The sequence below is a fragment of the Lycium barbarum genome, chromosome 12 (assembly GCF_019175385.1).
Source record: "Lycium barbarum isolate Lr01 chromosome 12, ASM1917538v2, whole genome shotgun sequence".
NCBI classification, from domain to species: domain Eukaryota; kingdom Viridiplantae; phylum Streptophyta; class Magnoliopsida; order Solanales; family Solanaceae; genus Lycium; species Lycium barbarum.
The window spans coordinates 79,886,540-79,947,487 of NC_083348.1; the positions used below are offsets into that span (position 1 = coordinate 79,886,540).

At 35.3% G+C, this 60,948-nt stretch overlaps 1 protein-coding gene and 2 pseudogenes across 7 annotated transcripts; all 3 read right to left on the minus strand.

Annotated features, from left to right (window-relative positions):
• Positions 1–11,326: 11,326 nt before the first annotated feature.
• Positions 11,327–13,033, minus strand: LOC132624495 (probable LRR receptor-like serine/threonine-protein kinase At1g53430; annotated as a pseudogene).
• On the minus strand, positions 12,979–15,265 carry LOC132624496 (probable LRR receptor-like serine/threonine-protein kinase At1g53430; annotated as a pseudogene).
• Positions 15,266–33,215: 17,950 nt separating this feature from the next.
• On the minus strand, positions 33,216–41,407 carry LOC132623752 (probable LRR receptor-like serine/threonine-protein kinase At1g07650). 7 transcript variants are annotated; one of them, XM_060338557.1, is made up of 25 exons: positions 41,272–41,407; positions 41,051–41,181; positions 40,766–40,943; positions 40,359–40,430; positions 39,877–39,945; positions 39,715–39,786; positions 39,555–39,626; positions 39,398–39,469; positions 39,224–39,292; positions 39,066–39,137; positions 38,898–38,966; positions 38,727–38,798; positions 38,047–38,115; positions 37,747–37,812; positions 37,339–37,404; positions 37,206–37,241; positions 37,067–37,101; positions 36,525–36,898; positions 36,257–36,452; positions 35,874–36,008; positions 35,537–35,655; positions 34,934–35,144; positions 34,501–34,744; positions 33,729–33,879; positions 33,216–33,653 (listed from the first exon to the last, which is right to left on the minus strand). In XM_060338557.1, the coding sequence occupies exons 1-25, from the start codon at positions 41,310–41,312 to the stop codon at positions 33,303–33,305; spliced, it is 3,042 nt and encodes a 1,013-aa protein (XP_060194540.1). In that variant the 5' UTR covers positions 41,313–41,407; the 3' UTR covers positions 33,216–33,302. The 7 variants fall into 7 exon arrangements, with proteins under 7 accessions (XP_060194540.1, XP_060194539.1, XP_060194541.1 ...); XM_060338556.1 differs by having other exon boundaries at positions 38,898–38,969; XM_060338558.1 differs by having other exon boundaries at positions 34,501–34,738; positions 38,898–38,969; positions 41,272–41,405.
• Positions 41,408–60,948: the final 19,541 nt, after the last annotated feature.

Here is a 60,948-nt window from a genome sequence, read left to right on the forward strand (position 1 = left end):
TCAGTGGTCTGTTTTGAAATGTATATGGCCCACTTTCTAGTATTTCTTCCTTATCCCCCTCAGATGTGAATTTGAAGACAAAGTAATCATCGTCATGATAATGAACTCTAGGTGTAGCCACTGAATTCCAAACACCATAGACAAATTTCAGCATATCTTTGAAACTCGGGTTTCCCCCCATCACATATCCAATTAGCGTCGTCTTCCATTTGTCACACTGCTTCTCGAGCTCTTCGTGGTTCAATTTCACAACCTTCACTCCATCCTTGATTTCTGGTGGATAGAAGCTTAGTTGTAGACCTTTTTGTCTAACCCGATTCTCTCTTACAATTTCCGCTAGGGTTTTAGTAGGCTCTGCGTTTTTCTCTTCAATTTGCACATTTTCCTCTTCTATAAGTGCCTTGTTCGACCCTGCAGAGTATGTAAGTTTTCGAGTTACTGCTGCCATGTTAATTTCTTCAGTGGTTGGGGCCATTGGCGAGGTTTCCTTTGGGTGTTGAAATACCGTAGGTGCACTACCTCGCCCTGGCATCCAGTGTGCTAGCATTGTCGGTGCTAATGGCTGTGCTACTCCATTTGCCGGCGTTACCGTTCTGCTACCAGGTCTGCACTCTAGTGTTTCTGTCAGATCTGGTGGTTTTGGAGGTGGTTTTTCAGGCGGTTCATCATCCTTTACCTCCAAAGGTGATGGTGGAGGTGGAGTTGTTTGTCGGCGGCGACGAGCCATGGTGCAAGATAGCAGTCCTTGCTTATCGTGCGCCCAGAGCTCTTTCACGTTAAAAAAAAATATATCACATTCAAACTCTGTAGTTTTCACACTACGCTTTTGCCATAATAGTCTTTGAATAGTCTTTTACACGTAAAAACTTAATATATCTGAAGGTATGTTCGACTAAGATACACATCGCAGCTTATATTAATTGTCTACCATAGTCAGCTTTAATTATTATCAACTTGTGCTCTCTCATGGTTTTTGACGCCCCTCTGTGCCGACAGCTGCGAGATCTCTCCCTTCTTTTTTTACGTTAATTGATTGTCCTTTTTTGATTTATTAAGTTGCCTGTTTTGAAGCTCTGACTATGATATTCAAGAGAACAATTTTTAGGATTACGTTAATTTTTAATGTACTAGAAGAATGAACGTGTACTATCTTTACAAAAGAGGAAAGGTCACCATTGAACTCAAATTCATAAAACTTTAGTTTGAATTGTGAATTGTCACTAGGGTTACTTGACTTCCATTTCATAAACGGCGCTTTCAGTTTTACCCTTTTCTCTCTAGTCTCAATTCTCAAGTAGCCTGATCTTTATATCAATTTTCATGTGTGAAGCTTTTAGTGAGAAAGTTGCTGCAATTTCATGAGGTGCATTTTATATGGTCAAGCCAGTAGCTAATGCAAGTAATGCTGTTAGCCTGTTATGTTGTTGTACAAAGTGTTGCAGTAATGAAAAGTATTAGTAAGGAATTTGATGAGTACAAAAAGTTCAAAGTAGTTGTTGTAGATAATGCCATCAAAGATGGTAAGAGTAAGAATTAGTAGAGGTACTTGACTGAATTGGAAGTTTAGTTTGGTTGGTTAATTGTCTGTAATTAAGTTTTGAGCTATTGTTCTTGTTTTTGTTATGTAGCTGTAAGTCAAATCATTTTTTTATGGGTTCTTTCTTCTTGAAAAAAATTCGTGTGAAATCTTAACGGTTAAACCGATAACCGAACTGATAACGATCAATAACCGATTAGTCAATAACCCAGTAACCAATACCTTAATAGTTCTTTAACGGGTTAACATGTTTACAAACCGATAACCGATAAATTTAACCGATAACTTTCAAATCCGAACCAAACCACCCGATACGCAGCCCTAGTTAGAATTGATGAAATCTCTAGTTTCATACTAGTACGTAATTAATGGCCAATGTACTGCAAGATGATTTGGTTATTGTCGTACTATATTCATCGGTGGTTGTGGTATAACTAGGACCAATTATTGAACCGCGTTAGTCTTAAAAGAATTTTATAATCCAGTGGATGATCAATTTAATATGACTAGCAATAAATTCTATTCACTTTAATTAACCAGTCTTTAAGGTTTATATTTTGAAAATAACTTTTAAAAACATTCTAATTATTATTATATATACCAACATATACAAAATGTATTTTATGTACCATCAAATTAGTTGTAATTAAAAACATATGATGGAATTAAGTCTTTGAAATGGAAAGAGTAGGCCTTTTTTCTCATTGTCATAACAATGAAAGTTGTTCATTGATCTGAAAAAGAAAATTAGTAAGAATATGAGGAAAATTAATATTTTGATTCTAATTTTTTTTTAATTTTTTTTTAATATCTTATATGTATACCGACAGGTTGATATCCATTTCAATTAACTAACTGTTCAGATCCAAAACATAAGAACCATTGTTGTATATATTAGATTTTTTAAATGCAAAACTAATAAAATATTTTTATTAAATTAATTAAAAAATATATTATAATTTTTATATTAACAATTATAGATTAAAAAATTGTTATAAAGAAATCAAAATTACAAAGATATATGTTATATCGTAAATCACCAAATTTTAATTCCGAAATGAAAATACAAAGTAATACATTGTATAAATGTAAAGAAACAATAATCAGAGACTACAAAGGAGAGTAAAATAAGTAAAGTATTGACAAAGAAGGAAAAAGGGGATAAAAGTCACTCCCTCCCTTCACTTTTACTTGTCCACGTTAACATATCAAGAAAAAAAAATTCTTCTTCTTATTCTACCCTTCATATTAATTACTCATTTTCAAATCATTTTCTGAGGCAAATGAGACTATACACCAATAAATATGGATATTGTGATAAAATATATACTTCATTTATTAATTCTTGAAGAACGTAAAAAGTCAAAAGTGGATAAGTTATGTGTAGGGGAATTAAAATTGAAGTGCATACGTGTATACATGAGAAGAGAATAAATACTCAGTACTATGACATATGTCCAAGTGGGATAAAAATGTATGTTGGTTAAAGTGTATAATTTATATAACTTTTGGTACAAATTTGCATTGCTATTGTTCGTCCTCTCTTCACGTTTAAAGTATTGACAAAGAAGAAAAACGGGGATAAAAGTCACTCCCTTTGTTTACTTTTACTTGTCCATGTTAACATATCAAGAGAAAGAAATTTTTAACATATCTAGCCCAACCCATTAAAGCTTGAGCGGGTTGTACGGGTCAAATGGGGTTGGGCTAGTTTTGCCATCCCCTACTCTAAACTCTCCCTCAAGTTAATTAAGGCCCGTTTGGCCATGAAGTTTTTTCACTTTTTTCCGGAAAATGCTTTCACTTTATTTGGAAATCAACGTTTGACCATGAAAATTTCAATACAACTTGAAGTTGTATTTGAAATTTTAAAAACACAAAAAAAAATATTTTCACTTTTTTCATCTTTAATACATTCAAACAACCAAATATTTTTTGCAAAAACTATAACCAAACACAACTTCATATTTAACTCCAAATTCAACTCTAACTCCAAAATACCAGGTAAAGTGAAAAATATTTGATTTTCATGGACAATCACCTTCTTAGAAGGAAAAAATCCACAACAATTTCAATAGATACATGCTCCGCATCAGTTTGCCTTCTTCCAACCATAATAGCAGACTATATCTTCTCATATTCCGTAGATTAAGAAAGAAAGGTTAAGCTAAAAATCATACAGCTTGAAAATTATGTACCAATTTCATCATGGTTTGATGACTAGTAATAAGTAAGTATTTTTTGATAAACAATTCACAAGAAGATTTCTTGTCAACATATTCGAAGAAAAGAGCATGCCAACTTTACCGTTGTCTAAACAAATTATCAGAGAGAAGCTCAAATGCTTCAAAATCTCTTTTGGATCAGACAATAGCTATTAGCTAACTGGCTGGATCTTTCAACGGAACCCGGAAAACAAATTGGGTGATTATATAGTCTGGCAAATTTCAACACATGCTACCCATATCAAAGGTATTAGCATTATTTTATTTGTAGTTTATTACTTTCTTTACAGATCAGGTCTTCGATCTTTAACTTATTTATTATGTTCTCTGTTTTATTGACCATAAACGCAAGAAGAATGCAGTTGGTTCATTGCATCTTTAATTGTAAGGAGACATATTTTAAGTGTAAAAATTCTTGCTCAGCTTGAAAGTAGTGAATTCTTGTTTATGCTATCTAAATTGGCAGAGTTGAATTTGTTACCTTGATACTGAATTATTGATTGATATATTATCTTTTGAAAAAGAACCTTATGTCGAGTAAATATATAGTAGTAATCAGAAGTCCTAAATTACGCTTTGGGAAAGTTTGGTTATTGGCTTGATGGATCATTTCGAAAAGTACTGAATCATTTGAAATAGTATGGATAGTTATTCTTCAGATATTCTAACTTTGAATAGCTAAGCATTACTTTTAAATGTTTAAATTATTATTTTATAACTCAAAACAGATATTTTTAGATATGTACATCATTATAGTTTTTTTTTTAATCACTTACACTAGAAGCATGTGCAAAGCACGTGCCAAATGAATACTAGATGATATTACTTGTATCATTTTAAAATATTTAAAATATTAATACTGATTAGCATGGAATATAAGTGTGTCTAGAGAGACCGGTATATATAGTATATTAAAGAAGTGTTGTTGTAGTTATATATGGAGGTATGCAGTCCGATACGTCATTTTCTGTACATCTACTGTTGCTCGATCAGTTTCAATATTTAACAAATCAACCTGATTCAAATAATTGCACATAATATGCCAATCAGGGGGCTCACATGGGGCTGCATATGTGAGAAATTAATTAGAGGCTTACCTACTCTAAGCAAAAGAGGCCAGCCTTCTTTAATTTGTGGACAAGCGTTAGAAGCTAGTCTTAATACATTGACAGCCTCTTAATCCTGACAGAAAATTTCATTTAGGGATTCGAATTAAGACTTGTTCTAGTTGAGCACCGAACACACAATAAATTGTTCATATCAGACATTTTCGGTTCAAATTTCGGAAAAATTTTTGTACATGTTCTCAAGTGTTTATTAGATAGTTAAGCTAACCACGTAAACTATGTCATCTCCTTTAAGTATACACATCAACCTTGATTTGGCCAAGCTTTTAAAATCAGCTTAATTTGAAATGTTTTTCAAAAAAACACTTTTGGCGAGAAGCAGTTTGTGTTTCATAATCAAGTTGAAAAATACTTTTGAGCATCAATTAGTGTTTGGCCAAACTTTTAAAAAGTGTTTTTCAAAAAATTACTTTTGGGGAGAAATATCATTTTAGGTTCTGAAAAACAACTTCTGTTTCTCTCTAAAAGTATTTATTTTCTCTTTAAAGATTGGTCAAACACTTCAGTATTTTAAAAGAAGCATTGATAGCCTCCCAAAAGCTTGGTCAAAAAGCTATAACAATCGGTCACTATATTACTGTATCTTAGCATTGAAAAGTCAAGTGGAATTTGTATCTAATGGGGACATATACATGTGCGCAAATTGGAATAATTTATTATTTGAAATTGACAAGAAGAGTAGATTGAACATAATGGGACCTCGTTTAATCTTAGGATGGATGGTCGAGATATTTGTTGTAGAAAAAAGTACTATTAAAGAAAGTCAGTATTATTACTACTACTTGAGTCTAAAGAATGTCAGTATTATTACTAAGTTACTACTAGTTGAGCTCGGCCGTGCTTGGCAAGGTCTTCCTCATCCGACTTTACCCAAATCATAAATGCATATATTCGGCAATGATAAGGATCTATTATACGCAGCCTTACCTTGCATTTCTGCAAGAGGCTGTTTCCACGGCTCAATACAATTCACCTCATATTTACAGTAGTTGCACACAAATATATATCTTACGTTGGATAAGTACGCAAGAAAATATATATATCGGCAAATACTATGGGTGTTGAGGGGAGCATGAGCGGGGGACAGAGGACAAGGGTAGGGGGTAAGGGGGCGGGAGTGGTTACTGGTTACAGATATACCTTATAGGGGGGTGCATGTAGGAGAATCTAGGTAGTTGATTTTAAAATACAAGAAGTATATCGAATACTAAGTCACTTTACAAGACTGCTTAAACAACAACCTCACATATACTGTCCTAAGTCATAACGAAATCTGTTACTCTTTCTGTTAGAATATGTCCCAAAAGGGTTTTACGAAATTGTCCCATTCCAACTGGGATTCGATAATTGTCTCATTCCAACTGGGATTCGACTGGCTTGTCCCATTTCAAGTGGGATTTTGAACGTCTTCAACCCCTATTAAAAGGAGATTTTCGGCCAGAACATCAAGAAAAAGAGAACAATTATCAAGACTATACACAAGACTATATTCTACACTTAGGTTAGAGAGAGTTTTCATTGAGAGATTGTAAACTTTCGTTTCCTTTGATCTCGTTGTGCTTCGACACCCTGTTGAGATCGTTTTGTACTCCTCACCTTATAGTTGATTTCTCCGCGCTTTGCGCCTCGTAGTTTTTCCCGTCTTGGGTTTCCAACGTAAATCTTGTGTTCATTACGTTTATTGCTTTCTTCTATTATTGTTTTTGTGTTGGTGCATCCTAATCGGTTCCGCTGCATCGCTCATTTAATTCTTAACAAGTGGCATCAGAGCGTTCAAGATCCAGGATGTCTACCGTAACCAAGTTTGATATCGAGAAGTTCGACAGCAAGATAAGCTTCAGTATCTGAAAATTTCTGATACAAGCAGTTCTCACCCAGAACAGATTAAAGAAGGCTCTTCTTAAGAAATCCAAGAAACTCAAGTCTATGACAGATGATCAATGGGAGGAATTGGATGAAAATGCACTTTTGAATATCCAACTATGTCTATCTAAAACGGTTCTTCGTGAGGTTATTCATGAGACTACTGCTATAGGCCTCTGGTTGAAATTAGAGTCACTCTACATGACGAAAAGTCTCGCAAATAAAATTCGTCTGAAGGAACGGTTATACACATTCTCTATGGCTGAAGGTACCCCCCTTCAAAATCATCTTGATGAGTTCAACTATATTATTCTTGACCTAGAAAATTTAGACGTTAAGGTCGAAGATGAGGATAAAGAAATATTATTCGTTGTATCCCTACCCTCTACATATAAGCACTTTTAAAAAATCATGCTATATGGTGGTAATGAAACACTGAGTTATGAGGATGTCAAATCTTTTCCAAAGAAAAATTTAATTTTGAAGTGCGTTCTAAAGACAAAGGACAAGGTTTGTCTGTTAAAGGAAGATGTCATGATAGAGGGAGTAATAAAAAGAATTTTAGGTCCAAGTCTAGAGGCCATAAATTCAACAATGATAAATCCTGCAAATACTGCAAGAAGACAAACCACGTAGTTGGTGATTGTCATAAATTGAAGAATAAGCTAGAGAGAGAAGAAAATAACAAAATGTTGCAGAAAACCGATGAAGCAGGAAGTTGTTGAAAGTGATTCCGAAGGTGATGTTTTGATGGCTGTCTCTGTTGATAAGAAAAATTCTTTTGAATGGGTTTTTGATTCTGGATGTACATATCATGTATGTCCTCATAAAGACTGGTTTTCAACATTTGAGAAAACTTGTGGTGTTGTCCCAATGGGGAATGATGCCCCATGCAACGTTGTTGGGATTGGTACTGTAAAAATTAGAACCCATGATGGTGTTATCAGGACATTGACCAACGTTCATCATGTTCCTGACTTGAAACAAAACCTTATTTCTCTGGGTACTCTTGAATCTCTTCGCAAATATTCAGCTGAAGGTGGAGTTCTCATGGTTTCAAAAGGCGCTCTGGTCTTGATGAAAGGAACAAGACATGGGGCTCTCTATTACCTGCAGGGTTCAATTGTGACAGGATCTGTAGCAGTTTCTAGTTCATTATCCGACGATGATCTCACCTGTTTATAGTATATGCGTCTGGGCTATATGAGTGAAAAAGGTATGACCATTCTGAGCAGAAAAGGTCTTCTTGGTAAAACTGATACTGGTAAACTTGACTTTTGTGATCATTGCGTTTTTGGGAAACATAAGAGAGTTAGTTTCTCCATAGCAAAACACCGTACACATAGCATTCTTGCTCATATTCATTCGTATTTATGGGGTCCCTCCAAAGTTCCTTCCCTTAGAGGAAAACGCTACATGTTGACTTTTATTGATGATTTTTCTCGTAAGGTCTGGGTTTATTTCCTAAGACAGAAAAGTGAAGCGTTTCTCTATTTCAAGTAATTCAAAGCCCTTGTTGAGAACCAGACTGGTCGAAAAATTAAGAAGCTCAGGACTGATAATGGTTTGGAGTTCTGTGGTAATGAGTTTAATGAGTTATGCGCTATTTATGGTATTGCTAGACATAAGACTCTCGTTCATAAGCCCCAGCAAAACAGAGTGGCAGAATGTATAAACAGAACATTACTTGAGAGAGCCCGTTGTATGCTCTCAAATACTGGTTTATGGCACCGCTGTGATTTCTGGGTCGAAGTCGTTTCTACAGCTTGTTACCTCATCAATTTGTCTCCACATTCATCTATTGACTTTAAAATTCCCGAAGAAGTTTGGTCTGGTAATCCCGTTGACTACTCTAATCTTAGAGTTTTTGGATGCACTGTTTTTGCTCATGTTAATGATGGAAAGCTATCCCCCAGGGTTGTTAAGTGCATGTTTCTTGGTTATGCTTCTGAGTCTAAAGGATATCGTTTCTGGTGTCCTAGCTCCAAGAAAATTATTCAGAGTCGGGATGTAACTTTTAATGAAACTGTTATGTTATCTTCTGGGAAAGAGTCTGTTGTTTCCTCTCCGGGTAATAATGATATGAAAGATGCCAGTGAGAAGGTCGAGGCAGAAGTGAGCCATGAAGCTCATGCACGAAGATGGCCCTATATCTTCTACAGTTCCTCAGGCTAGCGAGAAGGCTCCTGTTGATGAGCCAAGTACTAGTACCACACATCCCGTCGAGCCACAAGTGGAGGATGATTATGTTATTGCTCGTGAAAGACCGAGATGAGTTATAAAGAAGCCCGCTCGATATGCTGACACTGATAATGATGGGCTGATTGCTTATGCTCTTGCAGTTGGATAAGAAATTCCCGAAAGTTAATCCTTCTACTTACTCTGAGGCAATTTCTTGTCCTAATTCCTCAAATTGGATAGTGTCTATGCAAGAAGAAATGGAAATCTTGCACAAAAATAATACATAGGAGTTATGTCAGCTGCCCAAAGGTCGTCGTGCATTGACTGCAAAATGGATCTACAAACTAAAAGATGGCATTCCCGGGGTTGAAGAAGCAAGATGGAAAGCTCGCTTAGTGGTTCGTGGTTGCCACCAAAAGGAAGGTATTGACTTTAATGAAGTTTTCTCTCCTGTTGTTCGTCATACCTCCATTAGAGTGTTACTTGCTATTGTTGCTCTTTTTGACTTGGAGTTGGAGCAACTTGATGTTAAAACTGCGTTTCTTCATGGAGTTAGACGAAGAACTTTATGTGAAGCAACCCAATGGTTTGTTGTTCCTGGAAAGGAACAATTTGTTTGTCGGTTGAAAAGGTCTCTTTATGGCCTTAAATAAGCTCCAAGACAGTGGTACAAAAGGTTTGATTCGTTTATGATTGGGAAAGACTACACATGTAGTAAGTATGATAATTGTGTGTATTTTCGACAGTCTTCTGGTGGTTCCTTTGTTTACTTGTTGTTATATGTTAATGATATGTTGATTTCTTCTAAAGACAAGTCTTTGATCAACAAGTTAAAATCTCAACTTAATTCTGAGTTTGAGATGAAGGACCTTGGTGCAGCTAAGAAGATTCTAGGTATGGAGATTCAGAGGGATCGAAAAGCTAGGAAGCTTTACCTGTCTCAGAGGAAGTATTTTGAGAGTCCTCGATAGGTTTAATATGTTTAATTGTAAATTTGTTTCTACTCCGTTTGCTGCTCATTTCAAACTGCTTGCTGACTCTTGTCCTACGTCCGAGGAGGACATTTAAAGGATGTCTACTATCTCGTATGCTAGTGTTGTTGGTAGCCTTATGTATGCTATGGTTTGCACTAGACCTGATTTAGCTTTTGCGGTAAGCATGGTGAGCCGATACATGCATAATCCTGGAAAGGATCATTGGAATGTTGTGAAGTAGATTCTTCGTTATGGAAAGGGTCTGTTGATATTGGTTTGGTATTTGATAGAGCCTAGGCATCATCTTATGATGTTGTTGGGTTCGTTGATTCTGATTATGGTGGTGATCTCGATCGTAGGAGGCACATTTCTGGTTATATTTTTTCACTGTGCTCTGGTGCTATCTCTTGGAAAGCACAATTACAGTCTATTGCAGCCCTTTCTACTACCGAAGTTGAGTATATCGCTGCAACTGAAAGTGTTAAAGAAGCTACATGGTTGCGAGGTCTTCTTATTGATTTTGGTGTTCAACAGGATACTACCGTTGTATTTTATGATAGCCAAAGTGCTATTCATCTTACCAAGGCCGATTCTCATCGCTCGAAGACCAAGCATATTAGCGTTAAATACCACTTTATCAGAGATACTATTGCTGCAGGGGAGATTGTGGTAAAGAAAGTTCACGCGTCAGATAATCTCGCAGATATGTTAACCAAGCCGCTTGCTATTACTAAGTTTAAGCATTGCTTAGACTTAGTTGGTGTTCTTCATGCTTAAATTGTCGTTCGGGGCTTTATGGGGTAACGAGTGTTGATGTTTATGATTTTGGTCCAAGGTGGAGATTGTTAGGATATGTCTCAAAAGGGTTTCACGAAATTGTCTCATTCCAACTGAGATTCGATAATTGTCCCATTCCAACCGGGATTTGAATGGCTTGTCCTATTCTAACTGGGATTTTGAACGTCTTCAACCCCTATTTAAAGGAGATTTTCTGCTAGAACATCAAGAAAAAGAGAACAACTATCAAGACTATCAAGCCTACACACAAGACTGTATTTCACACTTAGGTTAGAGAGAGTTTTCATTGAGAGATTGTAATCTTTCGTTTCCTTTGATCTCGTTGTGCTTCGACACCCTGTTGAGATCGTTTTGTACTCCTCACCTTATAGGTAATTTCTCTGACTTTGCGCCCCGTGGTTTTTCCCATCTTGGGTTTCCACGTAAATCTTGTGTTCATTACGTTTATTGCTTTCTTGCATTATTCTTCTTGTGTTGGTGCATCCTAATCGATTCCGCTGCATCGCTTGTTTAATTCTTAACACTTTGTTTACAATATTGATCTGTCTACGAATTTTAAGCAGATGTGGAGGAAGAACAATCTCTTCCTATACTATTGGAAAGTGTTTGCCTTTGGAGCATCTAGTTATACCTGTCTCTTAACCCTTGAAACTTGAAAACATCATTATCATAATCATCACAGAATCTCGATTCCAAGTTATTAAACTCAGGAAGATCAACATGATCTTCAAGAATACTGACTACTGCAGACATAGTTGGCCTAAGTGCTGGAGATGGATTGATACATAGCAAAGCTACATTTATCATCCTTATAGCCTCATCCTTGTTCAAATCTGCACCCAATGTTTCATCTACTAATTCCATCAATTTTCCTTGCCTTTGTAGATCAAGGGCCTGAATACAAGCATCAGAATAGAATTGAATAAAATGCAAGAGATGTGTGATGTGCTTTTTGGCCTATTTAGTTACATTAATTTACCCGTTTTGACCTAATAGTTTGACTGGTCATTTTAGGTTCAACAACCCATTTAAACATGGCCAAGTAGAGCGGGTTACCAGAAACTGGTTTAATATTACTACTTCTATTAGGAATTAACATAGGGAATTATGATTCTTTACCCAGTCTAGAAGGCAGACAAATTTCTCATTGGGGCGATATGTCATATTGTTCTTCCCAGCAGCAATCTCTAACGCAACAACTCCAAAGCTGTAGACATCTACTTTGTAGGTCAAGTATCCCCATAATGCGTATTCAGGGGCCAGATATCTTCTGCAGAACAAAGTGAGGACTATAAATTCATGGAGACTACTACTAGGGTGACATATAGATGTTCAACTCATGATTAAAGATTCTAAAAACGGCATCAGTTTCATGCTTGATATTACAGAATGCCAAGGATGATAGATTGGGATGAAATATAAAAGAATTGCCGGCAGAAGCTTTAAAACTTTAAGCTCAAAATAGAAGCAACGCAATCAGCACTAGAAATATGATTGAGCATCCGAATGCGCCTTCTTCAGGGGCAGTCAGCCCATCATGTCCTAATCTTTGTAACTTCACAAGTTTTTCTTGGTTAAGAATATATAAACTATGGCAAGTTTCTGTTTATAAACTTATATCCAAAATCCAAGAGAGAGATATATGGTAAGGGCTCTAAAAAACTTAAATGTATATATGCTGCAAGGAAGAGAACAGCACGCAGACCTATATCAATTTTCATTGTAAGGTTTTGGTGTCATTGCAGAAAGTTATGACGTGGAATTAACCCTAATGTGGTTATCAATAATAGATATACTACTTCTCCAAACAACACAAAAACGTAAGCATGAATGAGAGACTTGTCATAAAGCTCACATGGTTCCAGCAACTCTAGTGGCGATGTGTGTGTTATCCTCATCATCAAGTTTGGCCAGACCAAAATCAGAGATCTTTGGGTTTAGTTTCTTGTCAAGTACATTTGTCGCTTTAATGTCCCTATGAACTACTTTTAATGATGATTCTTCGAGTAGGAAAGCTAAGCTTCTTGCTATCCCGATGCAGATTTTCTGCCTGGTTGGCTAATCTATTTTGAGCCGATGTTCTTCTGGACCTGCATTTTGGTGTGAACTAAGAATCTATGGTGACTTCTCATTCCGGATTCTTTCATTAATTACAAAAGAGAAATCTTTTTCTTGTTTTATTTTAGTGTTATTTTCTGTTTGGGTTGCAACTAAAACAATGAACAAGAATAGCAAATTACCAAATAAAGCACGGGCGAGGCTATTGTTCTCCAAAGCACACTTTAAATTAAATTTCCCTCTATTCATGACAAACATCTCCTTCGTCATCCTTTTTTCTCTTTTCTAATACAACATTGGGCAGACAAAGACTTTTACACAGAGGTGGATGTAGAAGGGAAGGTTGAAGAAGAGTGATCAGTATCCTTTGTGTCAGTTGATTGAAAGATTAATTGGTTTTCACCAGAGTTCGCTTGAATCTCATCTCCTAGTCCCTGAAAATTAAACCTATCGTCCAAACAGCCTTCAAGCATGCTCACTACTGCAGACATGTTTGGCCTTAGTGCTGGAGATGGATTAATACATAGTAAGGCCACTTTAATCATCCTCAACGCCTCCTCCTCATTGGAATCGGAACCTAACCTTGGGCCACTAGCTCCGAAAACTTCCCTTTTCTTTGTAGAACCAGGACCTGGAATAAGCACAATGATGGAATTAGAAAAATTGAGAAAGACACTTACTGGTCTATGCTCTGTCTGAAATACTACCATGTCTACTTGATCAAATACAATGCCTTGATTTCTACCAATATGAAGTTTTCATCAAGCAAAGCGACAACCGCTTCAGAATTCACTCTTCATTGAACTGATATAAGAGATTCGGGTTTCTTACCCAATCAATAAGGCAGGCGTAATTCTCATCAAGATGATATTTCATATTGCTCTTCCCCGCAACAAGTTCTAACACAACCACCCCAAAACTGTACAAGTGCTTTATGTGTTAAATAACCCCAAAGAGCATATTCAGGGGCCATATAACCTCTGCAAAACAAAGTAAAAATATTGCACTCATGCAAGCCAGACCTATTCACGAACTTCATGAAAGGCTTAAACTAATGCCATTTATCTCATCACTAGGTAAGGTAGCAATGGACAGCAGAAATTTTGTTACTCATTCCGTTATAAAATCGATTGCCATAATTTGACTTAGGATTTTTAAGAGAGAAATGATTGACATTTACCTAGTTTATTATGGTTGGAGCATAAAACATGGTTCTAAAAAGACGAGAGGATCTAAAGTGAAAATGTGAAATGATAGATAACCTTTCTAATCTGTTTTACTCTTGGGATCAGTAAAAATGCCAGCCATTACCATTCAGAATTATATAACAAGGATTAAGGATTAACATTCAGGAAAAACTGAAAGTAACTTTGGCACGACCTAAAATGGGAAGGATAATATACAAATGGGAGTATTTTTTAATAACAAAATTTGATTAATCAATTAGAGTAGTTTAGAAGCTCACGTAGTCCCAGCAACCCAGGTGGTGATATTTGTTTTCTCTTCTTCGTGAAGTTTGGCCAGACCAAAATCAGAGATCTTTGGATGTAGGTCTTTGTCAAGGAGTACATTGGTTGGTTTGATGTCTCGATGAACGATCTTTAGAGGTGATTCTTCATGTAGGAAAGCCAAGCCTTTAGCTATGCCAACACAGATCTTTTGCCTATTTGGCCAGTCCAATTTTGGTCGACATTCTTCAGGACCTGCAATTTATTATAGAATTGAAACTAGGCACATACACAGAGACATATGTATGCACACAGATTAATATATAAACTTGAGACTTGTGCCAATTGCCAATTACATTATTGAGGCAGAATGGGATCGTCAAACTTAAATTCATTTGGCTTAGTGTCCTTCATCAAATATAAAAATCCATGAAGAATAGCACTTACCAAACAAAGCATGAGAAAGGCTGCTGTTCTCCATGTACACATAAACTAGTAAATATTGGTTCCGTTGAACACAACATCCGTAGAGTCAAACGAGACCGAGTGACGTAAACTTGACATCATGCCTGTTTCATTTACAAATTCACGGTTCCCTTGTCTTGACTTTGATGAAATCTGCTTGACAGCAATTATAGTACCATTTGCCAGTGCACCCTGAGCATCGACAAATTAAAAAATGCATGAAGTTCATAAATGATTTCCAATAGCATGCATTAGAAATTCCTCTACAGGGGGTAATTAGGAGGAAGAATTATGAGAATTTGCATGTATGTTCACCTTGTAGACAGATCCAAATCCACCTTTGCCAAGCTTATTTGCAGCATCAAAGTTACTTGTCGCAGCTTTAATTTGTTTAAAAGTAAATATACCAGTTTGTAGATCTAGTCCTCTGAATTCTACACAACAGTAAAAGAACCAAGTTTAGAATGTAAGTTCCCACAAAATAAAAAAGAAAAAGAAAATTTTACCTAGAGCGTCCAAACAGTTATGGAATGTTTATACCTTCAAACCCATACCCTTGTCTTCCCAACCCTTTAACTCGTGAAAGCATTTGGATGGCATATAGGCATAATATGTCTAATGCGGCAGGAATTCTTCCACAAAATGTTGTGGTTTCCCTAGAAGGTGATAATTACAACTAGTATTCTGTAACACCTCGTAGCTTCGGGCGAAAGTTTGACTCATAAAATGATAATATAATGGAACCAATATGAGGGTTATAGGAAGTGTTTTGAAAACCAATTAAGTCGTAAAAATGTCTTTGGACAAAGAAAAGTTGGAAGCCACTCTACAGGGCATGTTTGCAAGTGAGTTTATAGAAGGTCTTACTTCCAACGACCATAAACCCTCTATTAATTTGGAATTTGGGAAACCTTCCTTGATGAAAGTTTTATCCCTTTGAAATAGCTTTCCAACGGTATATTATGGGTCTTGAACAGAGCTATCTACAAGAAGTTATGCCTATTTTACCGAACACTGTGCAGAACCGACACCCGTCGCTTCTCGGGGCGCGTGAGGGCGCGTGGGAGAGCACGCGATGGCCCCGCTTCGTGGACCGATCGCCCAACTCTGATTTTTTAGCTGCAGAATGTTGCGCGATGCACCCGCATCGTGGAACCATCGCGAAACAGGTCGATTTCGGGTCAAAAGTCGGGTTTACGCGTTTTTTTGTTATATTTGGGATTTGGGGTTTATTTCCCCAACATCCCATTCACGAAAACTCTCTCTAAACTCATAGAGAACAAGTACCCAACCTCAAGAACCTTTCAAGGTAAGTTTTATCATAATTCTAGGTTGAATCCAAGTCCCAAAACCCTTCTAATCCATAGAGTTATGATTGGAACATATTTGTTGGATGTGGAAACCCTAGAACCCGAATTCAAGAGGATTGGACTTCAAAAAGGTAATTTTTCTACTCCTTAATCATTTATAGTTGTGAATTGATGAATTCTTGGGAGAATAGTAAATCGGTTTGATAAAGAGAATTATATGAACTATGCTACCGTTTTTGGATTATTGACTTGGGATTGTTGTATTCATGTGGGTGATGAAGAATGATGTTAATTACATCTAATTGAGATTGTAGAATCAGCTAGAAGTAATAAAATGAGGATTGGGTGAAGAAAACACCATTAATGAAGGTTGTGGAGCTTCATGCCCACCAAGTGTTTGATAAAATGCTTAGATGATCAAAGCATGGATATTGTTGCTAATATAGAATCCCTATGACCTGTATTGCTATAGATTAAAGTTGAAGGGATTGAAGGACATTGTGATACGCTCAAAGCAGGAAGTCAAGGTATGTAGACGCTATCCACGTGTGGGAACATCCTTGCTCTTCCCCATGTTTCAGTATTCCAAGATTACACACCAAGTTTTAGGATTCTAGGTATATTCCTGCTAAACCCTAGACACTTGAACCATGATGTATATTATATGGTCAGTTACAATTCTGTTTGATTAGTCTTAATTTACTGTTTTGGTAATTGAGACTCAGTCCGTAATCTATGAAAAACCCATAACTTGCATCCCATGGGTTCTATAACAAAAGATATGAGATATTGTGCTTACTTTCATGAAAAACTTTTATATATGTATTTATTGTCATGTCTTTATGTACCCATGTTCATGTCAAGATTCAGAAATCATGTTTTCAGTTATTTTCATGTTCGGGAGTTGTATTAATACCGAGAAGGCTCAGATAGCCTGAAACTACGTATGCCAACGTAGGATAAGGACCGCTCCGCCCAGTTAGAACGATTCCTTCATGTTTTCCCCATTGAGGGATTTTGGATCCATTCATGTCATGTTCATGTCTCGTGCCCCGGCAAGGTACGAGATGGCTTAGCTGATCGGGCAGAGATCAGACTCCACGTTTCTCCCCGTGGTGGTTCATGTCGGTATTACAGATTATTACAGATTATTAAAGATTATTTAATGCTTACAGTAATCATGTTTATGTTCAGTTTCAGTATTCAGTTTCAGTTTCAACTTCATGTTTATATATTCATGCTCATGCTCATGCTCATGTTCATGTCCAGGTTTTCAGTTTCAGCTTTTATCATGTTATTTCATGTCCCATGTTATTTCATTCAGTTGCTTTACATACCAGTACATTCAATGTGCTGACGTCCCCTTTTATTGCCCGGGGGTCTGCATTTCACGATGCAGGTACTGATATACAGGACGACACATCTGCTCAGTAGGACAGCATTCATATCAGCTTATTGGTGATCCCCATCTCATTCGGGGTTTAGTCAACTTTTGTTTTATGATTAGTTATGCATCTAAGGTATGTTGGGGGCCTTGTCCCCGTAAGTATGTTTTCCAGTCAGACTCATGATAGAGGTTTCATAGACTAGACAAGCCAGTTATGTCATGTCAGACATTTGGAGTCGTATAGCCATTTTGGCTCATTCATGTTATTTCCGCACTCATGTTTAAACAAGTATTTTATTAAGTATTATGACTTACTACGTTTTATAAAGGCTCATCATGCATTCACGTTATATTCCACTTATGTTATGTATCATGATGATTCAGCAAGCCATGTGGTTCGCTCGGTCACATGCAGTCAGGCACCGAGTGCCGTGTTACGTCCAGGCCATGGTTCGGGGCGTGACAAAGCTTGATATCAGAGCCTAGGTTCAAGAGTCTTTAGGGAGTCTATGAAACCGTGTCCAGTGGGGTCTCTTTTATATGTGTGAGGGCCCCACACATATAAACAGTTGACCACCAAGACATTCAGGATTGTCTCATTTATTTCTACTCTAGATCGTGTCATGTCTTAGAGTAATAAGTAACCTTCTCTTCCAATCAATTTACGTATGTTTCGAATGCGCGGGCGACGAACAGATAATTCAAGGTCTAAGTAAGGATGTTTACCCATAGGGGGTACAATTGTGCAGTAGTTACTGGTAACGAATGAGACTTCAAGTGCTATTGAAAGTGTAATACAATGTAAGATGCCCGAGAAGGGGTGTAGTGGAATGAATGGTATGTTGAATGATAATGATGTTCTTGAGAAAGGAGAATGGGATACAACAGGGAGAGGATATTAGAGAAATTAGAAAAGGAGCTAAGTCTGCAGGAAAGGTAAATCATGAAGGATCTCAAGGAAGTGGTGGCAGACAGTTTTCTACCGGAGGTCATCAGTACCCACTCCATCTGCAGTTAAAGATTGAAAGGGAAAATAAACAGGAAAGTGTAACAGGTACAGTTGAGTTGGACATATGAGGTAAGTTCATCATTTTTATACTGTTGTTGGAATTGGGAGCCCTGTGTGGCTATGATATGATATGATATATATGTATATATGTTGGCCTTGTGAGGCGTTGTTGGTATTTCCTGCGTGCAGGTTTTGGGATAGTAAGAAATACAGAGGAAACTCTGCCAAAATGTTTCCTAGAAATAGAAGGAGAATGAGATATAAGTTCGTAATATGTCTGGAAAAGCCATGTCAACAGTAATGATAAGATTTGACTAAGTTACGAGTATGGCTGACTTTGAGAAATATGATTTGATTTCCTATTCAGATGAACACCTTAAGTGGGTGACAGTTCGGATACATCCGAATGTGTGTTAGAAACCAAGGGCTTCAGTTAAGTTCAGAGTAGAGTGATTAGTGGACGAAGAAATCAGCTAAGCCGTAAGAGAGCAAACTACAGAAGAACAACCTTTAAGAGTAGTCAAAAAAAAAAAGGGGGTTGCCTTAAGATTTACAATGTGAGCAGAGTTAAGTCATTAAGATGGAGTATGTCAGTTATGAATACAGTAGCAACCCGTTCATGTAAGTAAATTTAGTTTTTCCCCATGAGAAATTTCTCAGATGAGAGTCGTCAGTTTTGTAGAGTACAAGGGAATTACAGAAGATAAGGAACGTTAATTGGATCCCATCAAAAGGGAAGAATTTGTAAGTATAAGATGTTAGCCTTAGTCTAAGGGGAAGATGCATAAATCGCCAGTAGGTCCAGTGAGATAATTGAAGACCCGAAGGGTTAGTATGAGATATGAAGACCCGAAGGGTTAGTATGAGATATGAAGAACCTTAGTTCAGTTAGGTTGGCATAATGAGATAGTTGTCACGCCCCGAACCATGGCCTGGACGTAACACGACACTCGGTGCCTGACTGCATGTGACCGAGCGAACCACATGGCTTGCTGAATCATCATGATACATTGCATAAGCGGAATATAACGTGAATGCATGATGAGCCTTTATAAAACATGGTAAGTCATAATACTTAATAGAATGCTTGTTTAAACATGAGTGAGCCAAAATGGCTATACGACTCCAAATGTCTGACATGACATAACTGACTTGTCTAGTCTATGAAACCTCTATCATGAGTCTGACTGGAAAACATACTTACTGGGACAAGGCCCCCAGCATACCTTTAGATGCAAAACTAAATAAAGAAATACAATGTCTAAACCCCGAATGAGATGGGGCTCACCAATAAGCTGGTACGTACAAATCCTAATGAGCAGAAGCGTCGTCCTGTAAATCCGTACCTGCATCGTGAAATGCAGGCCCCTGGGCAATAAAAGGGGACGTCAGCACATTGAATGTACTGGTATGTAAAGCAACCGAAAGAAACAACATGGGACATGGAATAACATGATAAGAACTGAAACTGAAAACTTGGACATGAACATGAGCATGAGCATGAGTACATATATATATATATATATATAACATGAGTAAAACATGATAAGTAGGGAGAGCATTTCATAAACCGACACATGATATCACCACGTGGATACGTGGAGTCTGGTACCTCGCCGGACCAGCAGAGCCCCTATACCTTGCCAGGGTATAAGGTGGTAATGTGCCTGATGGATCCATTCAGTGTAAAATTAAGGTATCGTCCTAACTGGGCGGAGCGATCCTTGTCCTATGGTGGCTACATAGTTTCAGGCTATCTGAGCCTTCTCGGTAATTCGTGCAACTCCCAAAACATGAACATAATATAGTTGGCTAAGAAGCCCATGACTTTCGTGAATTAACTTGTACTTGTCTTGAAATCATGATTTCACGAAATAACTTGTAAACATGGTTTCATGAAATATCTTGTAAACATGTTCTTGATTTATGAGTAATACAATAGTTCATAATCATATATTTGTAATTGACTTGAAAACATGCTTGTAACTTGTAAAATAAAATCATACCGTTTCATATGAACATAATGAGAACGCATGAGAAAGAATTCATGATTCATGGATTAAGCTAGGATTCCTAATATCCGTAATGGAAGATTAGGAATACAATAATGAACATAGATACAAAATTCATGTACATACATACATAATTACGGGCTACCAATATGTTGGGTTTAATGCCCTAGGATTTGAACTTCATAGATTTTACGAAACGGATCATGGGGAAGAACGTAGAGATTCCCACATGTGGATGGAAGTTCTACATACCTTAACTTCCTGCTTTTGAGCGTATCACAATGTCCTCCAATTCCTTCAACTTTAATCTATAGCAATACAGGTCAAAGGGATTCTATATTAGCAACAATATCCATGTTTTTTTCATCTAAGCATTTTATCAAATACTTGGTGGGCATGAAGCTCCACAACCTTCATTAATGGTGTTTTCTTCACCTAATCCCCATTCTATTACTTCTAGATGATTCTACAATCTCAATTAGATGTAATTAACATCATTCTTCATCACCCATATGAATACAACAATCCCAAGCCAACAATCCAACAACTCTAGCATAGTTCATATAATTCTCTTCATCAAACCCAATTATTATTCTCCCAAGAATTCATCAATTCACAACTATAAATGATTAGGGAGTAGAAACATTACCTTTTATGAGTAGTCACCACGAAATCAACATCCCCAAGTTCGATTTTTAGCTTAGAATGACGGCAACAACTTGTACTACACTTTATCCTTCACGAGCCTCGGGATTCAGGGCCTTCAACTTGGTTGATTCTCTACTTTCTCTCTCTAACTCTCCCCCCTCTCTCTCTCTCTATAAAATCTAAAAATGTGATGAAATGTGGCTGCTAGGGTTAACATTTCCCTTAAATACCAAGGGGAAATGGGTTTGACCCAACTTGAAATTGGGTTGGGACCTTTCTGTCTTAAAACGTCCATATCTCCCTATCCCGATGTTAACTATAGGCTCACGACCTATGGTTGGAAAGGTATTTCAATTATCTACAACTTTCGTTCTTTGGGTTTCCCCTAATTCCCAATTTATGATAGGGTTATGGCCTCTCGAAGTCAGGTGACCCGAAATGTACTTACGGACCAAAATACGCCCCATGTTACGGTCCCGTAACTTGGGACCGTACCTGGGTTAAAATTTCCAGTGAGGTTCTGGAAATTTTTGGTGTGTTACGGCTCACTGTTACGGCCCGTAACGTCCACCGTAACACATGCGAAATTTCCAGCAAACAGGATTCAGTAAAATGGGCATACCTCTTTGCACAGATGTCCGTTTGACCCCCATAATATACCGTTGGAAAGCTATTTCAAAGAGCTACAACTTTCTTCAAGGAAGGTTTCCCAAATTCCCAACGGATTTGCACGAAAATTGACTGGAAGGCAGACGTATCGAAAACTTAGCCGATTCTATAGGATTTCAAGTGCCTTACTATTAGCCATATTGAGAAGATCATATTTCCTTGCTCCGATCTCTGATTGGCTTGGTCCTTATATCGTTAGAAAGGTATTTCTACATACTACAACCTCATTGAGGGTACTTTCCCAAATTCCAAACCGATCAAGGAGTTATCTCTGCCCGAAATAGGCCTATCAACCATTTTCGCAAAACGTTCAAACCTTCAGTGTTTCCACTAGAACTCTAATGATATGAGCTTAAACTCAGTTCCAAGATGCGGGGTGTTACAATAGTCTCCATAAGGAATATGCCTCAACTTATAGGAAACACGAAGTGAGTAGAATGATCATCGAACGAATCGTGCCAAGTTCAATTACTATCGATTAGGCGATCACAGAAAGGCTATAAGATCATGCCCAGTTATGTGTCACAGAGGTAGTGCCATTGCATGAGACTCTAATCTTTAGGGTGCTAGTCATGGACTTGGCGCACAACCGTACTATGCGTATTTTAGGAAGTATCTCAGAAAAAAAAAAATCAAGTATGGGAAATACAGCTCATGATTTAGGCAAACAAGATAATTATGGTGAAAGAAGTTCACCGATTATCCAAGCTAGGAATTCGAATTTCGAACTCCGAAGTGGGTGGAGTTGTTGCCCAGAACATGGCTTATTCCTCCTTAGTCATCGAAGTTAGAGAGAAACAGTTTGGTGATTCCTACTTGCTGCAGATGAAAGAGGGGATTCACGAACAGAAAGCCTTAGTTTTTTAACAAGGGGGAGATAATGATATCATGAGATACCGAGGCAAATTATACATTACAGATGTAGATAGGCTCAGAGAGCGGAGTATGTCAGAGGATCACAATTCCAGAATGCGGCAGGGTTTGTGGCTAAGTGGCCCAAATTTTTTTTTGCAAGTGAAAGTCGAACACTAGAAGCCCTGCGACTTGTCTCAGAATATAGATATTCCTTTTTTGAGAATGGGAGATGATAAATATGGACTTTATAACAGGTTACCTCATTCATTTAGGACGCACGTTCCGATTTGGGTGATTGTGGACAGACTTACGAAGTCAGTGCACTTCTTGCCAGTTAAGACCACAGATTGAACAGAAGATTATGCCAAATGAAATTGCCAGATTGTATGGGACCCTAGTGTCCATTATTTCAGATTATGGTGCTCAGTTCACAGCGAACTTCTGCAAATCCTTTCAGAAAAGATTGGGTACCAAGGTGAACCTTAGCACAACTTTTCATCCTCAGACAAATGGTCAGACAGATACGCTATTCAGATCTCATGTTATAATATTCATGTTAGTTCAATACTCAGATATTTATGTCAGCTTAGTACTCAGATATCAGTCCAGTACTCGCGTATTCATGCTAGTTCAGTATTCAGTCAGCTCAGTATTCAGTTAATCCAGTATTTAGTCAGCTCAGTATTCAGTTAATCCAGTATTCAGTCAGCTCAGTATTCAGTTAATCCAGTATTCAGCTAATCCAGTATTCAGTTAGCTCAGTATTCAGTTAGCCCAGTCTTCAGTCAGTTCAATAAACATTCAGTTTAGTATCTCAGCAGTTTAGTAGTCATGTATTCATTCAGTTCAGTAACCATGTGTCCTTCATTTCAATGGTAATTGGGATGACCACCTGCATCTTATTGAGTTTACTTACAAAAATAATTACCATGCTAATATTGGGATGACACTGTTTGAAATCCTTTTTGAGCAAAAGTGTAGATCACCAATTGGTTGGTTTGAAGTTGGTGAAGCAGAGTTGTTAAGATCAGATTTGGTTTACCAGGCTATGGAGAAAGTTAAGTTAGTACAGGAGCGTTTGAAAATGGCTCAGAGTCACCAGAAGTCTTACACAGATGTGAGGCGAAGGGACTTAAAATTTTCAGTAGATGATTGGGTGTTCCTTAAAGTCTCACCCATGAAGGGTGTTATGAGATTTGGCAAGAAAGGCAAACTCAGCCCCAGATATATTGGACCTTATAGAATTCTGCGAAGGATCGTTCTAGTAGCTTATGAACTTGAGTTGCCACGAGATTTAGTTGTTGTACACCCCGTGTTTCATGTATCCATGTTGAGGAAGTGTGTAGGAGACCCGTCATTGGTTGTTCCTATTGAGACAAAAGAAAAATTGCATATTCCTTGAGTTCATCTAGATTTTCCATTTCAGCTAACTATGATAGGATCGGAGAACTAAAATCCTATATATTGAGCTTTTGTTTCATGAAACAGAAACTCGTAATTATTAAACTCCCCGTTGCTATCCATTAATATGTTGCACATATTGCCACATTGTCAAAATTAAACTCCCTGTTGCTATCAAACTCCTTGTTGCTATCCATAGTACTATTTTTTAACTCCGCTTATATGCATGAGGTAATCTGTATTAAACTGCTGATTTAACTCAGCTTGCTAATATACGAAACCTTATGACATCGAAAGAAACAAGTGTAGCATCTCAATGAAATTTATTATTTTGAGCAACAGATATATCACATTTTTTGAAAGTTGTCTGAGTAATCAAAGATGCAATTAATCAAATTTAAGCATATAATCAAAAGGAATAGAAACAGTAATAGATCTAAATTCCGAGTAACTGGAAATAGATTTATGAGTAATTCAACATTAGCATCTGGAAATAGATTTGAGTAATTCAATAATATTCAAGCAAATCAACCATCTCTGTACTAAAGTCCTATAATCTACATAAATGATTAGAGGCTAATTAACTAATATATGAAACCTTAAGGCATCGATAGCTAATTAACTAATATATGAAACCTTAAGGCATCGAAAGCAACAAGTGTAGCATCTAAATGAAATTTAATATTTTGAGGAACAAATAAATCACTATCAGTTTTCATTTTCGAAAGCTCTCTGAGTATTTAGACATGTAATTCCTCAAATTTATGCATATAATAAAAAGGAACAAAAACATAAATAGATAATGTGCTAATAGTGGTTTCTAACAGTTTATGAAAAAAAGATTAGAAAGGAAGAGCCTTTCATACTAAAAGCACCAGAACCCTCAAAGACGTAATCGTTTAGACAAAACCATTTAGCCCAAACCATATCTACAAATACCCTTCACTGGTTCAAGACTATAAGCTCTACAATCAGAGTATATAAATAATCAAGAAAAAGAATGAAATATGGAAGGTTGAAAGCTCTACAATCATAGTATATAAATAATCGTTTTCAAGATTTTGCACAAAAAGATATCAACAGAAGAAAAGAAGAGATTTCTAGTTTTTTGTTGATCAGGCGACACCACCCATTGAACAAGAAATTTGACTGGAAGAAGTGATTCTACCCTTTTCCGCTGCGCTAGGCACGGTGAATCAGTAGAATTTGGGTGAAGCATTCCATTGATTTTGGGTGGCAATTTTTTTTGTTGAAAGATCAAAACTAAAAGCCAAATGCGGGGAGATGAAAAAATAAAGGGAGGGAGTGAAATTTAGTACCCGCCTAATTTGCCCACCGAGAAAATCTATCATATTTCAGTTAGTGGCCTTTTTTTGGTAACATAATAATAAATTATTACTCTTTAAAGATAAGAAACTGGCATTTCAATCTGCATAATCACCTTCTCATTTTCCCTTCTTTGGTCCTAAAACGTTCAGAATATTTGTTGAAGGCAATCTTAAAAAATTAATATGGTGAAAACTCAAAACACTATGATACACCACCGCTTAAATACATAACTCTAACAGTAATAGTACTAACTTGTAAAGCTGGAAAAATTAATTCAGAAAACTACAAATTCATTTTGCAAGTTGGTTTCCCACCATTAATTTATTCAAGTGATTAAATGACATAAAACACCTAATACATTTGCAAGTCTAGATTAATAGAAAATGTTAAAATATAAATGAAGAGAGCAAACATTATAATTTTAGTGAACTATACATATGGAATATAGCAATAAAAGTACATGTAATAAAATTATTGAGTATTATTCATAATGAGCCCCATATATGTTTCAAGCGGCGTCCATAGCTTTAAAAATCTAATTTTATTCACAATAACATTCCTTTCCATATCCAAATTAGAGTTGCAAGAGAACATGCCTTTAATATGTAGTAGATTTGCATTCTCATTTCACCTTTGTATAGTTGCATTGTAATCAACAGCCTCATACAATCCGAGTAACAAAAGAATTAACATCATATTGAAGCTATTTAGATTACTCTAAACTAAATCTCAATTGCGCAAAAGATAAAAACGATTGTAATTTTCACAGAATATACCCACTTTGCGCAGCAATAGCCAATGACTAACTGAAAGCGTTCACATAAATCAAAATACTTTCAAGATTTTGTATACATATCACAAAAAGTGATATAAACACATACAGTAATATTGAAGAAAAGAATGAACTAATTAATGCGCCACAAAAGGAAAATTTTAAAATAGATATAAAGAAAGTATTACTTCAATGTATAAGCACCGCCTTTGCGGCAATTTTCATATCTTCAAATCTTTACAAAAAAATTCTACGCTTTTTTTTTTTTTGTTTTCATTCGTTGTCCGGTATCCTCATTAGAGCCCTAATTAATTCAAATTTGTGTCGCGTAAGGCCTATTTAAGGGGAAAGCACTCCTTAACATGATTTTTTCCATAACCTTCACACTGCTCACAATATCAATTATATATTCCTAACTCAAGTATTTATGTTAAACATAAGAACCTCAAGTACATACAATGATAAGATAGAAAGGCATTCCAAAATGTTGTAAATGACATATAATTGCACATAGTTTTAAAAAAAAAAAAAAATCAAGAGCATAGTAATTCATATGTTATACAAAACTCACAAAAGTTGGCTAGCCTCTATTTTCAAATCCGTTTCCGCATGCTGGCTATGAGTATTTGGGCATCCATACCTGCTAACAATTGATCTAGGGTTATGGAACGTTAGAAAAAGAACAGACCAAAGTGATGGAATATATATATATATATATACTAGTGAATGTATTTGCTCTTCGCGCGGTCTTTTAAAAAAGGTTCTATTATAATTAAATAGTTTTGTTATAATTTTTGTAATAAAAATACTCATCTTTAATTTTGATCATTTTTATCTCATTACATTCCTTAACTGCAATACTATCAATTGTTCCTTTGATCCGGTAACTTGTTGTGCCATTTGCCAAAACTAAATAATATCCTATATCTTATGACTATATTATCATAATTAAACATTTAATTTTAAAAATAGTGAACTATAAAATAAATAGTATATTCCATATAAGAATTGAATTAGAAACCCAAAACAACATAGTTTTTATGTATTTTGTAATAATTTTGTAATCTTATGATATAATATTAGTTTCATGAATAATAAATATAAAAAAGTCAATACTTTAATTTTATATTCTTATAAAATCTTATGTATCATCCTTTTCTCTTCTTTTGTATTTATAGAATTGAATTTGCAAAATAAAATATCAGATAAAAAAAACTGAGAGAAATATCAGTTTTTAAAACTTTAAAGACAAATGTTGAACACATAATTTAGTTTTATATTTATGTAATTAATATTTCTATAATATAATCTTAATTTCAAGAATATAAAATATAACCAGTAACAAATAATTAAGAAACAAATTTAAAAATTGGCTATTCATTCATAAGGATTGCTCTATTTCAAAGCAAACTATACGTACGACTCATCATTTCTCAAAATGAGAGAGAGAGAAGTAAAATTCATTATTCACACTTCTCTTTATGTAGGCCATTTATGATTCTTTTTTAATAAAAAATCCTCGATTGGATCATTTTCCTAATATATATCTCCAGGAAATTCTACAAATCATACAATATTCTAATTTGATAATAAATTTTCAGATTTTGCAAAAAATTAATGAAATCTACAATATACTTTCAATAAAGATGCATGAATATCATTTATTTTTATGATAAATATTTCAAGATAACAAAAATTACTTCCCCGATATCACCGAGAGGAACATAATTACATATACTCCTTCACTTGAATTGTAAATCAAAAACTAAAACTACAAGATGCATCTATAAGATACATAAATATAACTTCTCAACTAAAATGTGCTAAAAATTTCACAAACTTAACCAAAAAAGGTTTCATACAAACACTCTCCGAGCACAACTTATGAGAATAAAGTGCTAAAAAATATAATAGATATATACCTATGATTTCTCGATTTTTGTAGGTGTCGCACTCACTGGAACAATTCATGCAATAACATTATCATATTAGGCGCACAAATAAGCTTCTATGTCTAGATATTGCTCTCAAAAAAATATAGCATTCACCATTAGAAATGCCAAAATATGTCTGATTTAAGCTTTCAAGGAAACCGAACACCTGGATATTTTCACACTCCCTTAAAAAATTTCAGGAAACACATAGACATTTAGATGACGGACAAAGTATAAATCACATATTGCAAATTCAAATTACAAAAGAAAGAAAAAGTTGAAAGACACAAATTTACAGCAGTAGGATGTTAAGAAGCAGCTTTTATCTTTGTGAAGACTGAAGAGGACTCCGATCCTTATTCCTTGCAATGACTCTTCCCTATCCTCCTCGTTACTTTAATTCTTTATTGCCTTTACAAATCTTTATTGTCCTCACTAATATTAGTTTTACCGTTACAGCATGTACGTTATTATAGATAAAAACTGGCAAAATGTTATAGAGAGTTCAACGTGCAATATTTAACATAATTAAGATATAACTAAGAGAGTTAATTAAAGGAATGACTTTTGAGATTCTTTTAATATAGCAGGGGGAAAAATAGGAAAAAGGAGAAAAAAGATAAATGTCAATGGAGGCCATAGAGAGGTGCCACATAGAGGCTATCTCATTATGCCAACCTAACTGAATTAAGGTTCTTCATATCTCATACTAACCCTTTGGGTCTTCAATTATCTCACTGGACTTACTGGAGATTTATGCATCTCCCCCTTAGACCAAGGCTAACATCTTATACTTACAAACTCTTCTCATTTGATGGGATCCAATTAACATTCCTTATCTTCTGTAATTCCTTTGTACTCTACAACATTGATGAATCTTTCGACTCCCATTTGAGCAATTTCTCATGGGGAAAAACTAAATTTACTTACATGAACGGTTGCTACTGTATTCATAACTGGCATACTCCATCTTAATGACTTTACTCTGCTCACATTGTAAATCTTAGGTCAACCCCTTTTGACAACTCTTAAAAGCTATTCTTCTATAGTTTGTTCTCTTACGGTTTAGCTGATTTCTTCTTTCACTAATCACTCTACTCCACGCTTAACGTAAGCCCTTGGTTTCTAACACACGTTCGGATGTATCCGAACTGTCACCTACTCAAGGTATTCATCTGAATAGGAAATAAAATTATATTTCTCAAAGTCAGCCGTACTAGTAAAGTCAAATCTTATCATTACTGTTGACATGGCTTTTCCAGACATATTACGAACTTATATCTCATTCTCCTTCTATTTCTAGGACAATTTTGGCAGAGTTTCCTCTGTATTTCTTACTATCCCAAAAACCTGCATGCAGGAAATACCAACAATGCCTCACAAGGCCAACATATATACATATATATCATATCATATCATAGCCACACAGGGCTCCCAATTTCAACAACGGTATAAAAATGATGAACTTACCCCATATGTCCAACTCAACTGTACCTGTTACAATTTCCTGTTTATTTTCCCTTTCAATCTTTAACAGCAGATGGAGTGGGTCCTGATGACCTCCGGTAGAAAACTGTCTGCCACCACTTCCTTGAGATCCTTCATGATTTACGTTTCTTGCAGACTTAGCTCCTTTTTTAATTTCTCTAATATCCTCTCCCTGTGGTATCCCATTCTCCTTTCTCAAGAACATCATTATCATTCAACATACTATTCATTCCACTACACCCCTTCTCGGGCAACTTACATTGTATTCCACTTTCAATAGCACTTGAAGTCTCATTCGTTACCAGCAAGTGATGCACAATTGTACTCCCTATGGGTAAACATCTTTACTTGGACCTTGAATTACCTGTTCATCTCTTGCGCATTCTAAACGTACGTAATTCGAGAGGAAGAGAAGTTACTTATTGCTCTAAGCTTCATGGCACGATCTAGAGTAGAAAGAAATGAGACAAATCCTGAATGTCTTGGTGGTCAACTGTTTATATGTATGGGCCCTCACACATATAAAAGTGACCCCACTGGACACGGTTTCATAGACTCCCTAAAGACTCTTGAACCTAGGCTCTGATACCAAGTTTTGTCACGCCCCGAACCATGGCCTGGACGTAACACGACACTCGGTGCCTGACTGCGTGTGACCGAGCGAACCACATGGCTTGCTGAACTATCATGAGGAATACATGAGCGGAAATATAACGTGAAGTGCATGATGAGCCTTTATAAAAACATAGTAAGTCATAATATTAAATATAAATACTTGTTAAAACATGAGTGCGGAAATAACATGAATGAGCCAAAATGGCTATATGACTCCGAATGTCTGGCCTGACATAACTGACTTGTCTAGTCTATGAAACCTCTATCATGATCTGATTGGAAAACATACCTACTGGGACAAGGCCCCCAGCATACCTTAGATGCATAACTAAACATAAAACAAAAGTTGACTAAACCCCGAATGAGATGGGGCTCACCAATAAGCTGATACGAATGTTGTCTTACTGAGCAGATGTGTCGTCCTGTATATCAGTACCTGCATCGTGAAATGCAGGCCCCCGGGCAATAAAAAGGGGACGTCAGCACATTGAATGTACTGGTATGTAAAACAACTGAAAGAAATAACATGGGACATGGAATAACATGATAAGAACTGAAACTGAAAACCTGGACATGAACATGAGTGCATACATATATATATAAAACATGGTAAAAATATCATAAGTAGGGAGAGCAATAACTTATAACCGATCCATGGTCTGGTGCTTGCGTCCCGCCAGCAGAACACTCAGTCCTTGCCAGGGAACATGAGATTTAATAAAATATGAAAGGATCCAGTCATTATGAGAGATCGTCCGGGACATGGGTGGAGCGATCCTCATCCTACGGTGGCTACGTAGTTTCAGGCTATCTGAAGCCATCCTCGGTAATTAATGCAACTCCCAAAACATGAACATGTAAAATAGTGGCACTTGCTGCCCATGGTATATCATGAATCGTAACTTGCTTGTACATAGTATTCATGATCATAACTTGCTTGTACATGGTTTTCATGAATCATAACTTGCTTGTACATGATTTTCATAAATCATAACTTGCTTGTACATGGTTTTCATAAATCATAACTTGTAAATATAGTTTCATAAGATAACTTGTCATAGTCTTGCAAAACATGTTTTTGATGCATGAGTAATAACAATAGTTCATAATCATATATATATACTTGACTTGAAAACATGCTTGTAACTTGCTGGATGAAATCATAAAGTTTCATATAAACATAATGAGAACACATGAGGAAGAATTCATGATTCATGGATTAAGCTAGGATTCCTAATAACCGTAATAGAATATTAGAAATACAACAACGAATATAGATACAAAATTCATGTACATAAATACATAAATACGGGCTACCAATATGTTGGGTTTAATGCCCTAAGATTTGAACTTCATGAATATCAAGGAAACGAAGCATGGGGAAGAACATAGAGATTCCCACATGTGGATGGAAGTTCTACATACCTTAATTGCTCCAAAACTTGAATTAAAGACTTGGATTTTGGAGAAGATTTCCTAAATCTTGATTCTTGAATCTTGAGATGGGTTTTCTTGAAAACCCTAGATTAGGATTGATGATTTCTTGTTTAGATTACAAGAATATATGTTAGAATTGAGTTGGAATAATTAGAATGGACTTACCTTGGTGTTCTTGATGTTGGAGGAGAGTAGGAGGTCGTTCTAGGGTTTGAAGGAATGAAAAATAATGAGTTGAACTGATATGGATGAATATATACTGTCCTGTGAAATTGCAATTTACGTTCTGAACAGTGCTGGTCGTAAATTCAGTTTACGGGTCGTAAACTGCAATACGGGTCGTATTTTGCAATACGGACTGCACTGCATCTCTTCAGTAAAATGGCCATAACTCTTTGCACAGATGTCCGTTTGACTCCCGTAAGATACCGTTGGAAAGGTATTTCAATGCTCTACAACTTTCATCAAGGAAGTTTTCCCAAATTCCAAACACGTTTTTAAATACGGTCCGTATTTAACCATATGACCTCAAAATGTCAAATTCCAGAATGTTCAGAAATTCTTGGTTTCAGTTTACGGGCACTGTTCATGGTCGTAAATTGGAATATGACCATTGTTCATGGGCGTAAACCATCATATCACAACTGAATGGAAAAATTTCAATTTCCACATTCTTTATCTGATGTTCTAAGTCTAGGATCGTGGTCAAAACTTTCGTTAAAGGTACGGGGTATTACAGTAGAGATGTTGTTTCCGGTAGACCCTCGGTATAAGGATAAACAATTCAAAGCAGTATAAGAAGTCATGAAAAAATAATATAAAAGCATGATAAAACTATCTGAAAAGAAAAAAAAAAGTATTTGTAACTACCACAAATGCACACGATAATCAAAGCACAAGAAAACAATCGATAGTCGCAGAAATCAAAGGACAATAAACTACAAGAGTGATACTACAAAGTATGAAGCACGAGTAGAATAACGCTACCTACCTACTAACTTTCTACCCTAATCCGTATCCTCCATAACCTTCTATCTAAGGTCATGTCCTCGGTAAGCTGACCTCCGCCATGTCCTAATCTCATTATTTATGCATGAAAAATTGGTTTCAAATTTTTAATTCCTTATTCATATCAGTTCTCGTGGCTGTTTTCCAAAAGTTAGTATTACCGGTAGTAGATTTGCTTGGAATGGCGTCTGCTCCAAAGTGGTATCTCAAAAGCTGTTGAAATTAGTAATGATACCACTGCTTCAAATTTTTACGAATGTTGTTTGAGACCTCTTTCACGTTCTTATATGCTACTCTCCGTCCATTTTTACTTATCCTCTATATTAAAAATAGTTGCCCATTTTTATTTGTCCAGTTTGAAAAACTAAGAGATAATTTTTCATTTTATACCTATTTTACCCTTATTATTAATTATTGAGTTGAAAAGTTTATGAAATTCTTAGTTGCTGCACAACTTTTAAAGTATATTTTATTGATTTCAATCATTACGTCACTTAGCAATAATTAAGATCAATATGGTAAAATTGTCATTCTATTTCTGCCTCCTTAATAGGCTTGTCAAGTCATTACATGACAAGTAAACATGGACGGAGGGAGTATATTGCAGACAAAAGGTGCATCTTAAATTGTTCTAGTATAGGCCATCACACTTATTTGGACATCAATTGACGGAAAGAAGTACCACTCATCACATATATAGTCCTAAAATAATCTGTTACACTTTCTTTCACAATATTGATGTGACTACGAATTTAAGCCGATTGAGAGGTAGAAGAGCAATCTCGTCCAGTAATATTGGATGAATGAGTAAGTGTTTGACTTTGGCTCAAGCTCAGCATCTCATCGTACTTGTCTCTTAACCCTTGAAACTTGAGATGATCATCATCATCATAGAATCTCGATTCCAAGTTAAACTCAGGAAGATCAATATGATCTTCAAGAATACTGGCTACTGCAGACATAGTTGGCCTAAGTGCTGGAGATGGATTGGTACATAACAGAGCTACGTTTATCATTCTTAGAGCCTCATCATTCTTGAAATCTGAACCCAATGTTTCATCTACTAGTTCCATCAATTTTCCTTGCCTTTGTAGAACAAGGGCCTGAATAAACATGCAAAGATACTAGTTCAAAAGTTTGGAACATAGGAATTAATATCAGGGATAATGATTCCTTACCCAATCTAGAAGGCAAACAAATTTCTCATTGGGGCGATATGTCATATTGTTCTTCCCAGCAACAATCTCTAACGCAACCACTCCAAAGCTGTAGACATCTGCTTTGTAGGTTAAGCAGCCCCATAGTGCATATTCAGGTGCCATATATCCTCTGCCGAACAGAGTGAGAACTTTAGATTCATGCATGGAGACTACTAGGTAAAAGGACATATTAATGTTCAAATCCTGGTCAAAGTTTCTAAACGTGACATCAACTTCATGCTTAATATTTCAGAATATCAAGAATGATAGATTGGGATGACATACAAGTCAAGAATCTCTGGAAGAAACTTTAAGATTTAAAGTGGATACATAAGCCAGAAACCTTTCTATCCCTAAAATTGAAGTAATGCAATCAGCACTAGAAATATGATTAAGCTTCCGAATGAGCTTTCTTTAAGGGCAGCCAGGCCATTATGTTCTAGTCCTTGTAACTTCATAACCCTGTCTTGGTTAATAAAATATATAAACTATTGCAAGTTGCCTTGTATAAGATGTCCAAAATGCACGAAAGAGAGTATGCAAGGGTTCTAGCAATCTTAAATGTATATATGTTGCATGGACGAGAACAGCATACCTATATCAATCAGTTTTCGTTGCAAAGTTCTGGTGTCATCGGCAGAAAGTTATGACATGTATAATTAACCCTACTGTGCCATAAGCAATAGATATATTTCTTACTCAAAGAACACAAAACATAAACATGAATAAGATAACTTATCAGAAAACTCACATGGTTCCAGCAACTCTAGTGCTGATATGTGTTTTATCCTCATCATCAAGTTTGGCCAGACCAAAGTCTGAGATCTTTGGGTTTAGTTTCTTGTCAAGTAGTACATTTGTTGCTTTGATGTCCCTATGAACAATTTTTAATGACGATTCTTCGTGTAGGAAAGCTAAGCCTTTTGCTATCCCAATGCAGATTTTTTGCCTTGTTGGCCAGTCTATTTTGAGCCGATGTTCTTCTGGACCTGCATCTTAATGAGAACTAAGAATCTCGACATATCTTCTCTTATTCACATGCATACAGAAACATATATTGGCTTCTCATTTTGAACTCTTTCATTAATTACGAAAGAGCAATATTTCTTCTTATTTCATTGAGCTTATTTTCTGTTTGACTTGTAAGTTGTAACGGAAGACAATGAGCAAGGATAGTAAATTACCAAATAAAGCACGGGCGAGGCTATTGTTCTCCAAGTACTCATACACCAGTAGCAGTTGATTTCCTTCAGCACAACATCCATATAGTCTGACAAGATTTGGGTGTTGTAAACCAGAGATCATACCTATCTCATTTACAAACTCGCGGTTCCCTTGTTTTGATTTGGATGAAAGCTGCTTAACAGCAATAACTCTACCATCTAGTAGTGTACCCTGTTCACTATTATTGTTAATAATAATAATAATAATAATAATAAAGAAATAAACAGGTCATGGACTGTCTATACATAGCATCCATTTTAGATGTTGTAGCTAAGTGAAAAAGGATCTAGCTAATTGGTTTGTAGTGCGACATGCTGCGGGGGGAAATAGTTTTGAAGGTTTCAGTTGAACACACCTTTCTTTCACTTATACCATAGTAATATGTGAATTTTTTAAAAAAATATAAAGTTTTGAACTCATAATTTCAAAGAACTAAGAACCTTGAACCCATTAAGTTTAAATCTTGAATCACTGTACGCATATGTATGAGAATGACAGATGAGGCATTGGTACGTGGAGAAAGAAAGAGTAGAAAGCTCGTGAGTGGTCAGATTGAGATGCACCTTGTAGACAGAGCCAAAACCACCTTCCCCAATTTTATTTGCAGCATCAAAGTTGTTTGTGGCAGCTTTGATTTGTCTGATGGTAAAGACACCAGTGAGTAGATCTAGTCCTCTTAATTCTGTACATTTATAGAAAAAGAAAACTTTAAAAGGTGTAATGCTTCCATATAATGTGGAAAATCATGTAATACGAAATGCGCATATCCATAGTTTTTCTTGTTTTCGAAATCCATCTTTTCCATTTTCATAAGAACTTTCAGGAAATCATGGAAAACACACAATATGTAAGTTCTAGCTATTTAAGACATTGAAATAGGCTGCTCAGCTGTGGCATCACCTTCTTCCTTTGATATCCTGTTTCTGCTTCTCCTCCAAGCAACAAATAGTATTGTCAAAATGAGAATTAGTGAGGACGCCAGTGCTCCAGCAATGATGTGAACCACCTTTTTGTGATTTGAAGAGGGCTTGAAATCTATGATAACAAAAAAGGAGAGTGTCAAATGCACTTACATTTGTTTTCATGCTTTTAATCTTAAAGTGATTGCGGAAGAAGAGGAAGTCTTTCGCTAGGCTCTCTGAGAATAATTAACAACATCTGGAAACATTATAATTTCATTATATATACGTTGACCAAGGTAATCGAATAAGGCGTACGGTGTGTCTAAGAGAGTTTGTTTGTGGAAGAAAAAGAAGTGAACCAAAGGGTGACAGTAGTGTTACTAGCTTCAAAAGAGATGGCAGAAATTAAAGGGCCATAGCTTTCTCTGCTATAGAGAGCTGATCTTCCTTTGCCAGCATACTGAAATCGCACTTCTAGAATGCCGTCTTCTACAACTACATTGAACTTTCTTGTCAAAGCTTTATCAACTCCTTCAGCAGCAGCTTTAATATTAAAATCTTCAAGCTTCCTCTCACCCTGCATCCAGTTAAATTGTTAGTAAACTGAACATAAATCTTGACTTAATACTCAGATTAATGTTTAATCGACCTGAATATAGACATCAAACATCCGTTTCCCAAGACTCTGGAAAGATCGGTTATCTCTTATAACAATCTCTGCAAAGTGCAGTTTCACGGTGTAGTTACCATTTGCTAAACAACGTCCATAGTAAGTTAGAGATAAAGCTGAGAGCCGAGCTGTTGTGTAGAGTTCAGATTCATCTCCCTTAATGGCAGATACATTAGTCACTTTGTAATTCATTTCCATGAGATGTTCAGAGAAATATCCTGTATTGCTGGCTCCCCAACTCTTTTTCAAGTAAAAGAATTTTGCGGCACCTGCTGAATATTCATCTTCTTCGTAAGTGGTATCCCCAATAGTCACACTCTTTCCACCACAATTTATGTGCACCGAATACCAATCTGCATATAACTAAAACACATTATCTAACTTTTGACTCTATGAAACATGGCAGATACAGAAAACTGACATTATCAAGTGTTCTCTTTCTCCGTTATCAACAAGAAATTGATAAATTTACTCTGTAGAAGAGAAAAACAAAGCATAGCCTTGTAGAAGGATAAACTTACTCTTTGAACAACTTGACAAACATTTTCCAAGTTCTCTGCATCAAGTTGGAAGGAAGAGTAAGAAGGCATGAACCAGTTGATGATTCTCTAAGAGAGAGAATATGCATCTAGTCTCCTATAAGACAAGTTATATACTTACGACTTTTTTGTTGAGTTATAGCTTCTGAACAAGTTTCTGATAATAAGAAGGAAATGTAGCTTAGAAATAATAACAGCTGGTGCCCCAATAACAAAAATGACCAGGAAGAAGACACAAGGTTCAAGGCTCATACAGGGTTTCCCGACAAGTAGGTGGCGCAGAGTTCTCATTGAAGTTGTTGTAAGACAGGTCTGTCACGCTGCAAATAAGGTTTCTGACATAATTAGTGTTTTCCAAGTATTATTTGCGGATCCAAGTTGTTTGGAATTTATTTTGAAATTTGTGGTCCAACCAAATTCCAATAGAAATCCAAGTTTGCCAATGTGTCTCAACAAAGAAATAAGAGTTAGTGCAATATATGCATTACAGAATCAACATGTCAGTGTTGCACAAAAAGAAATTCTCTGTGTATGCAACATTGGCAATTATGGCTTTAGGCTTATGGAATCTTCAGTTCTTGAGATATAATTGAATCTGTCATTCTTATAGGAATGAGTAGATTTATATGCAAAACAATGCTAATAAAAAATAATGAACTTACTATCTGGAATTTCGACTCTTGATCCAATTATGAATTGGCCCAGTAAGTCTATTGCTTGTCAAGTACCTTGCAAAGGAAAGTCATTAATTCCACTGCAGACAGCAATTTTGAACAACAAATTTCAAAATAAATGAGTCAAGCTCAAATAATGTATACAATGTCAGCTACTAAAAGTTTCTTTGGCATTAAATGTATTTGAAGCCTCAGGTTTAAATTTTATAAACCTGAGACATATAGGCATGCAAGTTAAAAGAAGAATCATGAGTATGACAAGTTACATCCCTATATTCTCTCACTTACAAGAACTCCAGCTTATCCAGGCCCTCCAGATTCGGGACCTGTCCTTCAAGCCTGTTGAAGCTTAGATCTCTGCAGCAAAGGAAAACCATAGTCAAGCCAGAAACAATATATACTTTACCAACTTGAGACCTGTGAGCTTAAATACAAATGATAAAATATTCTTCTGAATTTTTCCTGAAATATGGACATCAATTCATTTAAGAGTACCAACGTTTTCTGCCAGTGAATGATTAATGGAAACTCCAAAATGTGGATTTAGGGTGTGCTTAGTATGAAAGTTTAGTAACAGAATAACAGTGAATCACGAGATGCAGTTTTTATCAGGCAAGTAAAGATAGTAGAAACCATGCATAAATCCTTTCAATCAAAGGATCACAAATGCTGGATGTACTCTAGAAGTGTGTATCTGCTGAAATAGAATTTCTGGATCTTCATTCTTTTTCTTATGTTCTTTCTTTTCCCTTTTCCTCTGGGAGGGAAGTTCTCCTGTATATGGTCTTGATAAAGAACTACCAGAGATAACATTTACTTAAGACGTAAACTGAATTCGTAAAAGCAAAAGGCTTTCATAGATGGCATGCATGATTTCTGTTAAATACAGTTGCTTTGGAAGGGAGAAAGAAAATGATATCAAAAAATAAAGAAAAGAAAATCAGAGTGAAGGTGGGAGGCAAACTTACAGAACTTTCAATTGAGACATATTAGCTATGTAAGAAGGAATCTTCCCAGATATATTGCAGTTCCTCAATATCCTGCAATCACAAATTAGTTTCAGATTTTTTTTCTTTAATAAATTAGGAAACTAATGGAACGACTAATGCGTGAACCTAAATTTGAAGAGAATTACTTACAATCTTATTAGGCCTGTCATGTTCTCAAGCGGTGGAAATTCTGAAGCACTTCCAGTCAAGTCGCTGATTCTTCTGTAAAGACATCTATTATAATTAAATTCCAACCAAATAAAAGGGAACACCATAATAAGCAACTAAAGAAAGTATGCAACAGAGAAAACAACTCACAAGTCGTTCATTTGAGCCAAGACAGAAATATTTGGAGATACAGGTCCTTCAAAACCAGAAGCTTGAATCTCTCTGTTAACCAAGCATAAAGTCTGATACAACTCAAATTTATCTAGAAACTACAAATTTTTAAGTCCAAATGGTGTGAAAATACTTACAATTTCTGAAGGTTTTTCAAACTCTCAAAGCTAGGAAGTTTTCCGGTGAAGTTGTTACCACTCAACCTACTGCAATTGTGCCAAAAATGATTAAGAAAAAAGTAACTCAGACAAACAGGAAGTGCAGTTAGACTTAGAGAAAATTACATCAAGAGTATATTCTGAGGTACTCACAGTTCTATCAAATTTGTGAGTTTATTGAGTTCCACCGGAAACTTACCTATGAGATTATTAAAACCAAGATAGCTGCACAAAGCAAAAGGCCCTGAGTTGTCAAAATATTGTAAAAATACAAATTTCATCAAAAGTAGGATAGTTTGGAAGGCCTTACAGATTCTGCAGATTAACCATGTTTCCGAGTTCTTTTGGAACATTTCCATTAAACAAGTTACTTTCCAAATTCCTGAAAGTTTTGATGTCCAGCTCAATGAATGTTAGTAAAACAAAGACTGCTCATCCTTGTGAGTGCTGTGAAAGCCAAGAGAACTTACATAGAAAGTAGTGTAGTCATGTTTCCCAAGTATTTTGGAATTGGCCCAGAAAGTTGATTCAACATAAAAGTCCTGTAAACCATGAATTATTGGATAGTTTAAATTAAAGGGCCCTTTTAATGTAATGACAAAAGTATTAAGTGCAATTCAGGTGCAGCTCACATATATTCCAGTTTGATAGATGCCCATTTGGGGGGAATAGTACCACTCAAATAGTTGAGTGAGAGATCACTGCAGCACACATGTTGACAATATGTTTTTCAGGCAAAGGATAATTATAATCATTGGAAAGAAATGGATCTTGGGCCTAAATCAACCTCATGAATGGAGGATAGCCCAAGTCCATATAAGGAGACCAAGGACCCTTTCTCCCACCGATGTGGAACTCCAACACCCCCTACACGCCCAGGACTGGACATCTGGAGTTTAGACAATATAATATGGGGGCCCAACATCGGGTGAGATGGATCCTAGTCTCTTTATATGGACTATTGGACAACCCTTCCCTCATGAGCTAGCTTCGGGTTGAGTTAAGCCTAAGTTAGGCCCAAATTCCATTTCTTTACAATCATAGTGATAATTGATAATAACAAGAAAATCTCCTACAAGTCATGAAAACATAGATTCAAGTCAGTAAACAGTACATTTGCTTGAGATAAGGTAACTTCACCAGGGAGGGAGGGAGAACACCTGGGAGATCTTGTCCTCGGAGTATTCTGTTAACATTATAAGAAAAGCTATCAAAACTATAAAACAAATATTAGAAGAAAGCGAGTTTGCTTTTTCGTTATCCAAATCTGAAGCAATGGTTGTTTATTAGTTCAAAATTTTCAGACCCCCATGTAGTAATCAAACTGGTCCTAGAAAATTTGACTTAATCAAACATACTGATTAACCATAAAGATAATATTATTAGTAACAGATAGGCCCTTAATCCTTTCTTTTTAGTAGTAACAGTTTAGTGACATTGTTTTCCGGCAGACGAAAAATATAGCCACAATAAAGAAAAACTGGGGGCAAATTAAGAAGAGCAAAAGAGAAGAAGGCTCACATGCTTTGTACATGACAGAAACCATCAGGGGTAGAGCAGTTGCAGGTTACATTGTTGACATACAGAGGCTTATCGTCACTTATTGGTGTAGTCCAATTTGTGTTGCCATCACAAGGATTCAGATCAAAATTCCAGTCCTTTTTTCCCAACTGGTCTGCTATTTCTTTAAGAGCGTTCTCTACAAAATCATAAAAGTTGCATACAGTGTTATTATATAAAAAGGCAGTTATCAGCTTATATAGAAGTTCTAAAAGGAAACCATGATATGTTCATCTCAGCCATTACTTTCTTCTTGAGGAAAAATGCGACCGTTTGTTTGTGCTTCAACGGTTTCGCAAATTAAGGCAAAGCTGAAGGTGACCAGCAGAAAAGAAGAAATACTGAAAGGTGACGATGACATCTTCTTTAATAACGCTCTAGCATGCAAAAAGTTGAAGTGAATATACATAGTGAAGACATACTCAATAGCTGACTTTAAATAGAAGAATGAGATACTAGAGTAGTACATTACTATTGGAAAAAAGGGTGAATAAAAGCTCTGATACATTTCCGACAAACAAAGATATTATTATTAATGGCAGCGTACTCAGATTGACCAGGGGCGGCCGGAGGGGGAAGCAGCCAAAGCAGTTTGCTTTAGGCCCCCCAAAATGAAGGCCCCAATTTTTTTTTATTTATATACATTATTTATATATTATAAAACTATGAATAAAAGAGACTAGATTTTATACTTCTTTTCTTGAAATGTAATAAAGGATATTGAAATAAATAATTCTAATTTTGACATGCTTTCAGTCCCATTTATGTGATATTCTTTTTTTTTTAGTTAGTCCAAAAAAGAATGACATCTCATTTTACCCTTTATGAGATGATTTATAGCAACAAAATTTCTTTGGCGTATTTTAAACAAAAAGTTTCAAAAATCTTTCTTTTCTCTTATACTTTGTGTCCAATCAAACACTTTCACATGAATTAGAGAGTAATAAACGTTATGCAATATATAAAAGTGAACAAATTGATGACTACTTTGATAATTTTAAAAAGATGAATTCTCTTGTAGAGTTGATTGTTTCTTATAAATACTGGATTAAGCCATTTTCTTTTTTACTTCAAAATAGACTTGAATTACTCGAATTGTATGAAATTATTTTGACATCTACATAGTGTTACAAAATTGAGATTATTAGATTATGAGAAGTTAGAAAAATATTATCGTAACCGTCTATATATGTTTCTTACACAAATGTTTATTTAAATTTTAGTGAATATAGTTACTAAATATTCTAATAGTGAAGCTAGCATATAACTGAATGAATAATCAAGATATACAAGATGAACTATATACCATCTTAAAAAAAAATAGAATAAAAATTTGTAATATTTTATTCGATATTTTTAAGACCTCTTATAGAGATATTATTTTAGATTATCGTTGAGCCGCCTCTGAAAAGACTGGCTTGATAATGACTTTTCTACGTGATAGGAGCCGTTGGATGATTCAATCAGGATTTGTGAATGTTGTTCCTAAGGAATGACCCAATCATTCTCGTCAAATTTAAGTCATAAAATCTGTTCCAAACTACCCCTAGACGTGACTACCATGCATAAGGCAAACCAAAATTTTCATATCCTAATCATAAATTCGCAACATTTAAAAGTTAAATAAGCACCCAATAGTTTTTCTTTTTCAGACACTCCCTTGCTATATTTCTGGGTAAATTTGATATATGGTGACATAACTATAATTATTTTTTTTCACCTGAATCACTTAATTATGTTATTTTAATATAAAAGTCACAAAACTTTGCCCTTACTAACAGAAAAGTCACATATGCCAGAAAATCCAATTTCCGGTAGGTGATAATTTTTTACTATTTTATTTATTTTTAAATTTTTTGCTATCTTATTTATTTTTTATTTAATAAATACATATTCAATAAAAAAAATCTAACCTGATGCAATCGAAAACTCATATCCAACCGGTAATAATCGTTTAATCTTTTTAATAAAAATATGTAGTCAAATAAATACAAATTCAATTAAGAAGAACAGATCAAACCCGGCCCACCAAAACTCATATTAGAAATTCAATGCTAAAAGGGTGAATGAATTTGAAAAAAAAAAAATAATCACAACATTATCAATTTCGATGGAAGTAGTAGTAACTATTTGTCCATAAAATTAGTTTCTTACTCCAGCCTTTTAAGTCCTTATTATAAACCAAATAAGATATGCATAAAATGATTTTATATTCTTGTTCCCCCAGTAGATAATAATTTAAAGAAGGGATTTGAACTAGAATAGCTGGATCGGGTGAAATTTTTGGAGTCTCTAATAGAAAAGAATAGTAACATATCTTTACTCTTTTCAGATGGGGGAAGAATACTATTTTATATTTTAGTTATGAGTTTTAGATTGAACGGGGTTGAATTTTTTTAATTGAATTTGTATTTATTAAATTAAAAATAAATAAAAAACTAAAAAACTAAAAAAAAATTGTAAAAATCATCCATCCGGAAGTTGGATTTTCTGGCATATGTGACTCTTGTGTTAGTAAAGGCAAAGTTTGACTTTTGTATTAGAAAACACAATTAAGTGATTTTGATAAAAAAAATAGTTGTGTGATTATATGTGAGATTTACCCCGGTAATTCTCGATTACATAGAAAAAAGAAATGAAAAAAAGTTGCACTGAAAGTTAAAATATTATCACTTTCATAGACCAGAAAGTCAGGACCATCCAAAACTCCACGACATTTTTCACTGCCATAGACGTGATCTCAAAATAAATCATTTTCTGATTATGTGAACAGTTGGGTAATAGAAATATTACATTTGAATGTATCCAATGAAATCTTTACTGCAACGTGCCTAAAAGAACGTATCCAATAAAAAACAATCGTTATTTATCCTAATATATTTTCAATTGTAAATTTGTAATGACATGTTAGTTATCGTTATTATCATATTATCAAATAATGTTTATTAAAAGATTTATCTTTAATTACCGAAAATGACTTGGTTATGTAAATATTTCTATACCGTCAGAACTTATCCTTCCATCTATCATACTTTTGTCTCGAAAGTGGAGTCCGATAAATTTGTCATTCAAAAAAAAAAAAAAAAGCATGACATGGAAAGAATTTCAGGTCGAATATTTATTTTCTTGAAATATATATATAAAAAATTGTTTTTACAAAGAAGTACTGTACTAGTACTAGTTATAACTGTATCATTTAGTATACGAACCCTACTAGCTTGTGATCATAAGTAAATAGATATCAGCGAAGACTTTCACTTGTGTGATGTTAACCCCCAATCACAATCATTAGTCCGTGTGGCATGGTTAAAATTTTGAGAGTAAATCAAGTTTGTTTTTTACCAGAATTCTTTTATATGTCTTTTGAATATTTTAAGTTGTTAATTATTATGATTTATCGTATTTTTTACATAATTTTCATAAAAATATAATTTAATTAAAAAACTAAATATCTTATTTTCGAATTCACGATCAAAATTTACAAATTTATAACTATCCCATCAAAACTCTAAGCTCGTTTATTTTTTATTTGTTTGGTTTAATCTATTTTCTTCACATCCAGGGCCCACTCATGCCCCTCAAGTTGATGCTATATTGGGAAATGGATTATATGACTTTTTTTTCTTGGGCCAAAAACTACCCCGCTTTAGCCGTGTGAAAATAATTATTTATATTTCCAATTCTTTTGGATTTGCGATTGTGTGGAAATAAGTTTTAGCTATGGTATTATTATTTAATAATAATAAGGTATTTTAATTTTTATTATTTTTTATTAATAACTCGTGCAACGTTCTAAAGTAATTATGAAAAAATCTCAACGTATTCAAAATAAAATAATGCCTTGACTAAAATAATAAAGAGTAAAATAACTAATGCATTAACTAATATTTCTTTATTCTTTGAATATGTTACAACTTAAAGCCTACAGGTCCATGCATAGTAACATATTTTGAGCTCAAATTTTAACACATTCAAAGAGTAAAGAAATATTAGTTATGTTAGTCTTTATTATCTTAGTTCAGGCATTATTTTATTTCGAATATGTCGAGATTTTTTTCATAATTAATTTAGGACAATGCACGAGTTATTAATAAATGATTACAAAGACTAAGATAATTAATTATCATTTAGAAAATAATACCAATAAAATATAATATTAACATAATCTTATGTGCATTTTATGTTAATCAATACATTATCTTATGTGCATTTTATGTTAATATTATATTTTTAGGTCCCTATCAATTTTACACAATCTCAAAATTATCCACAAAAGAACTGAAAATAGAAATAATATTGATGAATAGACACTCGTCAAATAAGTATAATATTTTATTTAAGTAAAAACATACTCCTTTCGTCTCATATTAGTTGACCACATTACTATAAATATTTGTCCCAAAATATTTATCCATTTAAAAAATCAAAATGGAATTAACTAAGTTTTTCCAACTTTGCACCTAACATTAATTGTTTTTTAAAGTAACCAATATTGATTGGAGTGCAGTTAATCGAAGAGAGATAAGGGTAAATTAGTAAAAGTGTCCTTCTTATTTATGATTTCTTAATAAAAGTGTAAAATGAAAAGTAAACAAGTAAATTGAGACGGAGGGAGTACATAATTTTTTTAGAACATCAAAATAGGAGTAATTAATAAATTCAGAAAATTTAAAGAGCTCTCTTCACTCGGTATGTTTTCTTTCTTTCCCCTTCTCCCTCATTAAAACTGTCTACAATAGCATCCATCGAGTAGTGATCTATGATAGAGAAATACAAACAAAATAAAATACAAACATATTTTATGTTATCCTAAAAGAACTTTAAACTTTAAGTGGGGTGGTTTTTGGCCCTACAACAGAAAACAACAAAATCATATAATCCAAGTCCATTTTCCAATATAGCATCAACTTGAGGGGCAAAAGTGGGCCTTGGAAGTGAAGAAAATAGATTAAACCAAACAAATGAAAAATAAAGGAGCTCAGAAAAATAAAGGAGCTCATAGAGTTTTGATGGGAAAGGTACCTGTCTGCAAAAAGGTAATTCCTATTGGCCACAAAATTAGGACGCAATAGGTGCGGTTATAATTAATTTCTATTACACACTAATTTTGTACGGAAAAGATACTTCTGTCACTTTTTTATTTAATGAATTATTTTGATCTCAAATCTCATTTTTTGGGTCATTTAAGTTGCGAACTCATAGATGCATATGATTTGTACGGGCCATTCCCAAAAATATCATACTTCCTGAGGTGAAAAATATATTTAAAAGAATACCTAGAATAGTCTAGTGTAGCATCTTGGATAATTATCTTATAAAAATATCTAGATATTTTAGAGTATTACTAGAAGATAAAAGTTGCTAGAATTTTTTTGTAGATGTATCCTTTGTGTCAGTTGATTGATGCAAGTAGTTTGAAGAGCTCACTATTATATGACCATACTCAATCCTTTGCTAAATGAAACTCACTATGTATCCAGCTTTAGTGGTTTGATGCCTGAACTAAAATCCTTAGTCAAATTAGCAAAACCCACAACCATATTAGATGTTTATGAAGTTGCTAAACTCTATGAAGGATATTCAGGGCATCAGTGCCTTTTGTTCCTACCAGATCTGCCCCAACATCTAGAAGTTGTACTTCAACTGTTAAAGAAGAACAAATTGTTTGCTAGGAGAAACAAATGTGAGTTTGGGCAATCACTGTAGAGAAATACTAGACGAAAAATTAAAATGGGAGACCTTCTGCTAGCCCAAGATCGTTAACTAAGATCGGAAGATTTAACTAAAGAAGAGGAAGCTATGTAAAGGAGAACAAGACTTCTTGAATTGGCTTGAATTACTTTGAAGGTAGTCGTGTTGGGTTGATTACAAATGTACAAGACCATCCCTATTTTTAGTTGTCTATGAATGATTCTAGAAACATCTACAAGAAAATTCTAACAACCTTTATCTTCTAGTAATACTCTAGAATATCTAGATATTTCTATAAGATAATTATCCAAGATGCTACACTAGACCATTCTAGATATTCTTCTAAATATCTATGATATTTATTCTTCCAAAAAATTAACTTTAATATTTCACACTCCCCCTTAAAGTAATTTGTTGGAAGCTACCCCAAGCTTGTTGCAGAAGAGCTCAACCGAAGCTTTTGGGCATGCCTTGGTGAAGATCTCAGACATACTGTCCTGTCTTCTCTTGCTTCTTCAAATGACAAAGGTTTTCCACTATTAATTGGGCCTGCAAAGAAGCATGAATACGTAGCGGCAAATTTTTCATCGTTGTAGCAAGCTGCTTAACAATATTTCTTTCTGTCCTTTGGGAACGACGTGAATCATCTCTATGCTGAGTTTTACATTCTTGAGTTTCCAAGCTCCCCCTTTCTCTTAGCTTCTTCGTAGTTGTATTTGGAGAAACACTTGTGATGGACAAGTTCAAAACTCCAGGGTTCAATACTCTAGAACCTTTTCCTTCCGATGTTGCTCTGTAATACAAGAAAATCTCAAGAGTATCAACCACCTCATCTAATTTGGTGACGATATGACTATCAACTTTCTGCGAAGCCTCAGTACCATCATAGGATCCACCACTAAATTTCCTTTCTAACTTCTTAATACCCTATTTGGCAGCTTCAAAGCTTCTAAAACACATACCGCCTGTCTCTCCATATGAAATTGAGTGTTCAAGGTCAGACTCTTTATTAATTTGATCATTAGCTTTTGCATCTGCTTTCAATATTTGCTCTGAGCTAGTGATTTTCTTTGATATGATAGATGATTGACCAGAGACATCAACTTCCACTACTCAGGTTCTACTTCAACATCCTTCACGTCCAGACTTTGATTACCAGTTTCAGCATCTGGTTCGTTGATTACCGCAGTGGCAGTTACCACGTCATTAATCTAAATATCTTCAAAATCTTGCTTTTTGTTGATGTCACCAATGCCTTCCTTCTCCACGTGATGGACCGTATCATATTCTGTCACAATCACATCACAATCATTGTGTTCTCAGAAGTTGGCAAATTTAGATTCATCTCTAGTGAGATGGCGTCCACATCCTGAATTCATGATCCAGTCTCTTTCAAAATTAAGGGAAGCCAAGACATCTACTGCTCGAGTCTCAGCTATGAAGCAACTTCCCAGTCTTCTTCTTCTTCTTCTTCAGGAGCTCTCTCGGTTTGAGCCATGTTGCTTTCCTTGGCTCGGCAAAATCTTTTTATGTGTCCTACTTCACCACATCGGTAATATTTAATAGTCTTCTTACTATTATTAGAAGACTCCTCCTTCTGTCTTGGCGAACTTAAACCCTCTTGGAATTGAGAATACACCATCTCTCTTGAGCCACTTTGCTTTTGCCTTACTTTAAGATTCCTTCTGTTAGCTGCAAGAGCATTTCCTTCCCCTTCTTTGATCAATACACCAGCCATCTGTTTGGCTAGTAGCTTCTGTGATGACAACAAATTCTCAAACTCCTCTAATGCTGGTTGTTGAGCCCATCCTGGAATTGATATAACAAAAAGAATATATTCTGACTTCAAACCACGAATGATAGTTCTTCTCATTCGTGCTTCAGAGATAGCCTCGTCCAGATTTAATAAAGAGATCTCTGAACATAAGTTCTTAATCCTCAAAAAGTACTCCGCAATAGAAAGATTACCTTGAGTGGTGTTCGCCAATTCATTCTCCAATATTTGAAGTCGGGCTTCATCTTTCTTGTTGAACAAAAGATCAAGTCCTCCAAATTTCACGAGCTGATTTGCACCTTATAATATGATCAAACAAGTTGTTCAAGATTGACCTTTTTAGGATGAACTTCGCCTTCGCATTAATCTGCTTTCAGTTCATGTAGCTGCTATTTTCCGGTTCGTCGGCAGAAGGACTTGTATAACTACCATTAACAACATTCCACAAATCTTCACCCACAAGGTATGACTCCATACATATCTTCCATACCTTGTAATTGGACTGATTCAACAACTCCATCCCCAGTCTATTAACACGGCCACTCAAATCCATTTAGAGAAATCAATTGAATCTATCGCTAACCGATCTTGAAATAAAACCCAGAAGCCAATCTATGGCTATGGATCTGATATTCGCAGTTCTTTCAATTTCGTCAGATTATTCAGTTCCACTAGCCACTCTCCTCTGAAATTATTAGCAATGAGATTGCTGCACCAATCAAAGTTCATAGAGTTTAGAAAGAAATCCAGCACACAGTTGATCTAATCTTGTAGAAACACACTAGTATAATTAAAGAGCAATCACTCCGTCATTTGAAGTGATGAAGCTATTGGAAGAGGTGCCTTGCTAAGCATAGGTGAGGTAAAGCAATTTTGAAGAAGCATGAGCGTCAAGTAGTAACACTCAGCACGATCCGCTTATACTTTTGCAATTCTTTTTCTACTCTTTTCTCTCATCCTGTCAAAATAATATCTTTCTCCTTTTCTTATTTATTCTCCCTATATCATTTTCTACTCTGACATTTTAGTCATTAATACACTTTGATGATGTTTAGTTAGAATTGTTGGATTAACTTTGTGATTGGTGTATATGATATTGAAAATAGTAGTGTCAACTGAAAAATTGATGTTAAAAATACTTAATTTCCATATATAGGTAATTTATTGTTTCTTCCCTAAATTATAGGCTTTACTTAAAAGAAGCATACAATGTGTCTTGCTTCTCACTAAAAGCTCTCAGAAGCAAGTTGAGTCTTTGAAGTGCTTTTGAAAACACTTTGGAGGTATATTTATCTCATCAAACATGAAAGACAGTAAGCTAGTATGGAAGCATAACTCTCTTATTATCAAGTAAAATATTGACCTTGTCTTCAAACCATTCTGATCAGAACATCCTTACTTGAACTCAATATTGTATCACTATACAAGTCCAAACTAATTGAATACTAGTGTCAAACCTCGAATCGTTTTTCCATTTCCATAAAGGATGTAATGGGAAATTCCAAGTTGCACATTATCCCTTTCCTGCAATAGATCCGGTGGATATTCATCGTAAGTACGCTTACATAGACTTAATACCTGAGTGCCATATCCTAGACGTCTTGGCTTACTTCTCCTGTCTATAGTGCCCGAATGTACCAGAGAAAACATGTCCCCAACGACAACCTGAAACTCGGGTACAACACTCAATGTGAGCTCATCGGCTCTAACCAGGTGGACAGGTTTAACAGCATATGAGCTAGTGGGATTTACTAGTAAGCTATCCTGTGAATTAATTTATATGTGTGTATTAGCCAGCTTCCCTATTTCTGCTGGAATCGATCTATTAAACAGGTTAGTTTCAAAACTCCTGAAAAAATTACAATGACTTCAGGAAACTTCATTCATGTATATATATTCAATCCACGTGAGAAGAGTGGAAGCAAGGGGGGAGCTTACAATCTCTTACGTGAGGTCATATTTCCTATGAACTCTGGGACAGGCCCAGATAACCGATTATTAGAAATAGCCCTGGAAAACTTCAAATTCATGAGAAGCCCAGGATCAAAAATATACATTTTAATAATGCATAAAGAATAAATTGTCTCACATGACTTCCAATGTGGTAGATGCCCATTCAGGAGGGATTGTACCGCTTAAGTATTTGCGGTTGAGATCACTGCATGCAGTAAAGGTAATATCATAATGATTTTTAAAATTAAGTACATTTAAACTGGTTTTGTAACAATAGATTCTGCTCTCAGTACATTGTCTTCAGATAGGGTAACTTTGCCAGAGATGCAGGGAGGACACCTGCCAGATCTTGTCCTCTGATAAATCTGTTAACAGTTAGAGCATCTACTATCAGAATTATTAATAATAAGCCTGCCTGGTTTAGACAATCTTAATCAGTTTCATATATAATGTAATGAAGTCATGACTATGTGGAATCCACGCCCAAGACAAATTCTGAATGGTTTCGAAGGACTGTAGGTTATCTTCTGTTCTCATAAATAGGTAGTGGAATAAGGCGGGCCTTTTGTAATACCGTAAGGCACAAAGAGGGTGGAGGAGGGAGATAAACATCAAGCTCAATCATATCATTCTTAAGGATTCCACTCTTACATTAAGAGATCACAAAAGGGTTATTCACAGGTGTTAAATGATAGTTCAAGACTCATTGCTACTAAATAGTTTCAAACACATACTATAAAACTAACTTAATCACATTGAAAACATCATATGCACCTAGACATCCTAATAATCATATGTATAACACCAAACACATTAACCTAGACCTTTGAACATTAACTTTACTATTTTCAACAATACGAACCTCGTTTTTATTGCAGTAATTGAATCATACAAGGTACTCCCTTTGTCCCAAAAAGATTGTCCTACTTTCCTTTTTAGTATGTCCCTAAAAGATTGTCCCCTTTCTATATTTAAAAATAATTTAACTTTATGAGATGATTTACAGCTACACAAATATCTAAGGCTTATTTTGAACCACACGCTTTAAAAGTCTTCCTTTATTTCTTAAACTTTGTGTTAAGTCAAAAGTGGACAATCTTTTGGGACGGAGGGAGTAAAAGATAGGATATGATAGTAATATGTTTTGATGATATTTTGGTATTAAGGTTAGTTGACAATCACATAAGAGTTTTGGTAAAAGCAATTGATTTGGAATAAGAGCTTGGAATCTCCTTTTGGTAAAAAATAATACTACTTAATTACTTTAAGAAAAGATTTTCCTGAAAATTGAATACCAAAAATATCCATAATGAAAGAAACTGGGGCCAAATAAAAAGAGCAAAAGAAGCCTCACAATTGTTCTACATGACAAACACCATCAGGGGTAGCGCAATTGCAGGTTACATTGTTGTAATACTTTGAATTACTACTCTCCTGTATGTTCCAATTTGTGTTGCCATCACAAGGATTCAGATCAAAATCCCAGTCCTTTTTTCCCAACTGTTTCGCAATTTCTTTCAGAGCATTCTCTGCAAAATCATAAAAGTTGTATACAGTTATTACAAAAAAAAAAAAAAAACTCAAAAGCATGCAGTTTTTCACAAATTTTCCAACTTTAGTTTATATGCTGAGAATGAATGAGAGAACGACATTACTTTCTTCTTTGGGAACAAAGGGACCGTTATGTGCTTGAATAGTTTCGCAAATTAGTGCTAAGCTGAAAGTGATCAGCAGAAAAGGATAAATACTGAAAGGTGACGATGACATATTCTCTAAAGCTATAACACGCCAAAAAGTATACATAATGAAGGCTCAGCTTACTGAATATGTATATATAGCTGAATTTTCATGGGGGAGAATGTTATATATTATTGGAAAAACTAGGAAAATTAAAGCTCTGGTACATGTCGACAAGGATTGAACATTAATAATCTGACCAGAAAGACTGAATGAATGATACACCCATCCCAAAAAATTATCTTACTTTTCTTATTAGTTTGTCCTAAAAAAAATGACACATTTCTATATTTAGAAACAATTTAACTTTATGAGATAGATTTACAGCCGCACAAATATCTAATGCTTGTTTTGGACCAGATATTTCAAAAGTCTTTCCTTCAATTTTTAAACTTCGTGTCAAATCAAACTAACAATTTTTTTTTTTTGGACGGAGGATGTATATGAATGCATCAGTCAACTTGGTTTTGCTTCAAGACTAGTACCTAATGGTGTCGTTGAATCAGTCACAAGCCACGAAAATGGAACAGTGAAACAAGAATATGATAAATTCCGCATAGAGCATATTGCAATTGAAGTAGCCATGAACTTTTGCTGAAAAAAAACATATCAGTGCTGGTGTTTCACCGGTAAAAGTTTATAAGTCCTAGATTAGTACACTATCCTAAAATTTTAAACTTGTTACAAAATAATAAATCTACAAGAAAAATATTGCAGGGAAAGAGAGAAGAGAGGAGAATTCTCATTATTTGTTGAGGAATGAATTTACAATGAAGGAGAACCTCTATATTTATAGGAGAAAGTGATTTGATCCCAAAGTCAGTAACCCTAATATTTCTCCTAAAGATAGACATCCACAATAATAAATAATATTTATAACTATCACGATCCAACCGGTTGGCCACGAGCACCCGGTGCTAACCGCCCGGGCACCTCTTATCGTACATTCATATTCCCATCTAGGTGAGCCACATGGCCTACTCATGATTTCTATATATCCACAATATTACTCACATCGGGCAACAACACGTATATATATATATATATCATCACTAACAACAATGCCCATGTCCATATACACAAGCCGACGAGACTAACAAAATAATATACAAAATATGAGCTGACAAGGCTGCAAGACATCTAACCATACACAACTGTCTACGAGCCTCTAAGAAGAGTATCTAACATTATCTAACCATATGTATGTACACAAAAGAATAATACCAACAGTTGTAGCTCCGGATGAAATGGAGCTCCTCTATGCAGTCCGTGAACAAGAAATCTATGGATCAAGCCTATTTCCCTGTCCACCTGCTGGCATGACTCAGCGTCCACAAACAAAAGGATGTCAGTACGAATAATGTACTGAGTATGTAAAGCATAATCAACATCGTAGTAGGAGCATAAGAAATAGCACAAGATAGAAGAATCAGGAGGTAATAGAGCCATTTGTACCTCTAGTGGCCATCATCATATTTATTTACTTGTCTCTCATAGGGACTTTCTACTTCTAACGCTTACTGATATATTGTCACGCCCCGAACCATGGCCTGGACGTAACACGGCACTCGGTGCCTGACTGCATGTGACCGAGCGAACCACATGGCTTGCTGAATCATCATGATACATAACATAAGCGGAATATAACGTGAATGCATGATGAGCCTTTATAAAACATGGTAAGTCATAATACTTAATAGAATACTTGTTTAAACATGAGTGAGCCAAAATGGCTATACGACTCCAAATGTCTGACATGACATAACTGACTTGTCTAGTCTATGAAACCTCTATCATGAGTCTGACTGGAAAACATACTTACTGGGACAAGGCCCCCAGCATACCTTTAGATGCATAATTAATTAAAGAAATACAATGTCTAAACCCCGAATGAGATGGGGCTCACCAATACGCTGGTACGTATAAATCCTAATGATCAGAAGCGTCGTCCTGTAAATCCGTACCTGCATCGTGAAATATAGGCCCCCGGTAAATAAAAGGGGACGTCAGCACATTGAATGTACTGGTATGTAAAGCAACCGGAAGAACAACATGGAACATGGGATAACATGATAAGAACTGAAACTGAAAACTTGGACATGAACATGAGCATGAGCATGAGTACATATATATATATGACATGAGTAAAACATGATAAGTAGGGAGAGCATTTCATAAACCGACACATAATATCACCACGTGGATACGTGGAGTCTGGTACCTCGCCGGACCAGCAGAGCCCCTATACCTTGCCAGGGTATAAGGTAGTAACGTACCTGATGGAACCATTCAGTGTGAAATTAAGGTATCGTCCTAACTAGGCGGAGCGATCTTTGTCCTATGGTGGCTACATAGTTTCAGGCTATCTGAGCCTTCTCGGTAATTCGTGCAACTCCCAAAAACATGAACATAATATAGTTGGGTAAGAAGCCCATGACTTTCGTGAATTTACTTGTACTTGTCTTGAAATCATGATTTCACGAAATAACTTGTAAACATGGTTTCATGAAATAGCTTGTAAACATGTTCTTGATTTATGAGTAATACAATAGTTCATAATCATATATTTGTAGTTGACTTGAAAACATGTTTATAACTTGCAAAATAAACTCATGTAGTTTCATATGAACATAATGAGAACACATGAGGAAGAATTCATGATTCATGGATTTAGCTAGGATTCCTAATATCAATAATGGAAGATTAGGAATACAATAATGAACATAGATACGAAATTCATGTACATACATACATAATTACGGGCTACCAATATGTTGGATTTAATGCCCTAGGATTTGAACTCCATAGATTCTACGAAACGGATCATGGGGAAGAACGTAGAGATTCCCACATGTGGATGGAAGTTCTACATACCTTAACTTCCTGCTTTTGAGCGTATCACAATGTCCTTCAATCCCTTCAACTTTAATCTATAGCAATACAGGTCATAGGGACTCTATATTAGCAACAATATCCATGCTTTGTTCATCTAAGCATTTTATCAAACACTTGGTGGGCATGAAGCTCCACAACCTCCATTAATGATGTTTTCTTCACCCAATCCCCACTCTATTACTTCTAACTGATTCTACAATCTCAAATAGGTGTAATTAACATCATTCTTCATCACCCACATGAATACAACAATCCCAAGTCAACAATCCAAAACTCTAGCATAGTTCATATAATTCTCTTTATCAAACCCATTTACTATTCTCCCAAGAACTCATCAATTCACAACTATAAATGATTAGAGAGTAGAAACATTACCTTTTTGAAGTCCAATCCTCTTGAATTCGGATTCTAGGGTTTCCACATCCAACAAAAATGTTCCAATCCTAACTCTATGGATTAGAAGAGTTTACTCAAGTTAGAAAGGGATTAGGGACTTAAATTCAATCTAGAATCATGATAAAAACTTACCTTGGAAGATCTTGAGGTTTGGGACTTGTTCTCTATGAGTTTAGAGAGAATTTTCGTGAATAGGGTGTTGGGGAAATAAACCCCAAATCCCAAATATAACAAAAAAACGCGTAAACCCGACTTTTGACCCGAAATCGACCTGTTTCGCGATGGGTCCGCGATGCGGGTGCATCGCGCATCAGTCTGTAGCTAAACACTCAGAGTTGCGCGATCGGTCCGCGAAGCGGGACCATCGCGCGATCTCTCACGCGCCCGCACGCGCCCCGAGAAGCGGCGGGTGTCGGTTCTGCACAGTGTTTGGTAAAATGAGCATAACTTCTTGTACACAGCTCTGTTCAAGACCCATAATATACCGTTGGAAAGCTATTTCAAAGGGCTACAACTTTCATCAAGGAAGATTTCCCAAATTCCAAATTAATAAAGGGGTTATGGTCGTCGGAAGTAAGACCTTCTACAAACTCACTTGCAAACATGCCCCGTAGAGTGGCTTCCACCTTTTCTTTGCCCAAAGACATTTCTTATGACTTAATTGGTTTTCAAAACACTTCCTATAACCCTCATATTGGTTCCATTATATTATCATCTTATGAGTCAAACTTTTGCCCGAAGCTACGAGGTGTTACATATATATATATATATAAAGGTTCGGTGTTTCACATACCCGGTCATGACAAGGCTCAGTGTTATGCATACCTGGCCCTACCAAGGCTCAGTGTTATCTGTACCCAACTGCAGTGGTGCGCGCGCGATAGGTATCACACCCAGCCATATAAGCTCGGTGTTACACAATAGTCATACATATTTAGACATGTATACATAAAAGTCTGTAAGTATCATCAACATCATTACCATCATTGTTTTCTTTACATTTATCCTTAGAAGATCAACTATCATACGAGGGAGGAAAATAGCATCGTGAAAATATCGAGGATCATGAGCTTTAGTAACTTTAGAGATAGAATCATTTGGAAGACATTATGGAACTCATGAGAGGGTACATAGCAAAGGAACCATGCCTTAATGAAAAAAGATTTAGCCTTACATACCTCTTTGTCATCTTAACTACTTAACGTTCACCATCGAAGCTTGAACAATCTACATTTAGAAGGATTCATATCATGGTTAAGCCTTAATGATACTCTTAAATTCAAACTAGAATAATTCATGATCTAAGGAAAATTGGGCAGCATTTCCACTATTTCGTCAACTTTCACCATATTACAAAACAACTCCCAACAACTACAATAACACCCACAATATCATAATCAAGTAATCACATTCCATTGAGCCTTCAAAATTCATTCTCATGCTCAACTTATACTAACAACTTCACACCCATACTTAGCACATTTTCATACAATGCTTCCTCATCACTATTACTACCTTCATAATAACATTATATCCATATCATACTAAGAATCATGACTCAAGTTAGCTTACTACTCAAAAACATCATAAAAGTTGCATTTAGCCCTCATTTTCTACTTTCTTCTTCTACCTAAGTTGTTCAACAACCAAGCATCCATGATAATATGAAATAAGCATTAAAACTTACCTTTTATATCATAGGAATGATCTTTGGAGTAGCTATCAACCTATGTGAAAACCCTAGCTTCAATACCCAAGAATCTCTTGTAGTCTACTAACCCTAGCAAGACTTCTAACACATGGATACCTTGATTCTTGCCTCTTGATCTTTGTAATCTATTGGGTTGGAGTGGAATATGTTTGGATAAGGGTTTGGAGCTCTCAAGACTTGTGGAAATATGAAAATGAAATAAAAGAACAAGGGTCATCTATTTATACAAAAAAATAAAAATTTGCTCGATGGACTTATACGGACCACTTATACGGTCCGTATAATATTATACGGTCCGTATAAGTGGACCGTATAACACCACCATGGAAACATCCCTTTCTGTAAAGGTCATGTTATACGGACCCTCTTTATATGGACCGTATAAAGTTATACGGACCGTATAAGTGGTCGTATAACTCCCAGTTATCCGAAACTTTTTCTCGTTGATTCATTTGACTTCCAATCCTCGTGGAACCTTCTTGGAACTTACATAATACTTCATTAACCATACAATAGGCCCTATAGTATCCCCTCAAGACATTACCAAATAAATATTAGCTCAATTATAGCGAAAACCTTTCCGAACACAACTTACACTTTATTTCCTTCAACAAACTAAATTTCACATATTCGTATGACTTCAAAATCTTATGGCATGCACTTTAAGCTATCTAATACTCTCCTTAATCTCGTAAGAACTTCATGTTCATCTTAAGCTCGCATTGGTTTACTTCAAGGCAACAAATCCGGAATTTCCGAGGTGTAACAATAACACTCCCCCTTGGATGTCTATTTGATAGGTAATATGCCTCATTAAAACTTACAAGAAAAAACCCAGTGGGAAAAATTCCAGTGAAGAAAAAAAGTACACATTTCTAATAATACACCATTTGGTAGCCTCATTAAAAACCTTACAATGAAAAACCCAGTGGGACAAAAACCTTGAAAGGGTAAAAGAGTACAATGTGTATTAATTCCCCCTGATGAGAACTTCAATCCAAAAACTTGAATCTTCACATCTCAATCTTGTGCACCATCTTATCGAAAGTTACAGTTAGTAGAGACTTTGTGAATAAATCAGTCATATTATAGCTCGAACAAATCTCTTGCATGTTGATATTACCATTCTTCTGGAGCTCGTGTGTGGAGAACAACTTTGGTGAAATATGCTTTATCCTTTTTTGAATCCACTCTTTAGTTGGGCAATGTATGCTGCTGCATCTTCAGTCTTTGAATAGAGTTGTATAGTTGAAATCACTCCAAGTGCATTCTTGGCTTGCTTTATAGACAGATGTTATCTTTATATGATTTGACTGTCATGTAGACAACATCGTATGACTATAACATAAAGATATGGCACTTCAGGACCGAAGAATTCTGCAAGTTTCTAATTTCAACTTCTTTCAGCAGATAATCTATTGCTTGTGAAAACTCTTCAAGAGTTCGAATAATATTCAAGTCATCAACTTGCACTAACAATATGACAAATTTTGATTTCCACAAAGACGTAAGGATAAATAAAGTCATTTGTGCCCTAATTAGTCAGTGAATATTCATTAATGTGATAAAATCGCGTTCATTTTACTTAACTTAATTCATATAAAATTATGAACAAATTTCTACAACTTGTATATGCTTCAGACATTTAAAATTCTTCAGGAATTTTCATATAATTTTGTCAAGTAATTCATATAGGCTGTGACAACTTCTATTTCTATCTAAATAATATGACATCTTCTGGTGTCTAGACAGCAGGTCAAATAGGCTTTACGCTTATCAAGATGCATCGTTTTACTTGATAATAATTTCTACATTAGCATGCTTTAATAGACGTAGAGTTCAGATCCTCACAATCTTTTACAATATTGCGCTATATTGTACCAAAGATATCGTCGACGATATATCATTTGTATCGGTTCGCAATGTGACATAACTTATTATGATCCTATTACTTTCATTATTTTAGGTACCTAAATCTCTCATGATGTGTTATGTTATATGCTCTTCAAGAGCACATTGCCTCCTTATTATGACCATTTTGATTATTTGCTCCTCTCCATTTTCAAGGATTATCTCATTTGGAACCGATTGATCCATCATGCTTCATGCATGCTGTATACTTGGTCCTTCAGAGACATTAATATTAATAGGAACATTTTTGCTGCTGAAATATGAAACTAGTTTTGGGTAAGCAAATGCTTCTAGCATTTAACTTGAATCACTTTTTGAATGGGATCATACTAATGATAAATCACAACATATTTTCTAGCTACTTATTCTCTCCCCCTTATGTTAGAAAAACTAACATATATCCCATCTTCTTTGGGGGGATCCATCTTTGTGCATCATGGTAGATTAATTAATCATGTACCACACATAAAAACTATTAGAAGAAAATATCTGGTTCCTAACCCTGAACCAATTATGAAGGGAGAATTTATCATAATTTATTGGTCTGGAGCATACAAGTGATGTTGTATACAATATATCATATCTCAGACCAGCACATGAAGCTTTGTTCTTATAAGCAATGGTTGAGCTATTTAGTGGAGGCATTTAACGTCAAACCAGCTTAGATATAACTTGGCATTATCAAGATGGATTGTCTTGATTACATAATCTGAAAATTGTGCTCTTAACTCAATTATTTTGAGCAAGTAATTTTATAAATGTCAAACTGCAGGTTGACAATAAACACACATGTGACCATCTCATTGATGCATCTATTTAAGATATCACATAACAGGTGAATGGGCCCATATTCACCTTTTATATTTTTCCAGAATTTAGAAAATTCAATCCCAATAGTAGCCAATATAATCAACTTATCATGAGAACAAGCAACACAAATAAATTCTTGAAGAATCTTCGAGATCTTCAATATATGTCGAATACTTTCTGCACATCATATTTGAATCAGGATGGCCTAATTGCTCATGCCAATTGATAAAATTATCTATACGAGTAAACTTCAGGTTTACCATGCCATATGCTATTTATTTTGGTAAACTTCTGATTTACCATGACGTGAATTCTTTTTCTCATCAATAAACTTCTGATTACCGTGACATGTGATTTCATCTTGCATATATTGTAGTACAATTTAGAGAATAAGGCGTGTAACCCTTCACATAGATATTTCTTACCCACCATGATTTCGAAGATATTTGATCATCCTATCATTTATAGTTACAACATGATAGTTATTTACTTTAGTAAACGTCGGGTTTATCACAACTTGTATTTCGATCATAGCAACTTCATATAATATGATCTCGAACAAATAACATAATAGTATATAAGCTCTTTAGGGGCCTTTAATTTACCCTCCATAATCAAATATTGTTTGGACACTACTAGTGTCATGATCTTCTAGATATAGTTAGCTTTTCTGGAGCCTTGATTAATTTTGTACTACCAAGTGTTGCTTAAATACTGCTGGTATCATAAAAGAAATTTTTGTTAAACACTGCTGGTCTGAGATATACAATAGTAGAGCTCAAAATTTGCTACTTTGGGAGCAGATTTCTACGTTTACTACTTCAGGAGTAAATTTCAGTGTTTACTACTTCGGGAGTAAAGAATAGAGTATTTAGAATATTTCTTTTCAATTATTCTACCTCTTCTGGAGGTGAGGCGTGATATTTTTACGCCCAAGATAACATCTCTGTTTATAGTCTTTACTAAATATCATCATATATATTTACTTCAGGGAATAGATCTGTATTTATAGATTTTATAAAAAAAATCTCATTCTTCTAGAATGGAACATAATCATCTGAACATGCCTTAGCTATATAAAATTATAACCTCTTAGAACCTATTTTAAGATATTACTACTTCAGGAGCAAATCAAGACATAAATATAGAGAATTTTTCTCTAACGTGTCTTCCAATATATATATATATATAAATGGTTATAAACATAAATAAATTTAATCATGAAACTCACAAATGTTTGCCACTACAGATGGCAATATATTTCTT

What these genes read in the sequence shown, in the direction of transcription:
- LOC132623752 (XM_060338556.1), bottom strand. Translation starts at nt 41,312, where the DNA reads ATGTATCAGAGCTTTTATTCACCCTTTTTTCCAATAGTAAT. An exon ending in CCTACTTGTCGGGAAACCCT is followed by an intron (nt 37,242 to 37,338) that starts GTATGAGCCTTG and finishes TCTTATTATCAG; the next exon opens with AAACTTGTTCAGAAGCTATA. An exon ending in GTTTTGGCTCTGTCTACAAG is followed by an intron (nt 35,145 to 35,536) that starts GTGCATCTCAAT and finishes AATAGTGAACAG; the next exon opens with GGTACACTACTAGATGGTAG.